This window comes from Argiope bruennichi, chromosome 4 (genome assembly GCF_947563725.1).
Source record: "Argiope bruennichi chromosome 4, qqArgBrue1.1, whole genome shotgun sequence".
Lineage (NCBI taxonomy): Eukaryota > Metazoa > Arthropoda > Arachnida > Araneae > Araneidae > Argiope > Argiope bruennichi.
The window spans coordinates 87,374,744-87,438,435 of record NC_079154.1 but is presented as its reverse complement, the minus strand read 5'-3'; the positions used below and the strand labels follow the sequence as shown (position 1 = coordinate 87,438,435).

At 28.8% G+C, this 63,692-nt stretch overlaps 1 protein-coding gene and 1 non-coding gene across 3 annotated transcripts; one reads left to right on the top strand and one right to left on the bottom strand.

The window, feature by feature from the left end:
* Nucleotides 1-4,845: 4,845 nt before the first annotated feature.
* LOC129965503 (cytochrome P450 302a1, mitochondrial-like) lies at nucleotides 4,846-33,451 on the bottom strand. 2 transcript variants are annotated; one of them, XM_056079464.1, is made up of 11 exons: nucleotides 33,343-33,451; nucleotides 33,072-33,236; nucleotides 26,526-26,682; nucleotides 25,279-25,516; nucleotides 23,646-23,833; nucleotides 18,947-19,127; nucleotides 17,622-17,775; nucleotides 16,176-16,345; nucleotides 10,028-10,106; nucleotides 8,160-8,351; nucleotides 4,846-5,262 (listed from the first exon to the last, which is right to left on the bottom strand). In XM_056079464.1, exons 2-11 carry the CDS (start codon nucleotides 33,108-33,110, stop codon nucleotides 5,149-5,151), a joined length of 1,512 nt encoding a protein of 503 aa, XP_055935439.1. In that variant the 5' UTR covers nucleotides 33,111-33,236; nucleotides 33,343-33,451; the 3' UTR covers nucleotides 4,846-5,148. The 2 variants fall into 2 exon arrangements, with proteins under 2 accessions (XP_055935439.1, XP_055935438.1); XM_056079463.1 differs by having other exon boundaries at nucleotides 33,072-33,451.
* On the top strand, nucleotides 11,901-11,972 carry Trnah-gug (transfer RNA histidin (anticodon GUG)). The gene has a single exon. It is a non-coding gene; the product is annotated as a tRNA-His (tRNA).
* Nucleotides 33,452-63,692: the final 30,241 nt, after the last annotated feature.

The following is a 63,692-nucleotide window of genomic DNA, read 5'->3' as shown; positions in this document are numbered from 1 at the left end:
AGAAATTTCTATTATTAAGAATTGATTATTAGATTTGATTATACTATCCAAATATTTTTTTTCATGTACAATTAGGATGTTTATGGATGTAACATGTTCAAAGATAAAGAGCTAAACACTTTTTGAAGAATTATGGTACCCTTGGGATTAAGGATTTTCTTAGATATATCACAGCCAGACCAGGGCTAATTGTTGTTCAGAAGCAGCTCGAACTTTCAATTCAATAGAAGACTAATGTCTTCAAGCAAGATGTTATTCTGATGTTGAAAAACAGCTTCTAAATTTTGCGTAATTGTTATCACATATAGATATTTATGTAATGATTTATTTGTAGCTTATCAAGTATAGCAGGTATTTAATTAGACTTAATTACAGATTATATTAATGTATTTGTCCTGATATTTTATTAGTCTATAAATTTAAAAGAGAAATTTAATTGAATTTCAAATGGATTTACTATATGTGTAAATATTTATGAAATTACGGATACTTTATTTGTAAAGATATATTGAAGCTAGTATTTCTTTATTGCATTAGGTGTGCAAGTAGAAACTAGGCCTTTTTTGGTCAAATTCAACTTTATTGAAAAGCTTCTTGTTAAAATAATGGAAATATTCGTTATTACTATATATAATCTTTTGCCATTTTTCGGGAAGAGGATGAATGTTTTCACTAACGAAACTTGATGATTTCGAATCAGAATAGTCTGCAAGCATTTTTGTGAGTCATTAGTTTGTCGAATATAATAAAGTCGATCTGAATAAGTAGCAATCAGAAGGAGCCAAGTCCGGAGAAAAATCTTCATGCTGGACAACTTCACAGTCTAATAAGAAGATGAGTTTCTGGATTCATTTTGCTGCATGAGGATGAGTATTGTCATGTAACAATATCCCTTTCCGCTTTCCTTGGAGGTCTTAACAAATGGTCGTTTTTCTCCAGAACATCATTTAATTTGATTATTCGGACCTGGTCACATTCATTTTAGCAGTTTGACCAGGTTCAGGAAACTCGCAGTAAAAATTCTTTCAAATTTCTCTAGACACACAGGTATACTTTTTTGGCACGAATATTCGTTTTCGCAATTAATATTGATGTCTGGCCTGGATCATTCTATACTTTGCTGCATTTAGGGTTGTCGTACAAAATCCATTTCTTATTACCCGTAATGATTTTGAGCAAAAAATTACAGGTAATGCATCGAGGTTTTGTATCGAGGAAGCAAATTCATGTAGATGTCAACTCTTTGATTTTTGTTTTCTTTTATCAGTTTATGAGGAAACCATTTTACTTTCTTCTGCATCCTACTTTCTTCTTTCTAATTGCATACAATCAAAGTGATATTGCTTGGTGATCAAATCCTAACTGTTCTGCAAGATACTCTTGAATTTGAAATGGATTTTCAGGAAATAAAATTTGAAGTTCTTCCATTTTTTTTTTACTACACCTGGAAGATACAAGACTAAAATGTCCATCAATGAATCTTGCAAAAAACATTTTTACTGCTGAATGACTTACAGAATGTTCACCAAAAGAATTAATCAATTCCACAGATTGAGTAGTCATTTTTTAAACCTTTTATAAATAGAATGCAATAGCGTAAATGCTGCTTATCGGCATATAAAATTAATACACATGGAATGACAACTTGTAAAAGACTAAAACATATATAAAAAAAACAGTGATAATTAAGTTGAATATATCCAAAATGACTTGAGAACGGGATGGTTAACGTAAGTTTTTAAAGCAATCCATTTCAGTGCCGCGTTTCTACTTGTGTTTATCAAAATAATGGAAACACCTTAGATTTATAAAAAAATCCTTTATTAGTATGGTGTAGGACCGCCTTTGGCATGTAATAAAGCTTGGATTCGCCAAGGAATTGATTCATATAAGTGTTGAATAGTGTTTAGAGGAATATTGTACCATTTTTCCTGGATATATTGTGAAAGTTCTGGGAGAGATGCCGGTGGAGGATATCCATTCCGTATTGAACGTTCTAAAATTGTAACGCTCATAACGGTTTAATTATATTGAAGTCGGGTGACAGTGCCGGCCAAGGCAGATGTTTAACTTCATCCTCGTGTTCATCAAACAATGACTGGACAAGTCTCGCCGCATGGATAGGTGCATTATCATCCTGGAAAATTCCGTCCCTTGCAGGAAACAAAGTTTGCATCTTAGGATGGACCTGGTCAACTAAAATTTCTCTATACTTCTCCCCAGTGATCCTTCCTTTCAGGGTTACGATTGGTACAGGAGAAACCACGACATGGATGCCCATATCCTGACAGTTCCACCTCACTGCCTGACAGTTGGAAGGAGACAATCATGATCATACTCTTGTGCAGGTATCCTCCAAACGTGCACCCGCTCTGTTGTAGAGAAAAGTGTGAAATATGATTTGTCACCATATTACCTTCTTCCATTTATCAATCAACTATATTTTGTGAGTGTGACATCACTGTTGACGACGTTTCCTATTAACATCTATGACAAGTGGCTTGGGAATTGCTGCTCTGCCATTGCTTATGAAGGTACCTTCTAACTGTAATCACTGACACTGGGAATACCGATGAGTATTGAGCTCTGCAGTCATTTTTGCTGTAGGTGTTCGCTTTTCAAACATTACAATCCGCTTCAATACTTGTCGATCTCTTTCACTGAGTTTCTCTTTCCGCCCACTATTTTACTTTGCCAAACTTGTCCTGCCATGCTGTATGTATGCTGTCATGACTTTAGACACCGTACCTCTAGAATCGCCTAAAGATTAGGATGTTTCGATCACACTTGCTCCAGCTAGACGGGCTCCTACAATTTGGCCTATGAAAATCTGAGAGGTCAGACTTTTTACGTTTTTGTCAAAAATCCGAGAATTACAGAACTTCGGTAAAACTGACACATAATAACAGAATCTATACATAGCAATTTATAAAAAACTGGTGTCTATTATTATACTTTAATGGTTAGGAAGTGCATTGAAAAATATCACTTTTATTCCTAGGTGTTTCCATTTTTCTGATAACCACCTATACAGGCATACCTATTATCATTGTTCTTTGGATTACTTTGCATTGGCTGTCATTTGCATTTATATTTTCTTCTTCTTAAGTCTTTTAATAAACTTCTCTGTTTAATTTAATCTTCCAAAACATTTTAACTTAACCTCAATCTTTATCATGCTGGTTCTTTTTTATTACATTAAATTTGTGACAATAGTGTAACGTTCCCCAATTCCCACACCTGATAATTGGCATTTCCGACCACCTATGTCACCACTTGTTAACACCCCCCAAATTGTTAAGTGCCTCCAGACTGCCATAAGAGGGAACCTCTTTCTCAGTAGGGTCATTGCGTCTGGTCATTGGCTGCGTCCAGATAAAGAACCACACCTGGGTTTTCGGCGTTTCAGGGAAATAAATCGTATCTTCAAGGGAGAAGAGTGTCAAACCATTCGGATGTTAAAACTTTTTTTTTCATTGTGAAGGGATCATTATCATCATGTGTTCGGTAAGGGTCAGCTATAAGGATTTATCATTAACGGACATTCCCACGATCGACTGGTGACTATTGAGGAGGGATTGCTGAACAGCTATTGTGTGACAGGGAGTTCCAGTGCACCAATGTGAATATGAGAGGTGGAGATTTAACGGAAAATAAAATTCGGGATTTTTTGAAGAGAAGGGAGAGAGCAGCGAGAGTAATTTTGGGGAGAAGTCAGAGAAACTACGTGTGATTCGAGCTTCTGAGATAAGATCCACTCGATGAAGATCAGTGGATTCCTGGAGTTACCTTTGGAGTAGCCGAATGAGCTAACAACCCGTTAGTTTTTCTTGTTGTGTTATTTCACCGAACTGATCGATGAACTAACTATCCATGATTAACTTTCAACTGTTGTGTAAATTTAATCAATCATATTAACCTAGATGAGAATGAATTGTTCTTGTGTATATATAAAGCTATAAATAAAGAAATTGTCTGTAATACTACTCTCTTATTTGATCGGTCAGGATCAAATCATTACAATAGATTTATTTTATATTACGACTCAATATCTCTTGACGGCTACATTTGTATAAAATATAAAGGAAGCAGTGGTTAGATGTATTAAAAGAAGGACCTCATATTATATACTGAATACCACAGCAAAAAGCCTAGATCTAGTATTGCATAAAACAAATACCATTCTTAGCTTTGAAAAAATACTTTTCTGATATGGAACGAAATGTTTACTTTAAGTTCAGTTAAGGTTTAGATTCTTTATGATGAATATGCCTCTTTAAATATTTATAAGTGAAAGCGTTTTTTAGCTTAATAACGCTGAAAGGTTGTTGTTGAGACTTATAGCACTTTACAAACCCGTTGACAGTTATCTGTCAGTGATTTAAGCCGAGTGAGCGTCTCTTGTTTTTTCAGTAGCGCTAACAAGGACCAAGAGTACGACTTAACTACTTCATGCGTCATATTCGCTTGCACAATCCCTTTTTACAGGGGTGGGGGGCGGGGGCACATTCACACATCTCACAGATAGAACACAGAAAAAGAAGAACAACCATGTCCGAACCAGGACGCCCAGATCACGGGGAAGACGCGCTACCATTATGCCAAGACGCCGGCATTTATAGAACTTCTTTCTATAACCTTCAAGTTTGACATACAGAATTTCAACTGTATTTTAAAATTTAAATTGTTTATTTCTAAATTATTCAAAGATCATTTTCTGAACTATGAGCAAAACTAAATCTTTAAAGTTTCAATCACACATATAGCTGAAGAAAAAAAGTTATAAAACAAGAACATTTTTTTAAAATCACTTTTTATTTCAGATGTATTATTTCTATTTATAAAGTAATAAATAACTTTCTAAAATTAAGTTATAAAGTATAAAAAAAATTCATATTATATAAAATAGAAAAAAAAATGTAAAATTGTTTATAAAATTGCATTCAAAACGGCTGTTATTATAAAATATGTTGATGCAAGATGCTTCTGTTGACAAATTGCTCTTCATTTATGACTACATAGTGCGCTAAAAAACAGGGAAGATTATTCTCAGAAATAAACTAATTATTCAGATCTCATAAAATTCGGTAATTTCAGTATTTCTAAACAAAATAAATAAAATTCATACAATGGGTGTTTATATTTAAATTATTCGGTAATTTGTTGAAGACGCAGCCTCAGAGGTTTGTCAGGAACATTGATCAATCTATTTATAGAATCAATATCTTCATAATGGTAGCTGATGTCAAAATTTCGCACCATCTAAAATGATTAATTTGTCATCAGTATCAAAAATTAATAACCGAATTAATAACAGTAAAGAATAAATAAAATAGTTATTCAATACGCTCATAACTAACAAATATTTTCAATTAAATGAAATCAATTTCAAATTTTCATGATGCAGGCTCGCAATTAGAAACATATTCTAGTTTAACATATTTGCTGCCATTTGAATCACCTTATTCACATCTACTTTCTAATTAGGTGTTTCTAGTTAGGTGTTTTATTCAGGGATAAAGAAAGAGTCATCCAATTAGATTATCAAACTCACAAGCGCGGAGGAAATCACAAGCTAATGGTAGCGAATATGTAAAAAACTTATGTGTAATGTGACTTAGTTGAAATTCTTGATGAATTTTTGAACCCAAAGTACAGAATTAAATCTAGGAATTCCAAAACAATTATTTTAATTTTATGTACTTGAATTTGTATATAATAATTTTTTATATTGCTTAACATTTCCCTTCTTTATACAAAAATACTTTGAAATTGTATTGTCTTGAGTGTTATAGATAGTCAGGCTGTTCCAGCAATTTCAAAATATATCGTACATTTAATAGAATATGTAGTTTTTTTAATGCGATTTCCAAGAATTCTGTTTTATTTTCTAATTTCCTGATAAAGTGGAAAATTTCCAAAAAGGTGAAGAACGGACGGATGAAATAGCACAAACGTCTGTGAAGGAAAAGAAAATTGCTATTTACAATTATTTGGACACTTTTATGAAATGATAATGATTTGAGGTAAAATTAATATCGAATTAAAGGTATGTTGTATGCTTAGTGATTATGTAACAAAAAATGTATTCACTTGCTTAGTGATTATATGTTTAAAAGAATGCTATAGTCATTCCGAAAGTAAAATCGCGAGCGAAAAAAAACTTGTAGAAGCGAAATTGGAGTAATAAGTTTTTATAATCAATATCTTTTCGAATGTTAAATAAACGTTCATATTAAAAGGATTGGTAAAACCAGAAAAGACATTTCCTGCTTCATTTTTGATCTTTAGACCATTTTGAAATTCATAGTATTGAGGAAAGGAATATTGTAAGAAAAGTAACTGTTCAAGAGTGATTTATAAGTGGATTGCTGCCATACTAAGATATCGCAACTTACACCTGTAGAAAGTTACATCCAAGTTTTATAGCAGGCAGGAGACAATCTGGAGTGAACATGTCTTTAGTATTCTAGAAACTATCGCCTTTCTGAATTTTAGTGGAGGATTCTTCAGAACAAATGACTCAATATTATTGTTGTGAGGCCCAGTCACTGCGTCACCTTAAGATGGCAGTGTTTTACAAATAGAGACTCTATCGTATACAATTTCAAAACGGAGTCCTCGTTTTAGAGTTGAAACAAAGACGAAATTGATATATTGAGAAGCGAAATGCTTAAAAATAAGCAATTATTTCGGATGTTATCTCGGAAAACAATTGCCTGTTTTTGGAAGCACTCATGTGTCTTAATGTTCATTTATCCTAAGCTTTCCCTTTAAATCTTTGATCGTGATTTGAAATCACGCACGATTGTTCTCCTTCATGTTGCCATGAAGGATGATATTTGCCACACTATAAATAATGCTAATTCCATTATGCTTATTTGAGAATCTGTAAAATCCAATCATGAAACGTCTTTCAAAGGCGAAGAAGGCAAGAGATTAAAACTTCCCCTTGTGTGAGCAGCAGTAATGGATCATGAAGCTTTGGAGCCACGTTATGCATTACAGATGTATGACAGAAAAAAGTGGTATGCAGGAAAGAGTTCTGGTAGAATTCAATCATGAATTCTACCAGAATTCAATTATGAATCCTACCCGAATAGTTTGCTAATAAATATTTTACCACCTTTATACTGCACGTTCTTCATATTAAACTCTGTTCAATACTAAATCGCTTCGGAAATCATTCAATTTGTTTTAATAGTAATAGTAGTAATAAAAGTAGTTTATGTCAATGAGACATTCAACGAAAAAACTAACATCGAATTTAAATGTAAAAAGTTATTCTAATTAAAATTTTGATTAATTATTTTCATGTAAATAAAATGGCCGATATTGAGAAAAACTCTAAAGAAGGGTATGATCGGTTTATCTGGGACTCCCAAATGTAGTTATGGCTTTCAGTAGAATAAAGCTTATTCTTTTCCACTTTATTAATCGCAGGTTAATTAATCGCAGATCTGGGTTCTAGATTCTAAACCAGGTTCTGAAGAATTCTTTCAGAATAGCATCAAGTCAGATTTATATCATACATTTAAACTCCTCTGTCTATATTGAAATTTATAAGCATCTTGCATTTGTTACTTGTACAGCATATTATAAGATATATGTTAAATAATTAATAATAAGGATTGCTGCATATATTATCAAAATAGCTATGACTTCACAAGAAATAATAAATTTTCTTTAAAACTTTTCAGTTCTAAAGAATACTGTGGAGCCCCTAAAACAATTAAGATTATCTAGAAAATTCTTCAAAGATATATATATATATATATATATATATATATATATATATATATATATATATAGATGAAATTACTGCAGATGAAATTTATATATATATATAAATTTCATCTGCAGTATCTAATCTCAGTATCTTTTCCTAAATTCTGTCATTATATTTGACAAGAAATTGGCAGATTTTAATGTGAAAATATATTCACTAAATATTATATTTGAATTAAAAATCTGAATATTTTCCTGTGGTATTTATTAAATGACTTAATAATAACTGATGTCATGAAAAAAAACGTTAAAATTACAAATTGCAATCACAGATACAAAAATTTCACATTTTTTTATGATTTAATACTTGCCAGTTATAGATGTTCAAATTTCAGCATAGAATAAATAAATACAAAGAATGAAATTCATACCTTCGAAAGAGCTAAATAAAGCTCCCTATATGCAAACTTCATGCCAACACACATTCTGTGTCCATAGCCGAAAGGGCAAGAAACGAGATTAGTAACTTGATGTCGTCTCCATCTGTCAGGATCAAATTGGAGAGGATTTGGAAAAAATTGTTCTTGTAGAGACGCGGCTTGATGTTGCAAAATTACCATTGTCTGAAAAAAAAAATGTAAAAATAAATCAAAATTATAGTACAATAAGTACAGATAACAACCAGTAATAAGAAAAATATTTTGAGCAAGTTTTATTGGTACTTTTTTTGTAATGAAGCAGTTTATAAATAGAAACAGTTTAAGTTATTCTTTTAATTTAATATTCGATTATTGCTTTTGACTAATCCCAATTATTCTGCAATAACGAGTCAAGTTAACTTTCATGAAAATGGAGAAATGTGATAGTATCTGTTGATCAAATCGATATATTAGAACTCTTTCGATTTAGCTTAGTGCACATTCCTGGTAATAATCCTTAAATTCAATTAATCTAGGTACAAGGGTAGCAAAGATTTTAGTTCTAGTGTGTGGAGGTCAGGTTATCTTCCTTGATTTTAAATGAAAGGACTCTTAAAAGAAAATGTTTAACAAAAAGAAATGTGTTAAGCAGGGTTCACACGAGGTCAACTATTGCAAGCAATGGAAGGTCACGCCTTCTTCAGGAAAATCAAGCGACCTCAACGTGACAATGGCGAATGGTTGTCTCATCAGGACAACTATTTGCCATTATCCCATTTCGGTCACGTGATTTTCCTGAAGTAGGCATGTTTTTCCATTGCTTACAATAGTTGACCTCGTGTGAACCCTGCTTGAGCTTGCAAAAAAATCCAGAAATCCTCTAAAAACAAACAATTTATTGCTGAAACACGCATTAATCGTCCAGATTTTGAATAATACTGATTAAGAGCACAAATGGGATAGATATATAACCTTTATTCCATTGATTCATCTTTTTCCTCACTTCTCTTAATTCCTGAGCTTTGATTATTGGTGATTTTGTAGTATCTTTTTCTATCTAAAATACAAATGGATAGCCTTGAGAGTATTAATAATATTTATATAGCTTATGTCAAAGTTAATGGTACATATTTTAAGTTATTTAAAAATTTAATGAATACTTTTCTAATAACGATGATAATCCGTAGTACAGATGAATCGCTTGATCCCTGCATATTTTTTCAAGTTCATAACAAAATATGCAGAAAAATTTCGAAAATGAAGTAACGAAGAAATAGTAAGTGGCCCGGTATAGGAAGTAACGAATGGGATTAAAATTTTTCGAATTTTAGAAATGATATTCATTTGTTCCTGACTGGAGTCATACCTAGATGGAAAATGCAAATAAATACATATATACTTGGTAACGCTGAATAGTGCATCTTTAAAGGACGATCAAAAAGGCAACATCACTCAGCTCGAGGGATAATGGTTAGGGAGTTCAGATATTTAATGGCTTTGTTTTGTTAAGGTGTGTCCAGAATAGAAATCATTCTATTTATTTCTATTATTAAATCTAAAGTGAAAAGACAAAGAGGAATTATGGCCTTTGTATGTCTCTTTCTTTAGCTACTTTAATGTACGTATGTATACATGTGTGTGTCAGAATCATTTAAAAACCAATTATTCTTATAAGTGATATTTGGGAAGAATTCATCAAGTGCCCCTAATACTTTAAAACTAAAGTACCTAATACATCGCGTTTACCACATTTTACTTCTGTTAGGTGAAAAAAATTGTTTACGTTTTTCTAAGATTTTTACTTGTTATTGTACTTAAAGTTTATGTATGATACAGCTCGTGTGGAAGACGAAATACTGATAAGTTTTAAAATATCTTACTTGTGCTGGGACGCAATAGTTGCCGAGAACTAGATCTTCTTGTAAAATTCTTCCAGTTCCAATGGCAACAGGATTCACTCTAAAAAAATACAAGCGTTGATTAATTATGCAATAAATTAAAAAATTACTTATCACAATTTTGAAAAAATTGATAACTAGAACAAATTTAAAAAAATAAATTTTTTGTTATTTTTGAATTTTTTCATAATTTTGTACTAAAAAAAGAGTAAAAATAACAAGAAATTTTTGTTACAGTTCATATTTCTTTTGTCCAAATTATAACTTGAAGGAGTGCTTCTATTGTCTGCGATTGAGTTATGAAGACAGAATGGATAAAGAAAAAAAAAAAAATTGCAACTCTAAACAAATATGGCTAAAAATGAGTAAATGCAACGTTGCGGAAAAAATTGAAAATTTTGCAACTTCCTCATAAAATTTGAAAATAAAAAATAAATAAATCATAAGTTGTTTGCTGGCAATACCTGACAATAAAGGTTGATTATTCTGACGGGGGAAAAACATGTTGAAAAAACCGGTCAATGAATGCTGAAGTAAGTCAAGTCATGAGTTTAATTTATATATTATACTATAAGCCTAATTTAAATTAATAAATTTGAAAATAGCCTGTTCTATATTATACATATTAAAGAAATAATTGTCGATAAGCAAAAATGAAGAACTTTTGTAATTAATTTTGAAATAAATCATAGATAGTCCTGAAATAAATCTTTCTTATCCCATTGATGTGGGGCAAATACAGTTGATTCTAACTAATTCATTGATTGTTATCTCTCAATTAATGTAATCAATAAATTTAAGTCCCGAAGGCGTCGTATGAAGTGGCAACTACTATATAAGGACATTCTAATTAATTTTATTGCTTTATGAACAAGCCTGCTTTGCTTATTATAAATGCCTATTTTAAAAATCTGTAATTTTAATAAATCTTAAAAGTTAAATTTAAACGAAATTTGTGACAATACTTTTTATTCTTACAAGGAAATTCCAACCAATTTTACCATTTCATCAGATGCTATAATTATGTGCTTTTATAAATGTTAAAGTTGTGAAAAAATTAAGTTCATTCAGTATTAATCTCAAAATAAAATTTGCCGTTTTGATTTTACAGGCATGATAATGTTTACTGATTTTCTTAAATTTTTTCATAAATTATGTGATATAAGTTAATATACCCAGAATGAACAGATAATGAAGTCAAAATAGAATAATTGAATCTAAAACATACTATAAACAAGGAAGGATATTTCAGAACAGAGATTCGATTATCATTTATTTGAAATGAACGAATTGAAAAAGAAAATATGTAATGGGAATGTTTAATGTTTTTTATCATACAAGACGCAATAAGTAAAAATAACATTTTCAATTAATACATTTACTCATCATAAATTTTAAATAGAGGAAATGTTAATTTTTTTAAATTATTATTTAAATAATACCAAAGTATTTTAAACTTTGGTATTCAACAGCTAATTATTCATACTTATAATCAATGCAGCGTAAAACAGTCTGTAGTATTAAAAATAAGGAATTTAAATTCAGTACTCTTAATAAATATAACAAAATAATTTTTTAACTAGCTACAACACATTTCTTTGTCGTTTTTCAACAAGGGTAATTGACAAAGAGTATTTCTTTCTTCTTTAATAATAAAATCATCGGTAATTGATTAAATGTTAAATCAGAAGGATCCTTGTTTTGATCCGAGTCGTTTAATAGAACGAGGAAGTTCGAGAATTATCAGTGTCACACGGTCATGCTTGAATGGCCACACCTTCGCTTCCTACCCAGAAATAGATCAATTTTAAATCTTATTGTCGTATATATATCTTTGAAAGCAAATCTAATCGAAGCCGTGATCGTATAGTGGTTAGTACATTGCGTTGTGGCCGCAATAACCCAGGTTCGAATCCTGGTCACGGCAAATGTTCATTTTTAAATTCTTTAAAAAATGTTAGCAATATTATTTCAAATTCTCTTCATGAGAAGCATCCCAATTGAATTTTTTTTCAATAAAATGAAACTTTAGTTAAAATTTATTCCGTACACTTTACCTTTTTTGAAACGGATTTAATATTTATGTAATTTTTGCAGTATATACTCATTTCAACAAATAAGTTTTAACTGGATTTTTTTCTTGCCTTTGTGATATTTTAAACTTGATTTATTTTCGATGAATACAAATTATATTTTAAAGACTGTTTTGATAGTTAATTTTTTTTTATTCAGTAGATATTGACATTTTTTTATAGTCAGTTATCGATTTTTTTTTTCACGTGGCTTTTTAGTAAGTCTAATTCACAAGAAAAGTTTATTATAATGTTAATACAATTTTAGGATGCTTATTCGTCGAAATATGAAATCACGATAACCAGCCAATTCCAAGAATTTATCTTCAAATTTATGACATTGCTTTAGTGGTGGATTTAAATATTTTTCCGGCATTTATGCAACTGATTTTGAATCTCCTTTTTTAATAATTTAGGTTTACGTTGCGACATTTTTTAAAATTAAATCAACTTTGTGGTGGTATGTAGATTATTATGATACATGCAGGAAGCAACAGGACGGATATTTTTAGGTACATTTCTTTTAATAATCACATTCACACACTGAACAAACACAAACACAAATACAAGACATTCACGCGCGCGGCTTCACAGCATCACATCTCATTCTAATTACAATCGCAATGCACTATGGGATGACATATGGGGTGGCCTAATCAGGCATCGCCATCTAGTATCCAAAAGAGAAGATAAGAGTAATGCAACTGCTACAACTTTTATTTATTTAATTTTTTACCTTAATAACTTATTATAATATTTGTTTTTATTCTTTTATGTATAATATACATCATCGAAAAAAAAATGACTAAAGTAAAATTTCTTGAAAAATTAAGCATAAATATTAGATTATTACTTCTATAAATAAACGCAATTATTATATTATAGAAAATTTCTGCCATTTTCTTTGACATTTTAGACAATTTTGAAATCTGTAAGTTGATGCACTCAGAAAAAAACGTACAGTTATGAATAGAAAAAAAACCCAGTTCGTTGGAGGCAAGATTTGACAGTACGTTTACTAACTAAATTCAACGTATGAGCTGAACAAGTACTGAATTCAGCAAATAAATTTTTACTTCTTCTTCTAATCAAAGATTGAAGCCCATTATTTGAGCAGTCATATTATCAGAATTATTATAATATTCACCTATCTAACCTTCAATTTAAAATAATCTTAAATCTATTTCTCCATTTCAATTGCTGAACTTAAAATTTACTTAATTAAATAAATTAAAAAAAATTTCAACAAAATCATCTCTAAATAAAACCTATCGAACTATAAAGATTAATTTATCTGAAGGAATAATATCTGATGTATCATTTGTGAAATAATATGAGCTTTAGTTCCTTGTTACGTACATTCCAACGTAGTGTGTTTTATTTACCATTTTTATAGATAAGCTCTACGTATTTTGATTTAGATAAATAACAAGCCTGACCCGGATTTCCACGTTTTTTTTTATGCAATTCTTTAAAAAATCATTATATTCTGAAAATAAATATAATATTCCTAAAAAAAATTTCAATTGTTAAGTGATCCGAAAAATTCATACTTTTTTCCTTTGCTTCTAAATTCTGAAAATCCAATGCAAAGAAATTTTATTGGATGAACAACACGCTTCAAAACATTGTACCAGTATACAATTTCTTTTGCATACATTTGATAAATTGCGAAACCAATTTTTCCAAAGAATTACATCTAAAAATTAAAGTTTTGACATTGACTCTGCATTCAGTACTTTAATTGTGTTTTGCAACTTTTGGTTTGCTTTTCAATTCTGAAAACCTTCAGTAAAAAAAAAAAAAAAAAAAAATACCCAAAATATTTAACAAGGTAAGCAATGGACAGTCTTTTGAGTTCAAATACAGCATCCATGCTGTCTTTTCCAACTCTCTTTTTTATTAAGAAAAAAATAGATTTGAAAAACCTAGGGAATCAGAATAAATACATTTGGACTGTGAATAATTAGTATTTTATTTGTGAAATGGTGCGATATATTTCTTATGATAGAATCTAATAGTTGCAGAATTTAAGAGGCTCCAAGCTCTGAAATCTACTCGGTTATCTATACTTATGATAAAGCTCAATGTGTGTGTGTGTGTGTTGGCGCTCTACAGGCCAGACCATTCAACCTACAGCTACCAAATTTGGCACGTGTATACCTTGGAGGCCGGAAATGTGCACCTGGGGGTTATTTTTTCGAATTTTTAATTAGAATTTTTTTTATTTAAAAATTAAGTGAAATTTTGGCGTGTTTCTGCTATAACTTCCGAAAATATTACTGCACAAAAAAGATTTTTACATGAAGTTAAAGATCAAAAATTTATCTTTTAAATGATACCAATGTTTTAACCTTAAAATTTAATTTCTGTTTTTAATGAATTTTTCAATAAAAATCTTAACTATATTTTTCAACAATTTTTTTTCGTACAAAATAAAAATAAAATTTAAGCTGCACGAGCACGTTTCGCATTCATGGGGAAAATTTAGCTTTTTTCAAAGTGTTGCCATCACATTGATTAAAGCTCCACTTAAAAATAAATTAAATCTTTTTGGAAATGAAATCTACAAAAATATAATTTTCGGCACGTGTCTGTAGGAAATGAAACAAATATGAAATATTATTTTTTTCTAAAAAATAAATTCAAGAAAAATTATTTTATGATCTTTTACACTCTCTATATTATTAATCCAATAAATCAGTTTTATTTTAAGGCAAGTTTTGCTTAATATGAACAGGATATCCATTCAAATCAGGGCCCCACAGCTAATTTATAAACCTTTAGTAAAACACAGATATGCTAAAATGGTCTAAATGGAAAATGATTATATTTTATGTAACTTGATTCAATAAATGCTCTAATAAATAACGAATTTTTGATTTTACATAAAGCTTCTGCTGTGGAAATCACGATTAACAAAATGTTCTTGAAATACTAATATTTTAAATAAAAAGAGTTAATTTCCAATCAACTAAATCAATCACTTAAACTGACTGACTTATGAAAATTTAAATATCACTATTCTATAAAAAAGGGATAATTTTAGATTTTCCATCGATCGTTTCAAAGAAAATACGCCAATCAGCGCGCAGGTTTCTCAAGATTAATTGGCCTAAGATTATGAAAATGTTGAGTTTTTCTAAATTTTTAACATTCAAAACATCATAAATAAGTCTTAGTTGATCGTGGAAAATAGAAACATTCATTCATTTATTTAAAATTTGGAGTATCCAGAATATTTGTCAGAATATGATACCTTACTGCATTAAATTTAGACTTCATAATTTTTGAGATATATTTATAGGCCGGAACAAAATATTATTATTGATTTCATTTCAATCCTTTTGAAAGCAAAACTAAAAACTGAATTTTATGCTGAATCTGAGAAATTTTTGTTGAATTATTCTTTGAGATATTACATAGATTATGAAAAATATTTTGTAGTTCACATAAGACTTAAATACCGAGCGATTCTGTTTGCAATACTCATATTCAATAATAATAATAATAAATAAATAACAATAAAGATGATAAGTAAAATAAAACACTTGGTTTTATTAAAAATATCTTTATATTAATTGCAATTTCATCATTTCCACTTTAAATTAAAGTTGAAGTTTTACCGGAAATGATAACAAATTAGCAAAATATATATAGTAAATTGAACGAAACGATCTAAACAACAGTATAAGTTTGGTATGACTATCAAAATTTGAAGAGTAAAAATGTTTTGTTTGAGAATCTATTAAGAGACCAGTTACTTAAAATATTTAATTGAAAATTGTAGCGAGTGGTAATACTTTCGAACCGGCTGGTCGCCACAGGTGGCTAGTATTAAAATAAATTAATATCTGATAACAATTTACATAAAGTTTTTCTATCTGGCATTATTTACATCATTTATTCCAATTTTAGAAGAGTACACCAGAGAATTTGTGTTCTCATTGAATTACCACTAAAATGATCTAATGAATTTAATTGTTATGCCTAATATTTACACTATCTCATTAAATTACAAAAAAATCATTGCTATTCTGAAAAAGGAAATAACATACCTCAGTGTTTCCTTTACAACGTATTTCAGATATTTATATTTGCGTAAGGGAGCTCCTGTAAATCTATCATTTTTGGTGGGTAGGAGTTCAATCATTTCTTCTCGGAGCTTTTGCTGTACTGTTTTATTCTTGGCCAAGTTATACAGGGCAAAAGATAAAGTGAAAGCCGTCTATAAAAACAAAGCCATCAATTATTTTATCTTGGAAACTATATTAAATATCAACAATGTGCAATTTGAAAGCTTTGGAATAATTCCATCATTTTGTGGAAGCTGAATTGGCTAGAATAGAGCCTGGGACCTTATGGTTCGCAGCCGAGTAACAAGGCCACAAGACAAAAGTAATTACTTATGCCTTGTAGCTGTTATCTGGCTTATAAGGTTCACCACAGTACTCTCCCTCCAATGAGTCGGGAACGGAGGTGAGACGAAAGATATGGCTGGTGCGTGATGATGCATTTATTAGCTGTTGAGTCTAATGTGTCTGTACCCATTTGAGTAGCGCCAAGTGTTATGGCGAGCGTTTGTTGGTGAATGGTTGCTGCTACGTCTGACGACTTTGGTTGTTGCGGGTAGATGGCGCCACAACAGCTTACGAAGGTTCAAGGTTCGGTTATCGGTCACAGATTCACAATTAGTAAAATAAATTCATCTTGTTATATTCATTTTTAATTCATTTTATTGCATTCTTTTTTAATTTGCTGATGACAAACGTAATTGTCCCTGGCATTTTCTAGAAGTATGTCTATTTAGAAAATCCTTTACATACAACTGATTAAAGAGCCACTTCATTAAGTTACAATTATCACTCCCTTTTTTATAACTTGATTTGTTTCATACTGTAAATACGCAGTTTCGTAATTGATATTTCCCCCACTTTTATGCACCAGAGTTCAAAAATTTTGTTGAGTTACATGTTCCTGATGATGGTACAATGTTCTCACACTTCCAGGAGACTAATTAATTTTATTAAAAATTTGATTTCAGGAATTTATTGGATTGTGAAATTCAAACATTTAAAAGTTCTATAATATTTATGAGATTGAATAATTAAAATATTAAACTGGAAATCAGAAGAAAAAAAATCTAAAACATAGTTTTATTAGTTTGTTAATAATTATATTTTTTTAATGAAAAATATGGAGGTAAAAATAAAGCCGAAAAACCGTAGGGTGCTGAAAATTCTGATCATTTATTAAAAATTTAATCATCTCAAATGTAATTAAACTTTAGTTGCTCAGAATTTTTTTTATCAGCACTTTTTTTACTTCCAGGCATAATTTTTAAACTAATAATTCACTGATAAAAGCATATTTTTAAATATATATGTATATATCTATAAGTAGTCAAATCTGAAATACAACTCAAACATAACGGGAATTAGATATTATTTCCAAGACCTATTTAAGTGACGATTATTTATACAATACATAAAATGTACACTTACGGTGTCAATGCCTGCCATAAACATATCCAATATCATAGTAAAAACATCTTTTTTGCTCGCATCTTCTATTTTCAACATCTGAGCAACGAGAGAATCTGTATTCTTTCCTTGCTCGATATCTTCAATAACTTCATCTAAATATTTTGAAACGACTCTATAGAGAAAAAGAAAGGATTTTTTTATGTAGTTCCTAAAGGGGAGACGATAGGACTACAAATTTTATAAAAGAATAATTAATTAATAATTAATGATAATAATTTTAAAAAGAATTACAAATTTTATACAAATATCAGGTTATATATATATATATATATATATATATATATATATATATATAGGGGGTTAGAATTAAATTTTTCCTATAAACAGCATCCTACAACGCAAACGAATTGCAACGAAATTTGGTGTATAGACTGACTATACACGATATGCGCTTACGGAATTTCGAGAAAAAAAAAGTTTCAAAATGTCTAACAGAAGGCAGCTTTTCTGGAAAAACAATAAATTTAACACAATAAACAACCAAACCGGAATACATAAACTATAATAACAATTCAGAACAAGAATTATGAGTAATAAAATGTAAAACCAGGAAAAGCTGCCAGTTCTTGGAAAAAAAATATCCAGATTTGCATGCTTGCGAAGAAGAGGAAGCTTTATGTAAAACAGGTTATGGTAAGGAACGTTTGCAGTCGTTGTCATGTTTTATGTCGATGTTTCCGGCTGTAATGATGGCGGTATCTTGTTGCGGCGTTAAATGACTTAAAGAACTCCATAACGCTTCATGTGCGAAGCATCAAACTAATCAGTTACGATCTGATGTTGAACACACTGTCCGTCGACTTGAAATTTTGCAGGTGAATGAGGGTGGTCACAGGAAGCACCTTTCCATACAATGTCCTAGACACGATTAACAACTGCTCCTTTTGTAGAATTTCGTCCTAATCTGTTCTTGCTTCTGCAAATTGAACGCCCCCCTCTTCAAACAGCGTATTGTTATTTTTTCCGTACCTTCATTTGATGTCATTCAATGACAATGTGATCAGAAACTAGTCAATAAATATTATTATTGTTTCTGTATTCGGTTTTGGTCGTTTATTGTGTTAAAAATTAATTTTTTCTGGTGGCGCCTTCTGGTGGACACTTTGGAACTTTTATTTTTGAAATATTGTAAGCGCATCTCGTGTATAGCCTATTTACCAAATTTCGTTGAAATCCATTCACCCGTTTGCGTTGTATGATGGGGAAGTTTGCTGTTTATAGGGGAAGTTTAATTATAACCACCCTGTATATATGTATATATACATATATAAACGATCACTCACTCAGAAAAAAGATTTTGAGCCGCCTCCAACTTCTTATAACTAGAAAAGCTAAATGGAGTCGCTTCTGTCAAGAATATAGCGGTGTGAGTATCATTGGCTGCTTTTACCAGCAATTCTGCTTCTTTGTTTCCTTCAGTTGACAAACAACCCAACCTCCTGTTCAATGTTATTGAACCGATACCTGTATCAAAATAAATTTTATTATTAAACATTGTTGAAATAACACATACAAATTTATCTATCCTGTATTTATAAAAAAAAGTATGTTTAAAAACTTTTAAAAAATATTTTTGTAAAGCAGTTTCTTACTTGGGATTAATAAAATTAAAATTGGGATTAATTCTTGAGATATGGAATAATGCAATCGACTCTAATTCTTTAAAAACACTGAAATTTGGGGATGCCACAGTTAAAATAACGCTGTGCTATGAGGCATGCATCCAATATTTTGAAATCCCTTTAAAAATATTAGATGCATGACTTTACTTCCTTCTTTTCTAAAATCTAAGGCTTTATTCTTAAGAAATTTTTCAAGATTCAAAGTATTTTTCGTTGTTAGTCACTACTTTCTTCCATCTGTTTGGCAACTGTCGATTGGTATCGAAAAAATGATGCTCCTTTTGAGGCGATTCAAGAAATGATTTTTGGACTTCATAAGACTGGAAAGGCTGATCAGCCAGGCTGTGTGCCATCGACAGAAATAAATAGTGGTCGAGAGAGAAATGTCTAGAGAGTACTGCATATGTGGCAAGACATTCCATTTTAGCTTTTCCATGTTTATCTTGACCGGTCTTGAAACAATGGTAGATCATTATCGTGCTGGAGGTTAACTTTATCGTGTCTCTCTCGGTACTGTTGCTTTTTTCCCCTTCAGTGTTCGATTCAAAGCATCAGTTGCATTTGATACTGATCCTTTGCGATGGTTTTATTTTGTTTTAAAAAGCTCTTGACTGAAACGATTCCACAAAATGCAAAGCATAATCTTCGCACCAAGGATCTTCGGTCTGAGGCGTTGAAACCTCTCATTACATATTCTTTCACTAAGAGGCGACTCATCCTTAATACTTGTGAGTATTAAATGCCCTCAACTGTAGTTTTCTTCAAATGGAAGAAAAAGACCAACATTTGAATCAAATCACAAATGATGAAAATTTCGGTCGAGAACTAACATTTTTGATAGAAAATAAATTCTTGATGTTAAAACAAATTCACTTATGTAGTACTGTCATTCTGTTGATAAATGTCCAAGCTTACTTTGTGATACATTTGATCTGCCGATTTCGACTAGCATTCAACACTGCTGCCATCTATCGAAAAACGGCAGTAGCGAAGTTATTCACTTGAAACATTAAGAGAATAATTCCATAAGAAATTTCCAGCAGAAATCAAAAACATATTGATGACACAGATAACAATATAATCTACTTAACTACATCTAGTAAAACTGACGCTTCCATATTTCTCAAGAAATATACCGAGCAAGAGGGTAGCGACAAGTTATTGCATAATAGTCCTTATATCTTGGCCATTATGTATGAAATATGCCATCTTGTTGTTTAGAGGTTTTTTTCAACAGTGGCATTTCGTGATTTTCCGAACAGTCGAAGTTTAGTTACTTTATCGTGACATTTTAAAGAAACACTAGCGCTATTATGGGATGTGCATTGTAATTTCGAACCAAGAACAGGTGATGAGGACACCTGGACATTCCTTCTCCAAACTTCACGAGGCAGTGAAAAGAAATAATAGACCAAAAAATGATTGGTCAAAATCCTGCCATCCGTTAAATAACAAATTACTTTTTGGATTCCAAGAAATCTAAATTACAGAATTTTATCAAAATCTTAATGTAGATTTAAAAAAAAAATAGAGTACAGTTTTGTTTGCTAGAAAATAAGGCAGCTAATTTTTTGAAAAAATAATAAAATAAAAGTTTGAAAAACAAGCAGTAAAAATTTATCAAGCAAAAAAATTTAAAAATTACCACTATTAAAAGAACATCTTTTCAAAATTAAAAACCGATGTTAAGCACGTAGGCACGTGAGTATATATGGAATTATTTAAAACGGTTTTGCTTGAAAAACGTAGTAATAAGAGAATAATTTTCTAAATAGGAAAATACTTAAAATTTTACAAACTATTTAAAAAGTAAATTTGAACATAAAAATATCATACTTCATACACGTGAAATTGCTTTGAAAATTTAGAATCTAAATTATAGATAAAGATATCTATGCTTTAAATTTTTACTTACCTCAAAGCAAATTTTTATACGAGTCATGACATGAAACAATGCAATCACTAAGTAATTAACAAAAAAAGTTTTGAAATGAGAAAAATAATTCCATGACAACCATAAGTCAGAGTAAATAAAACTTAAAGCATAAACTGGATATCTGATCAATAGTGTTTGCGTGATTCCCCAAAAGATGACATTAAAGTTTCTTACAAAATGACAGAATGGATGACTCAAAATAAATACTACGAAATAAAGAGTGCCAATTTTCATATTTATTCAGTCAATTAATGAATAAAATATTGTATTCAAAGCTGTCAATACAGTTATAATTTTGCATTTTTTTCCCGGAATAAACAGAATAAGAAAGAGAAATCAGAAATTTCATTCTTTCAGGCTTACATAAACTATGTAAAAATTTGTGTTCACATCTTAAGTAGGCGGAATTTTTATTTCTAACTCGTGATCAAATACAATTTTATCAATAGTTAATGAATTCAATTATTTTTAATTAACAATGACAAAAATATTCGTTAACTATTCAAAAGCTTTTTCTAATGTTCGGATATGAAACAGTATCCAATATAGAAATTGAGAAAAACTTCAATACTGTATAAACATATATTATAAAAAACATTTGTTATTTAGTCAACTGAAAGGGTCATTTCGCTGCTCTAAGTGATATAACTGAACTTTTACACCCATGCATTTTTCGTGCCCAATTAAAATGTGATTTCCGTATTTTGGTTCTTTGTTCATCCAAAGATCACTTTGGGACAAACATAGCTACATTTTTTCAGATTACATTTTTTCCATTCCATTAATCAGATTTTTGAATGATATAATAAAGAAGTGTCATAATTATGCATAAATATAATGCATAATCCATCTGTATATTTGATTGTAACTATCAAAGATGTATCTTACGATCCTTGTCCTTTAGATGAAACAGCAAAAGATAATATTCTTAACATTATACGCATGAATTTGACGAATGATCACTGATTACGATATTTTAAATAATTTCTAAATTCTAGCGAAATTTTTTCTCTTGAATTCGCATATAAATACCAATGCTTATAAAATGACATAAGAATGCCTCAAAAGAATAAAATGGTTGTTATGAATTGGGTAGAGTAGGAGGCGAAAATTAAATCGAAAATCTATGACAACAATTAAAGAAGCAATTATCATTTAAAAGAAAATTTACAGACATTATAGCAATTGTAGAATAAGCAATAGTTTATTTTACATAGAGATGTAGTAATGACTTAATTTACACTATGAAATTTAGATAAGAGTAAATCTGCATGGTCAAAAATTTTGAATATTTTAATCTTTGCGCATTTTGCTTTTCTTCTTTAGAGTTATTATAAATATTTTATAAAATAACAAAAAATAAATTTTTACATAATAACAAAAATAAAATAGCTGAATAAATTATTTAGCATCTCATTTATATTTATGAATACACGTACGTGCGTGTGTATACATATGCGTATCAGTACTCTACAGGATGGATCACTAGATCAACCACAATTTCGTCTAAATATACTAATTTAGAACGTGGAAATGTGCACGATGAAAATAGTTTTTTTTTTAAATTTGAATTTAAATTTATTTGAAATGTGTATGTGTTTTCGTAATAATTTCCGAAATTATTTCTGCATTAAGATTTTTATATCATTTTGAAATTCTAAAAATAACTTTTTTTAATGATACCAATTATTGTGATTTTCAATATCAAATATTATTATTAAATTCAAACCGTTTCCTATTTTTCATCAAATATTTAATCACATGACTTTTTTTCCTTCGTTGAAAGCAAAAGAAAAAAAAAATATTCTATTCATTACCTGCGCCATTAGTTTGATGAATAAAAAAAATAAAGAATAATTCGAACGAGAACGTTTAATTAGAAAATACTTTACCTGCAAAGTTATGATTTTTAATGATTCTACATTGCCATGGGGTTTGATTCTATTTATATATATATATATAAATAGAATCTATTTATATTTTTGTTTGATTCTATTTATTTAGTTTGATTCTATATATATATATATATATATATATATATATATATATATATATATATATATATATATATATATATATATATATATATATATATACAATAAACAGAACTGCTGTAAGACTAAAAAGTACATTACTTTATACCTATCACAATTTGATGTTTAAAAATATTTAGTTGAGGTAACTATGAACAAGCTCTGCTCTAACGAAATTAAACATTTAGAATATTCTCGGCGAACCAACTGGTTTCAGTTTTTGATTAAATGCATTTCTATTAATAATTAATTTTATTGAATTACTTCTTTTAATTTGGAAACTATGCACCTCAAACATAATAAATGCAGTTTCTCCAAAATAATTCAACAATTTTGATCACTAACATGAAAATGCTCATTTACACGACTATAATAGCTGATATTTACTTACATTCCAGAGCCCAGTTGAATAACAATGGCGTCAGATCAATTTCTCTGTTTTCATCGAGTTCCACGGATATTTTTTCAACCATTTCGTCCGTTATGTCTTCCAGGGCATTAGAACAAGCTTCTACGGATTCATTCATCATCAGTAGATTTTGAAACAATTGGCGAAAGTTGTACCATTCTTCTCCATTACTGAAAAATTGTTTCTTTATAAATTAAAAATATAAGGAGGTTGTTAAATAAATATGGTTAATATACAAATAATAAGGCAATTGTTGGCATAAAATAGAAATGGAATGCAAGTGGTGAACTACAGATGACCTTTCCTCAGAATCTCTAAGTCCGATGTGGCATGTATCATATTGCAGGATCAGCTAAATCATTCAGGTTTGGTAAATGCTATTATTTCTTCTACCATTTCTTGGAATCGATGTTGAATTCATCGTCTGAAGAGAACGTTATCCATGGCAAATGTTCATTATTTGGGGAAAAAATATTAATAAGAGCCAAATCAAGTCTATAAAGGGGTGGTAACACAGTTTCCACGTGAACTTTTACTTGTCTCCAAACTCAAGCTTTCTCGCGTCTTGGAGAATTACTCAGCAGCCGAACATAAACTTCAATAACTTGTTGGTACACTTCATATACAAAAACAATCTTAACTAAAAAATATACTTCGTGTAGCATTTCAACGAGTCAAATGCCTTGTCATTCCAAAAGCTATAATACCTTTGAAGATCATCTAATTTGGAACAATTAAACGCCATTTTTTTGTTTTATGATATTTGTTTTAGAATAATGCATCTTGTTAATTTTATTGTTACTCATTTAATAATGGAAACAGATTATTAACGAATATTATCCTTTAATTTTCTAAGCATGATCAATATTTTAAAGGTAAAATGGGTGCTACAGAAGTATAAAAATTGGCGGTTAAGATAAACGGGCAATTATAAGTTTGATTTTGACGATTCAGTCCTATTAGGACGCAATATATATATATAATGAAAAAATTATTGTACAGAATTTTGCTAATGCATTAAAAAGGAAAATTTTAATTTAATTTAGTTTATGTACTTATGTTTAAATTTATAAGTCATTATTTAAAACACTTAGGGGATTTGAGATTAATTTTTTTCTCCAGATCACTGTAGGTAGCATCGCTTGTAGGAAATTAAAATTTAGTTGAAATTAGTTTAGTTTTAAAACCAGTCGATTAATTGATAATTAAGTACTGAAAATATTAAAATTGCTTTGTTTCTCACAGTGTACAATGCATGTGAAAGAACAGATTTTGAAAACTTTGCCACATCATAAAGTGAATGAAATGCCAGTTACAAAATTCAATCTTTACGAATGTAACACAAATGAAATTGTATAAAACCTGTTGAATCAATACTTAAAAACTTTCATTTTCGATTTTTTTTCATTATTTGCTTAGTCATTGCATAAATTAACACAAACTGATTAAGAATAAGATATATCATTTTTAGCTTAAAAATTGAGGTATTAACATTTCTTGATTGATCATTTTATTTTATTAATTTAAAAATGAAACATTTAGAGATAAAATGTCCGATCTTTTCTTTAAAACATAACTGACAATAATGTAATCAAAGATAATAAAAAGCGCTTACGTTGGGAATAAACCTGGGCCGGAGTACAAATGTGGCCTTTCTCTTCTGTACTTTTCTAAGGCTCTATGGCTCAATCGTTTTGGCATATGTCCATCGGCTTTGTATACTCTCATCATGTCATCGGGATGGAAAACATGGACTAAAGTCCTTTCACCGAACACCTTTTCCCTGACTATGGGTCCGAACTCTTCGTAGAATTTTTGATAAGTTCTATGTAACCTTTCAAAGCTATAGCTACCTTTTCAACAAAAAACAGAATTTATATATTATTGAATGATGATTAACAATTCATTTGTTTAAAACTCATTCATTTTCAAAAATATTCAAACAATTACGAAAATAAAGAATAAACCTTTTTTAAAGACAATAAAGTTTTTGCCTGAGTGAGGCATTTTGAGCCACTATAGGCAGTGCACCTTACAAAGGCCTTCTTTCTATCTAATTCAGTTTTATATTTCTACACTTTTTTATGTTTTAAATAGTAAATAGAATTTGTAATTTGACAAATTCGATGGTTTCAGAGGAATTCTGTTTATTTTTAACTTCTCCGCTTAATCTAAACACACTGAATATCGTGCGACTTGGCTGTGTTTCGTACTATCTAAATGTACAAACCGTTTAATTAGATTACCATTTCTTATAATAGAGATATCAAAGAATGGTAATCTACTTAGATGACCCGAATAACAAGCGTGAGTTGTGGGAACGAACAACGTCATGATAACAAATTTCTAATTTTGTCGAAGGATTGAAAACTTCAGATCTTTATCAGTATCTAGATTTAGATCCAAGGACTAAGGCATTGGGGTAATAATAGATGCATTTTCAAAGCTTTACATAGGTAAGACTCGTGACTATATCGAGATTAATAAGTAATTGTTGTTAATAAACGTTTTGCTCCGAGAGAGAGACTAAGAGAGAGAGAGAGAGACTGAGAGAAAGAGAGAGAGAGACACTGAGAGAGACTGAGGGAGAGAGAGAGAGAAAAAGAGAGAGAGACACTGAGAGAGACTGAGGGAGAGAGAGAGAGAGAGAGAGATAGAGAGAGAGAGAGTCAAAAACTTTGCTAGAATAGAAGGGATTTCAACTGCGTCAACTACCATACTAATTTAAATATGGTTTAATTAAAGTTACAAGTTTGGCTATAGTTGTTCTTAGTTTACAATGAACTAAAATATACTCTTGAAATAATCATCAACCATTAAAATATAAACTGCATACAAAATTTGATTTTCTTTTTGTCTTACCTACAACAGGAAAGTATCTCCAGAGATTTCCAATAAATGGAAGAGGTTTGGGACCAGGCATTTCTTCAAAACTCTTCACCACATCGGTTTGGACTTCGTTTCCTCCAGTGCCGATCATAATAGCACTCCAAAAACTGCGGCAAATATTTACAAATCTCTGAAATAGATTTTAGAAATTAAAATCAAAACATCTTATTTATTGCATAAATCACCAAGACCATTAAATTCAAGAATCAGCCCTAAATTATAATTGCAAAAACATACTTTCTATCCAGAATTCTAGATCAATTTTAAACTCCATGGCTTATTTATTTTTTTAAGTCTTTTCAATAAGCTTTCATAATTGAAATATTAATACTCGTACATTATATTACTAAGTGCAGTAAATCCAGTTGTGTTCTTTATTTAATGCTGATCTATATTTTCGATGAAATTACAAAGTAAAATTTTATAAATCTCATTGTATTTTCGAGTTATCACGATTTGCAGATAAACTTTCTCTGTATATTTCCAGTAGAGTTGGTTTATTAATAGGTTAAATAGACAAATTTCTAGGTCCCTAAGACTTTTTTTGCAAAGTATTTTCTTTTTTATGTTTATTAAATTTATGATACGAAAGTCGTGCAATCTAGTTTATTTGAATTGAAACCAGCTTAATTTTAATAAGTTTTTCCAAATTTTTTTTAAATTTTAAGTTGTTAATTCGTAATTCAAGAAAAAAAAATGTTGCTTTGTAATTAAAAAAAAATTCTTTCTGTAAATAGAATTTAGATGGTGTTAAAAAGTTTAATAAATACTGAACTTTAATTATCACAATGAAAAAACAAAACATGTTTTTAAAAAAAATATAGACTTTTAAATACATTTTTATATCTACCATACTTTTGGAGCAGTATAGCCATATTTAATTTTTGCGCCATAAAAATCGACAAACCAATCAAACCAAGAAATTTTAGTTTAATTATGTTGCATAAAACTACTTTTAAATTTTAATTTTGCACTTTTTTATCCGCGATATGAAATCATATCTCCATAGTTTAATGTCTGGAAAATTTCAGTTTGGAATCAAAATTTGCTGCTTAAAATTGCTTTAAACTTAAGCTGGCCTCCATCCCATATTACATGCGCATGTCACGCAAAATCAAACAAACATAAAAATATATTTAGAAATTATCAATAATAATTACAAATCAATTTTTTTAGCACACATTCAGAAATATTTAGGGCTAAACTTTGATATACAGTTATTTGGCGCCTTGCGAGGTTGGCTATTTTTTGGTGGTGCTTTGTGTGGGCTTACGTTGCCGCCACTTTTTTTTAATGTTACTGTATTTCGATCTTTCCTGTTCATTTCCCTTGATTTTTTCCTGCTGCACATACTCCTTCTGCTTACTTTCATTATTTTAGATTAAAAAAAAATTACGTGCATTCCATCTTACTGCATTTATTGATTTTTATTCTATATTTCCGTTAATTTGTTGCAGCATTCCTCGGAACTTCAAGATTGGAAACGCTATTGCTACCATTCGAACCACATTTAGCCATTTCGCTAAAATTTGGCGAGATTTTTTTCGGAAAAAATGACTGTATATCAAAGCTGTTCCATATTTAGACTGTTAAAATGGTAAAAATATATGTTTATAGACAAAACAATTTACTAAAAATATACAATAGAAAAGGTGTTTTAAAATTTAAAGATATACAAATAAGTCATTGTACCTATTGTTCCACACTTGTTTATTAACTCTGTATAATCAGATATGAAAATAAAATTCAGCTTGTCTCATAATATTTCTTTTTAAACTATATTGGCTTTTTTTTCTCCTGCTGCCAAGGCAAAAGAAACAACCCGCCAAATGGTAGACTTCGCCGTGTATTTTAAATGTTTGCATAAAGTAGTATTCATGCACTTGTGCACTCATAAATGAAGTCATTTGAAAGACTACTGACGTATGTTCTTCGTAAATTCTTTGGAAGTAGGATGTTCATTAGTAAGAAGTGAATGTAATGGTTCAGGTGGGGGAGGACTTCTTCTAATTTAATTTTCCCTTGTAAACAACACATCTTTTTGATTCATCTTTCCATTTCAAAGCTGAATAATATGGACAGACTATAGATATTGTTCCTATTGAAATCGAAACACCATTTCTGTAATTCACACATGGAGCGTAATGCAGGGCGGTGTACTCCTTTTCGGACCAAATATCAGGAATTTTTGTACTTTCGCTTCTCCTCTGTCTCAAATTTAAATGTCTTTCTGTGTCAGCAGAAAGGCGAAATTCATTCTGTCTCTGTAATTCAATTACAGTGCGATTTAAAGAGAGACGGTTACTTCGATCAACAAAAGACACTCCATCCCTAAGTGTGGACATTTTTTCGCTGCTATTCGCTAATCTGATGTTTTATTTCTTCAACATTTTCATAATCGAGCAACAAACGAAGCGCTTTGGCATTTAATGTGCTCCGGCCAAGGTTGGATCTCCTATTTTCGCCACAATAAGTCATGAATCGCTGTTTAAAATCAGACGTAAACAAAGAAATGTATCACATATGCATACCACAATTCCTGCTATTTGCGCATGCGCAGTTTGAGGTTTTCGCACATGCGCGGATAAGTGAAAACTCAGATACTAATGGTTTACGAATCGTAGTAGGAAAATAATTAAAATCTTAACACTCCATTTTTTATTTTATTTTGATATGACTTCAATATATTAAAACTTTCCCCAATAAATGCTCAATGGTACAGATGGTACAAATATCTCCAATATCAGTTAAATATTTCTCGAGTTTTTCTGGTTCAAACATACAGACGCTTTCAAGAGACTTCATTTTATACTATGTATTAATTTTTTTCCCTTGAACTTTTACGATATTTTAATGGTTATTCTGCTATTCGGGGCTGAGACGAATAAAAAAAAAAAAAACAAATATCTTTAAAATCGGTAAAGCTGTTCTTGAGTTAAAAATGGTGTAACTAACACGATTTACGACTTTGTTTATATATATAGATATATAAAATCAGCATTTCTTTTAAGGTTTTAATTAATTACAAATTATTTTTATTCACTGTATATACGAAAAATTGAGAAGTTTGCATGAAATCGGAATATTTCAAAATAGTATTTCAGTATTTAATGAGCGGTAGCATCAAATTATTAACGAATACCTTACAAATTATTGAATTGCAGTAACGATTATACCTTTAAAAATTCAAAGCTGTAAAAAATTACGAAATACAAATAAATCCAATTCAACTTCATAAACATATGTAAAACAAGAAATAGTTTATTCGCTTTCACTTTCAAGAGAACATTGCCCTGGTTTTTTATGGGAATAAGAGCGAGGGAAAGCCCAGGTGTCAACTTACTTTCTCTAGAAGGAAAAAAAAAAAAAAAAAAAAAAAAAAATTCAGGGTCGCGTTACCCAAACAGGGCCTCCTATGAAACCGGTTCTAGCGGGTGATTTGAAGTTAACTATCGTCAGCTTCAAACGGAAATCTTTGAGTCATACAAAATGGAACCAACTATTCAACATTTTTTTTAGGTTCATAGGGAAATAAACCGAGGTCGGCGTATAACTTACCCCTACTCATTTTTAGCATAATTTTTTTAAAATGTGAGAAAAGCAAAAATACATGTTTTATGTTTTCCTTCCAAAAATGTAATCAATACTCCTAAAGACTGTTTATTACTTTTTATATACATACTTCTATATGCCACTGGTTTATTATTGATTTATGAGAATCAAAGCATAATTCAAAATTAAATTCTTAAAATAATCAATCAAATGCTTGTACAACTAATAGGTCATTTTAAGAATTAATACAGATATCTGTTAAATTAATTCTTAAATCTGTGTTCTTTAACAGATATCTGTATAAATTTTACAGATATATTTTAAAATTTTGTTCCGATTCAATGTAGATTATAGTTTCTTGAAACTTCTTTTCGATTGCCTTTCTCAAGCTGAGTTTGGATATCATTTCCAATACCCACAAAATAATTGAGAGTAGCAAGAAATAACCAGCAAAACACATCAAGACTAAGCCTATTAATAAACGCAGAAAACTCTGTTATATGTTAATTTTTGGCATTCACATGTTGATGCAAATTGTTATTGCAAATAGTCTATCTGTAGAATTTTTTTAATTAGGTTAATTTTAACTTAATAACTTGAATTAGGCTTATTTCAATTGGAAAGTTGTATGCTAAGGTAGAACATTGGATGCTTAGCTGCTGTTATTATTCACTGATATGTTAAGATACGAAAGAAAGATTCCAATTTTTGTTGAAGGGGTGGAGGAATGTGGGAATATATATATATATATGCAATTTAGAATATATATAATAATAATAGGATATTAATAAGTATGTGGGGGTATTAGGGCTCATGTATATTATATATGTATATAATTGTAATTTTTCATTTGACCTTTTAAAGGGCCATTTTTTTCTAGTCATATTATGTTAAAATATTTTTAGTCTTGAAATTAGAATAAGAAAAGGGATTCATTTAGCTTATTAGATAAATTTAATTTGATTAATTAATTAATTTGGTTAATTAATAATTAAGTAACAAATTAAGACACGTCATTTTGTCTGAGATAAAGAACTGAAGCATCTAAGTTTCTGACTTACTAAAAAAATTTGTCAGAACTTATGCCAACCTACATAATTTCATAGAAAGATTGATAAATTTGGTGGGAAGCATACTTCCCATGGCCCTAGAAAGGGTTTAAGAAATGTGGGCAAACATTAGAAAACTGCCTTGAATTATATGTTAGAACATATTGTTTATGAAGTCAACCAAAACCTGGAAAAAGAGCCTTATAATGAGAAATTTACTTCCACCTTTATTCCTAGTAGCACGTAGTGGCTTAGTTATTTCTCGTGGTTAGTAAATGCAAATGACCCTGGAATTTCTTTGTCTTATCACGTATGGCTTTCAGGGAGTGACACTTGTGCTCGTCTCTGCATTCTTCTCTTATGACTGAGCACAGGGGCATTTGTATCCCTTTTGTTTCTATTCCATCTCTAGTCTTATGCTACAGAAATATTCTGATTAGATTTTCAGGAAAATGTCACCTTTTTGAGTTTAGTTAGAGCTTTATATATATATATATATATATATATATATATATATATATATATATAAAACCAGGAACATGTAAGAAAAGTTTATCTGCAGAAATGTCGATTCTCATTTTATTCTGATATGAGACACACACAAAATATTCCTTAAAATTTATTTTTGAGAAAAAAATACTTTTTGTTGCCTACTTAAGCACCAAGAATTTATTCCTGTTCTTTTAAAAACTATAATTTTTTGGATTAATTCACTTATATTCTTTTGAAAACCATATTTTTTGAATTAATTCACTTATTTTCTTCTGAAAACGATATTTTTTGGATTAATTCACTTATGTTCTTTTCAAGACGATATTTTTTGGATTAATTCACGTATCTTCTTTTGAAAACGATAATTTTTTTTTGGATTAATTCATTTATGTTATTTTAAAAACGATATTTTTTTTTGGATTAATTGACAATTCTGAAAAGTTCATAAGTCAGGAGTTCAGATCACGGGCGATTGCTATCTACAAAAAAAAACTAAAAAGAAGAATAAGAGGTTATCAGTACCTCACTAGTTTTTAAAACTGCATTTTTCCTAGTACTAGAGATTATCGAATAGGGCACATTCAGTCCCCTCAAAATTTATCTCCGAAAGTAAACATTCCAAAACTTCAACTTGGAAAAGATAAAAACATATATATTATAGTTCCAGCAAACCGTTCTTTAAAGAAATATTTTAACTTCAAATACATTTTATTTTAACACAAAAAATATTAGCTTTGCAAATAGCTTCATTAATAAAAAAATTTTATGACAGGAAAGAAAATAATGTAACGGTTATATAAATAAAAAAAATAATAATAACGAAATAAATATTTATCCGATTTAATGAACGTGAAAAATATCTTTCAGGGAAACATTTACTTCATGATTTAAGAGCATTGATCAGTGATAATCTTGATAAAAATTATTCTTTAAAATGATTCATTTTATAAATATTGATATATATTTAATTACAGATAGCATTCAAAAAATTAAGCATATAATCGATCAATTTTCGATCTGGAAATTATCGATCGATTTGGTATATTAAAAAGAAAATGAATTTAATCACAAATTAAATGTTTATAGATATTTACTATTTATTTTCACAAATAAATTACAATCTAGGACAATTTTTTTCAAAATAAATTCACTCGAATATTTATTTTCAATTTCTTTAAGGAAAGATTAATATCCTGTTTCATATTATAAAATAAATCATATCAAAGATTGAAATTATGAAATAAATATTGATTTAAACAAATATTTTACACTATCAAAATCATTAGTTTATATAAATTAATTTTTAAGAACTCAATAAATGGACATGTGAATCACATTGAAAAATATGATGCAAAGTGTTTGCGTTATCTATAGCAATAAAAATGCACAAATATTCATTAAAAATAAAACTATTTCAAATACTTACTTCCACAACTTTCAAGAAAAAAGACATTGCTTTCGCCATTGCTATAAAACCGAACAGAAATTCTGAAGACGGCAGGCAGTAAGTTGATGAGTTCCGATTCGCGCCCTTGGCCTTCTTTCATTCAGAACGCACACTCAACTGAACTGAACTTCTTTTTTCTCTTGCCTGTTCAGGTTTAGAAGGACTTTATCAACTATCGTTACTTTGTAGCAGCATTTCTAGTGATTTATTACAATCTAAAAACAAAAACAATCAATTACAAATTGTTTACTTTTCAGATGCATGGAAAAATCTTAATCCCAGGGCATTTTAACGGCGGAAATTTCGGTACAGTTTTTAATGTACACTGTGTGTTAACAAAACGCTGGTTGCTACTAGTCTTTCCCCCCCGTCTCTGTTGAACTTGAAGCGCTTTATCTTGGAAAGTGAGGCGCTGTCTAAGGAGGCGAGAAACGGGGTTCTGGAGATGAGTGATGTACGAGCGATGCATGAGATAAAATAAGCAGATTTTGTAAATAAAAATGAAGTAATTATTTTTTTTTCTAAAGTATCCTGCATACATGTGTGTCTCACTTAAGAAATTTCAGATTATTTTTTCCTTAGAGAGAGAGAGAGAGAAAAAAAAGCTTTGTTGATAAAAATTTTAATGGAAGAAAAAATGTGATGTATGTGCGCAGTTTACTGTATTAATTTCTTTTTCTCTAGGAAATTGTGTAGCTACTGTGATGCAGAATTTTTTTTTTTTTATTTAAGTTTATAGAGCGTTAAATGTTTTCTTTCAAGTGTCCATGTAGATTTTTTTTAAGTAACTGTATTTTCAGAAAACTAATAAATCGTTTGGAAAGTTTCAAGAGAATGACAGCTTATTTTATTTTTTCTTATGATTTTATAATCCACATCATTCTGCAAGTACACATTTACTTAAAGCGACATTAACGTAAAAATAAGTTTAGTCGTGTAAGAATAATTAAAACGAAGCTTAATTATCTATTTATAAATTTATTTTCAATTATATTCATTAATTCAAGAAAATTTCATTCTTAGAATGCATTGATTTTTTTATATATATTTAATTCTACTTTAAAAGAATTCATACCCCATTTGGTAGCTAAGTATGTGTGCTAGTCTGGGGAAATCCAAGTGATTTTAAACCGAGGTAAGATGATTAAAAACACCTAAGTCGGCTTTCCTTCACCAAATTTCCATGCCGCACTGTACAATTTTAATAAATTTATATTATATTTCAAATACTAGTAAAAATACTAGTATCAAGGAAATTTTGCATTATTTGCAATTTTTTTTCTCCTAAATTTGAGTAGTTAGGGAAATTTCAAAAAGTAATTTTATAAAAGTTTTCATATAAACATTATTTAATTAGTTAGTCCTTCCAATTTCTAATACAAGAAAGAAAAATCACGCAAATTATTATAAATAAATTTTGGTTGCATTTAAATCTCTTAGATTTCGATCAGAAAAATCGTACATAAATTGAATAATCTTGCATAAAATCGCGCATCGGAAATAAATAGCAATTTAATACTTATTTAATGAATTTAGCTATCTGTTACACATTACATTAAAAATTTTTATCATTAAATTTAAATAGTATTTACTTCACCAAAATAAGGGTTTCTAATTAGAGACGGCATTAACAAATGCGTATGTCAGAAACTCAAAATATATTATAATTGCTAATCACAAAATAATGAAAGTGCTTGTAGTTTAGCGCTAGTAATCAATTTAAGAAATGCTTTATATATTCAGAGGAAATAATGGTCTGTAATTTATTATTATTTTATGCTAGAACTAACTGATTGCATTAATAAGTTGATGATGTAGAGGAGTTAAATTACTGTAACCCAGAACCAAATTAAGTTTCGTACGAGCCCTTAGGAGGTGCAATTTTCTGTGCTTCCCTTTCCCTCAATTAAACTTTAACGTTTGTATTCAAATCAAATTTTGTGATTAACTGAAATAAAATATTTAGTTTAGGATGCATTTAGAAAGTTTCAGTATCTCGAATATAAAAAAAATTTTGAAATAAAATTGTAAAAATTACAAAATTTTTAATGCTTTATTAATATCTGAATATAAAGAATTCATGGTTGTTAAATTGTGAATTAGTAAATAAAAAAAATTGCAAGTGACTTAAAACACCTAAAAAAAAACTTGAACAACTCCATAAAAATTCTCCAACGTTTTAACAACATTTGATTTTCTTCTGAATATATTCAAATGCATGACAATTATAAATCAAAAAGCACATAAATGTATAATTCCGAAAATATCGCAAAATGCTGAATCCTACAAAATTACTTGACCTCGAGGTAGTTTCTTACTTTGTCTAATTGAGAATTTTCTTCATGTGCTAGTATTTAATAATACCTAGATAAATAATCCTAAATGTAATATTGATAAGCTTAAAAAAGCTTTGACATTTGAAATAGTATTTTGTTTTAAATAATAACGAGTAACAGTAAAGTAAAATTCAAATAAAATCCTTTAAAACTGTACAAAAAAAAAAAAAAAAGACCAAAAATACAAAACGTTTTTCTTTTAAATCGGAAATATCTACCTTGTAAATTATTAAGTTCCCCTGACTTAGAATTGTCGCTAAAATTAGACTGCTCTCAAATCGAAAAAAATAAGGAGAATTCCTACAACTGCTTTCGCGTATACTTCCACTTTAAGATTGCCCTAGATAACCAATGTAGAAAAATTTTCACTATTTGTAAGTTTGTAAAAGTTTGTAAAACATGCAAAATAGCTTTCAGCAATGATTTTATTGTTGATGCTTTTTGATTTTTCAGTTTTTCAACTGTAATTTGAGAAAATATTACTCGAATTAATTAAGTAATTTCGAATTTTTGCGAGAAAAGTTTTACAAATCTTGCCAGAAGCAATTGAATCATTTCTGAACTTGAAAAAGCTGATCCACTGATACATCGTTAAACCCAAGTTCCATCATCGTCACAGTTTAGGAATTATAAGTTATTAAATGCATTTTGCTTATCTTTTTCTAAACTGAAACATCGTCAAATTCTGTAATTAACATTACTCAAAGGATTATAGAATGAAACAAAGAAAACCAGACCTACGTCATGAGATTTTTTTCTAAGAATTCGAAAAACCATTTTTCTAGGACTTGTTATCCAAAAATACTTTTTTCTGTAAATTAGCTTTGTTTTACTATGCTTAGATATAAACTGCAGATGCCCTTTAAAAAATTGTTTTTCATTCTCAGAATTTCTGAGTTTCTTATCATATCTTAATATATCATTAAAAATATTTTTTATATAATTTGAAATATTCGTTAATCGATTTTCAAAAATTAAAAATTTTAATTAACTCAAAAAAATAAATAAAATATGTGGCTACAGATTATTTAAATCTACATAAGTGAAAAATATTTTCTTAAAAACTAAAAATGGATATTTTTTCTTTTGATCTTTAAGTTTCTTTCAAATCAAGTATTTTAAAAATCAATTTGTGAATTAACAGAAAAAAATTGAAATTATTTGAATGAAATGAATTTGACGTAGAATTGCTACTGGAGATACGACTCCTGAAAAATCACACCGAGTAAAATGGGTTCAAATATTTTAATAGAAAAATGTTATAATATACAACCTTGTGTCTAACCAGATATTTACATAACAATAACCATACAATTATAAATCAGAAGGCTGCAATTTAATAAATATTCTTTATTGTCATTGCCTGCAACAACTTCTTTTTTATCAGCAATAATTAGGAAACTTTTAAAAGAATCAATAAAGGAAAAAAAAATTAATTTTTTGAAGGTTTTTAATCAGTATAGTTAAGAAAACATTCTTGATTTTATTCAAACATACTTCTTAATGCAAAGGAGTAACTATAAACGATTTAAATAAAATATAACTAAAAACAACTATTTTTGAGCTGTAAATACAAATAATTTTAAATTCGATAATCAAATTCACAAAATAAATTTTTGAAACTGTTTTATGTGGATCAATCGATTAATGCATTTTCCATCTCTTGCCATTCATAATAAAAAAATTTGCCATTTTGTTAATTCTTGGGATTTCCAAATTTATTTAAATAAAAATAAGCAAATGGTGTTAAAACCTAGAAAAATCTGGCATTTTTTTTATTTTCTGCATTTGAAAGCAAAAACCAACTTACAAAAGTTGGTGAAATAATCAAAATTACAAATGTTGAATAAATAAAATCTCAGAGAAGTGTTTTGCTTTCCTCTACGGAAAAAAAACAACAACAGGTAGCTTTTCAATTGAAATGTAAAGTAGAAGATGCCGTAGTCAATGATAGCATAAGTATCCTAATGACTTAATGCCTTACCAGAAATGGTCAGATCGTTTTGAAATTTTCGGAAATTCAGTCAAAGGTTCAGAAATAATTTTTATCTCAAAATTAAAAAATCGGCAATTTTATTTTAGCGCACTAAATAATCTTAAATGAAGAAAAGGGATATGACTGACCAAAAACCTTATATTTTTGTTAAAGTTTATTTTATTTTTCGATAACCTACAGTAGCTCGGTAAAGGTAATTACTAAAAAAAAAAAAAAAAATAAAAAACGTTTTTAAAATAAAAACCCTGTTTTTTTTTTTAATTTTTTGAAAATCTTTCTAAATATATATGATCTATTTGCTCCATTGTATTGTAAACATCTTTATTTTCACGCTACAAATGCAGGTTTACAAAATTTTCTTCGAAGTGGAAAATTATATCAATTATAAATGACTACCTTGCTTTAACGAACCGGAATAAAAATGAATGCAGCTTAAAGGTTTTACCGAGGACCGTAGGCTGTTCTTTAGGCCCGGCAAAATACCCTGTAGTATTGCAGTACTTACTACTTAAGGCAATACTTAAGCCCTTATACCCTGCAGTATTACAGTACCCTGTTAATACGGATTAGTTCAGTGGTAGCGAGATGACTGCTGTAATTAAAAACAAGTAGTGAACTATTCACAATGTAACGTGATGTTCAGCAATAGCACATGATGCCCTACAATATTGTTTCGTCGTCTTGCCTCCTTGACGTCATTCAGAAAATCGGACAATATCGTACAATATTTTGTGTTAATATGGCACCTTAGCTTGAGATTTTTTTCTGTGAGACCCTAGCTTTAGTGAAAAGGTCTCCTTAACAATTCCAAAAGATGAGGGTTCTGGATAAACAAGGATTAACATGAAAAAAATGCAAATGCATTCAAGTACAGATATAGCCTCTCATACAGCAAATCTAGAAAAGAAAAGTGAAAAAAAGCTAATTCTTGAAAATAATTTGTACAGTTATTAAATGAAAAGATATAGCTCACCACTGAAAATAAATGGAAGCGAACATTTGAAAAATTACCGGATATAATATGGCAGAAACACCCAGGACAGAGCACATCGTCATTGCGCAATTCTAGCCTGAAAAAAATCTAAGCGCCATCTATTGAAGTAAAATAAATACGAAGAAAAAATGTAATGTAATTAATGCATAACTTTTTAAGGAGATTGTTTGTCTCCTCAATATCAGAAATTTTGTCGTTACAAATATTTTTAATTTAAACACAAAACCAGAAAAAAAATTAAATTTTTAGAATTTAAATTTAAATGGAAATTACATATTTTAATAACTTTGAAATCAAACTCTTATCTTTAGTTATTAATATCTATAAAAGGTCTTTTCTTTAGAAACCTATATTTAATTATCTAAGTAAGTCTCATTTAGTTTTTGACATCTTTGTCTCTATTACAGAGATGCATATTCGTAAAACTCGAGTTTAATAGTCACACTTTAATTAAATTGTTAATTTCCGAATTGATTATCGTTTCGAAATTCTTTCAGTCGCTTATAAACCTCCTGTCGTTCAAATATGCAGAATTGTTTTATGCACAAGAACGGAATTGTATGGATTTTTGATACCAATATTGTATCTACATGATTTTTCTTCTGAATTGTTGTACTTGCAAGCAGGCGACTTGAATTATTTTAATATATGCAGATTCCATTGCAAGCAATTTTAGCATTTTTGTTTATACAAGAGATAAGCTGAAGTTATCTGAGGATGTTCTTAGAAGGAACTAGATAAGGAAGATTATTCTTTAGTAATGGACATTCTAGAGTCGATAAAGTCAATGCGAATCTCCACTTCCTCTTCTGTGACCTAAAAAGAATGTTTCCATCAATTTGTTGTGACACCTGCTAACCCTATTAGCACAAAATGCTCAAAAAGGCTATGCTATGATATCTTAAGCATATTGGCTGGCTTTCAGAATATCGAATATCAATGTGGAGATATCTTACAATATATTGTGCTAATAGGGAAGTTACTGAAACTTTCAGCGCAAAGATCCTGAATGCTTTCACTCAGAATCAGCTTAAAGGAATTCGATCATTACACATTGGCGTAGTAAGCTATTCCATTGGTCATCCGTAATGGCTAAATGACAACAATCTGTATCTCTTTCTTTATCCCTTTATCTCTATCTTTATTTTTGATAATAAGGATGAATATATATATGCGTGTCTATTGTCTCTCTACAGGACAAAATGGCTGAGTTAGAATTTTCAAATTTGGCACAACTATGTTTCAGAAGGTGAGAGTATGCATACCAGAGTGAGTTTTTTTGGAATTTTAATATCTTTTATTGATTTATTTATTAAGACTCATTATTGTTCGGCTTACTGTGCGAATGTTTGGTATACAATAAATTCAACAAGGCGAGGCAACGATTAATGTATGAAATAAATATATTTCCTCATTTAGAATAAACAGATGATATAAATTGTTAACATATTTTAATAACCATAAAATTAAATTAAGTCTCAAATACTAAAAAGAAAGCAACAGCGTTAAAAAGATTAATGGTTTGCTTTAAATATAAAGTTTAAAATTAAAAAAAAATATTTAATTCAAGAAGCAGTTAATAATTCTCAATTTGGAAAAACAAATAAGAGAACCGAACCAAGACTTTTTGTTACTTATTTATAAGCTTAGTACCGTGTATTCAGAACTTTGCAATATTTTTTTGCAAAATCGCTATTTATTATATACCTGGAATATATGACGATGATTCAATGAATAGATTTTAATTTTAGAAATGATAAAAATTGACAAACCCAATGAATTTTAATTCAAAGAGCAGTAGCTTATAATAAGAAATATTTACGAAAGCTTCAAAACAGAATTTATATATTTTTACAAAATGGAAATTTATCTGCATTTTGGACCGAACAGAAATCAGTCAAAAACTTCATTGCCCATATTAAAAATTGTACTATAAGTATTAATAACAAATTCGGTACATGAAAAAAAGTTGGTGAGTGAAATTTATCAAGTCACTGAATTTAAAGATTCGTTTAAAATCTGTGGATAAAATGGTAATTTAATTAAATGTAATTTAATAAAATGGTAATGGTAATCAACCTTTATCTGATCATGAAGATATTTTAACCTTTAAAAAAGCAAATAAAGTTCAGTAATCATGTGTTCTGTAATTCATATAGAAACGTTTAATTACAAATCTAGAATTTATAATCCATATTATGAGTAACTCATTTCTTTTTTTTTTCAAATTATGGAATAGATATAATTATCCAAAAAAAAAAATCTCAGTTTTATTTTTATTTTATGTATACTTTTCGATACCTTTCTTCGGCTATTCGTGTTCATTCTCATTTTCTTTTCTGTGCTTTTTCGGGCTATAACTTCTAACGACCCTGCCCTTTATTGGTCAGACTGGAGAATTGTGTTCATGGCGAACATTCACGCCAAGTTGTAAATTTTTGTTGGCGGTAAATCGCCAAATGTAATCATTTATCATTTTTTTTTTTATCGTTTTCGAAAAAAGCGAAAAGTGAGTATTTCCTAAAAGAGAAAAGATGTCTCAAAAGCGACAAATCGCCAATTTTCTGCCCGTGCACTTTGAAGCTTCAAAACCCCCAAACCAAAACAACATCATATTTGCACATGATAATAAATGTAATGGAAAATAGATTTTATTTTTCTAAAGCATATTTGCAATAATATAGTGAAATGTAGATTTTTCAATAGTTAAATTTTTCTCTCATCCTCGATAAGTTTTTAATTTATTATGCATTATCCTACTGTAGTGTTCCATGATTATACAAATGAATTACATTTTTTTAAAAAAATTAAGTGGACAAATAATTTTATTGAAGATAAGCTAATCTTTATCGATTGCAATAAGAATCTATGTGATTGAATCACCGATTTGGCTTTTGTGATCGTATTGGTGATTAAGTGATTGTATTGGTCTGATGCATGTTACAAAATATAGTGTGGGGCCTTTCCTTTGGTCCTTGCTGTAATTATTACGTATCATGTAATCAATTTTTCTCAAATTCACTGCCAGATGGCGCCACATGGGCAGAATCAAAATTTAATAAATTAAATAATTAACTAGCAATTAATTTATGAAAGTATTAATCCTTTATTTATCAAACGTTATTTAAAATTACTGTTTATATCAGGCTGATTTCAGAGTAATATTACTTTTTTTTTTCTGACGGTATTCCTAAACCAGGGGGAGTAAACCCTTCAAAACTTTCTCAAATACACTCTAATAGAGGTGTTATCTCAGAGAACCCCTTGCATAATATAAGTGTATAATAGTTACGAGACATTAACCTCTTGAGTGAATTTCGTATTTCTACTAAATCCATCATATCACCTTTGTCAAGTTAATTGGAGATTAAACACTGGTAAGCGGTTAATTTGTGTTTTATACACGTTTTTTCCAGCCGACTGAAACTAAAATTTGATACAAAACTGCACCTGTAGTCACAAAATCACATATTAAATTTAATGCATTTAAATCATTGAATCTTTGAGTTATTGCGGTTACAGTTTTCAAAAAAAACCAGCCCATCAGACGGTCAATCCCTTGTTTGATTTGGCTCAAAATTTCATAGGTATCAAGAATTTAGATATTAATTCTTTATATATAATTTTATCCATATAGCTCCCTTCGTTTTGTAGTTATAGTGCTAAATTATTCGAATAGCCAGACAGACAGAGTTCCTCTGAGCGGAATTGGATCAAAATTTGATAAAAATCTGCAAATTTGTTGTAAAGTCTACATTTCAATAGTCTAGCTCATATCGTTTTTGAGTTAGCTTTCTCACAGACAGACGGACATTTTCCAAAAATGTGCTTTTTGAACTCAGAGAAATCTAAGAGATTCTTGATCTCAAAACGAATCTCGAGTTCGATTTTTTTTTTTTTTTTTTTTTTTTTTTACTATTACTATACTTTCTATATATACGCATATAAGAAAGTAAAACAAACAAAAAAAACAAAACAGATTGTACCTTTGTCAGCAAACAGAATAGACAGGAGCTAAAGGCAGAATCTTTAACTGTTATTTAAATTAACTAATTTTTTTTCTTCCTTCTAGGTTTATTCTGTTCTAAACTAATAATTCAAAAATAAAATAGAAAAAAAAATCGTGTACTAATTTGGCACATAAAGCATTTAAACAAATTACTGGTTTCAAAATTACACTTGTGCAAAATTTGATCACTATAACACCTCAAAAAATAAAAAAAACAAAAAACAAAACAAAAAAAAACTATTATAAATTATATTTACAAGTTACTATTATATTTGCAAATCAAGTTATACAACGAACTGAAATAAAAAATTGGAAGAAAAGAAAAGATGTCCCTAATACATAGAACGTTAAAATAAAAAGCAAACTCTTAATAGAATACCTTTAAGTGTGCTTTCAGATCTGATATCTGGATGAGAAACGGCTCTAGTCAAGAAGTGAAATAGCGAAAACAAGAGGTCAACGGACAGAAAGCTACACGTTTCTTGGGCGTTGCTCTCTCTTGCTGAAAAAGTTAGTTTTTGCAGTGTAAGAAGATAGGCTTGATAAAAGGAAAATAACTGGATACTTAAAAAAAAAGGAAACTTTGAAGAAAAAGTATTTTTTTTTTCTTTACGAACTGATAACCGACTAACTGAGTATGTAGTTTGGAAAAAAAAAATATTTATATACAGCTTTAAGAATTTTTTTACTTTCATGGTATTAATTTTCCACTCTTTTTTTTTTTTAATTTTAAATACAATTTTATTTTAGTTATGCAGTTGCAGCAGTTTTTCCACAGTTTTTTTATTGCTTACTTTTGATTGGTTTTTATGGCTTTTTCATTGCTGTTACTGTTTGATTCACGTGTCCGTTGACTGTTATATAAGCTGTCGGTCTATCAGTTTTTTTTTTTTCTTTTTAACTAAACAAAAAATCTTTGCCTTTTAAAAAAAAGTCAAAATAATATTTCTGACAGATTTCAATTTTGGAAAAAAAAAAAAAAAAAAAAACCTTCCACAAGCTGTGCAGTTTTTATAAACAGTTAAATGAAAAAATCTTACTATATAAATAAAAAATACTCTCATTTAAGAGTATATTAAATTGAAATATTAATAAGGTTGTATTTGGAAAAAAAAATAAGATAACGGCTCACTTAAAATATTTACACCTACACGTCTAAATTTCATTAGAATACAGTAAAATTATTTCATTGTTGCATCTGTTAAATACATTGAAATACTTTCGAAAGTTGTACTGCTGTAAATATGTATTTTCTTTAAATGCATGGAGTGTTTCTTTTTGAAGAGGGGAAAAAAATCTGTTTTTTCACTTATTAAAAAAAATTTTATTTATAGTTACATAGCACACTGAATCTAAATATATTTTCTTTGGAACAAATTTTATAATTTGAAGCATAGTCAGACAACAAAGATGAACAATCGAGTCGTCTACTTTTTCTTGGGCTTTCATGCTATGTATAGCGCCTGAATGCAAACGCATTTCTAGGGAAAAAATGTGCATTCTATATACGTTTAAAATGTACTTTTTAAATTTTGAAGTAAACTTTGACAAAAAAAACACTTCATCATATATTAGAATTCAGTAAAATATTTGATTTGAAATGCATGATCTCCGTCAAAAAAATACTTTTCCCTCTAACAGAAATTGCTGAAGTTATTGATGAAGTCAGAATTATAAAATTCACAATATTGTGTTCTTTTGGGTATAGCAGAATTTGCGTTTATGTATGTATTTATTACATACTAGTCGCTTTCGGCGACCAGTTGGTTCGCAGGTAATACTGGTTATGTTTAATTTTAGTTAACTTATTTAGATATAACTAATGTTCGTTATTCCCTCAAATCATCAAATATTAAAGACATGATATTTTAATCCCATTCTTTTCATATATTCTTTCCATTCCGTACAAGAGTCTTTCCAGGGGAGATCAACCTTATGATGTTACAGTTCCATTAAAAATGTAAATTTGTGGCTCATCTAACATTGGTTTGTAACTTTTATTTTAGCATTCGCCATGTAAACTATATAGACTTTAAACAGAAATCTTTAGCTTTCAACAATAAAAGAAAATCACATGATTAAATATTTTACGAAACAATGAAAATGGTTTGAATATCACTGCAATAATGTAATCTATTGTTAAAAATTAGATAAAAATATTTTAAAAAATTGTCAATACTTAAAAAAAAAAATGCACTACTTTAAATTGCTATGATTAAAAAGATAATATTTTAAATTTATATTTGTGCAGCAATATTTTCTTTAATTATTGAGATAAAACACCGAGAATTAACTTAATTTTCAATTAATAAATTTCTAATTAAAATTAAAAAAAAAAACTTTTTGAGGTTTATTTTTTATTATACGTTCCAAAAGTATATATGTGAAAAATTTGATTGTTGTAGGTGAAATGATCTGACATGAAGTGCGCTAACATTGACACACATATTCATCTTTATTATTAGAAGAGATAAGTAATATATTCTTTATTAGGTTTTTCTCTTTTAATGTTTTTTAAATGAATTTCTGGTGTTTATACCGTTATTTGTGAATAGACATAGGATATTGATAATAAAGATATCTTCTTTTCTCTATGTCCCCCAAAGATGGATTTAATGTATAACATGCTGAAATAAGCGATGATTTCGGGTCCCGAACCTGAAAACCTGTGATATTATAACTCAGTCCTTACCACCAGGTCGCCACAGTTCTTGCAACTGACGAAAACTTATCGTTGAAAAAAGAATGAAAATTATTTTTTCATTGTTGCTGAAAGCAAAATCTTTGAAATTTTTTCTAAACTCTTTCCTTTTTGTTATATGCCTGTCTTACAACAGTGATGTGATTTATCTCATATAGATATTAGGGATGATATTTTACTTTTTTTGATTTTTAATAAATATTTACAATATCTTTAAGCTCATTAAATTTAACAACTTGATTGCTTGGAATTCATAAATGACTTTAACTTTGAAGGACATTTTTATAAATAAAAGATGTATCCACTATAATGTTAAATTTGCAATTAAGATTAACTATTATACATGGTAGAAGGACATATAGATTTATTTGAATTATAACGATAGTTTCGAAATCTAAACTAAGTTTCAGCAGAACAATAAATCGAGAGTAATAACATGACTGGACTTAATAAGATTATATTAATGCATGCAAATTTTACAGTACAATTGGAAAAAATATTGACTATGAATAATGGGTAAAGTTCCAATTTGATCTTATTTTTCCTCTGAAGCAACTGATTCCATAATAATCAACCAATAGGCATATTCATTTTGAGTTTATTAGAATATTTTTGTACCAGGACAGGAGTGCGATGATAATATTTGTTGACTTATTTATTGGTTAAAAAATTCATTATGATAAAAAATGAATAAATAAAATTTATTTAATTTTATAATAATTAACTTTAAATTTGTTATTTTTGATATCATATTTAGGATTCATGCCATTTAAAAGTAACTGTATATGTCATTACTACAAGTGGTTTTAGAAGCAAAAGAGAGGTGATGGTTAAGGAGTAAATTAATTTTTATTTTCAATTTTATATAGTTTTGAAAAAATTTAATAATAATTACAGGACTTAATCTTATTTAATATAAGCATTCTCTTATAAAGTTTAGTATATTCGTCAAAAAAGCAATCAAAGCTGTCCGAATTAATACATTTCTTGTAAAGAAACATGAATATAGATATATTATTTAAAAGTAACAGTATATACATTACTACAAGTTATTTTAGAGACAAAAGAGGTGATGGTTAAGGAATAAATTAATTTTTTTATCTTCAATTTTATACAGTTATGGAAAAATGTGAATTTTAAACAGGACTTAACTTTATTTAATATAAGCATTTTCTTATAAAGTTTAGTATATTCTTCAAAAAAGCAATCAAAGCCAACCGAATTAAGTTAATGTATTCCTTGCAAGGAAACATGAATACCCAATTTTCTTCAACTTTAATTTTAACTACATGCAGGTACCTAATTAAGTATTTTAGTTAATAGTTACGTATAATTAAAAGTCACTAGATACACTTTCCATTTACCACTGAAAGGCTACAATAAATGCTGTACCAGAGAAAATTTCATTTTCAGCTAACAGTTTACTTTAAAGTCATTCATTTAGTTTCTACTTTTACTCCAAAGCTGGAATTTCTCATTTCTTTATTGTTTTAAAATATTGGATCTTTAACCAAGAGGAAATCTTAGTTAGTCATGCTATATTATGTTCAGAAAGAAAATTCATGACTTAGCGTAGACGAAAAGTGATGGTTGTAACGAAGTTTGAAGGCTAAATTGACGTCAGCTCATAATTTTTTATTGTCCTTGAAATTAATCATTTAAGACTTTAAAGTACAAACACATGAAGTGAAGCAAGTGGGAATTCAGTAGAATATTTATTGGAAGTGCTATTGAAACCACTTAACGACTTTATTTAAACGATGCGGACATTTCAGTCATATAATAAGCTGAAATTCAAAGATGTATTTATTAGCTAATTATCACTGATTATTGAAGTTACTTGAATGTATTTCTGTGGAGGGAATTTAATGAAAATAGACATTTATTTACCAATGATAAAGTATACTGAAAAGTGTGAATATTAGTTTGGCCAGAAAATGCAAACAGAAAATTGATACGAATTTACTAAAAATAAAATGAGTAGACTGAATTTATGATTAGTACCGAGTTTTCTAAAAGAATGAAGAGCAGATATTTCTCTGACGATTCAGAATTCCATGAAAAATCTTTTAAAAAGAAATAAAACGATAATGGTATAAACCAAATATTCGATATATGTAAACCAAATATACCATTACAAAAGTTTTATGGAAGCATTAATAGTGAAATTAACTGGTTATTACTTTTAAATCGTTCTTTTTGTTTCAACGTCGCATTTTGAAATCCCATTTTTTTACGAACTCTAGTTAAAAAAGCACTTTCCATGGGAATTACTAGATTTGTGTTATTTATCCACTAGAGAAGGATCAGCAAATTATAATTCTCTAATAGACCTTATCACATGGGGATATTCTGAATTGCTCTTGTCATGTACACAGCATTTGGTTCGAATTGAAATTTGTTTGGTGGAGAACATTTGCGAATGAAAAAGGATGGAATGTTTCTCATCACAATAGAACTTGGAACTTTGCGAAATTGGTGTAAAAATGATTAAGTCAGAAGAATGAAAATATACCTTTTTTTTACCTTTTCATGACATTTCATTGAAAAAAAAATATTTTTTCCAAAAAATACTTGACACATCAAAAATACATCCAATGTATAGGCAAGTAATACTAAACCATAGATCCATAAAATTGAATTTTTAAGCTATTTCTTTAAAAAATCCCTTTATAATGAATGTTCATCCAAGGTTTCATCTATTCTATTATAAAGTGAATTCATACTTCCTATTTAAAAGAAAGCAGTCTAAAAATTCAGTTTTACAGATTCAAATCACTAAATCTACACATTGGATGAATTTTCGATGTTTCAAGTATTTTCGAATCCATTTTTCCTTCTCATGAAATAATATTAAAAAAAAAAAAATAATAATAATTTTCGAAATTCTGAATTTATGTAATATATATTTATAGATATTATTTAATGATTTTATTTTACATAAGGCTTCTTAACTGTGCACTGTTGATACTATAGGGCACTTAAATTATGAAAATGTAAATCAAATGTGGAAAATTAGAACAGTTTACTATCATGAAGAATGAAAATCTTGAAAATGATTACATGACCAAATTTTTCCTTTATTTATGATTTTTTAAATTTTTTTTAATAATTTCAAAAAATTCTCTCACTGATGATAAAACTTTTAATATATCTCAAGCGTATTTATTAATTTAATGAAAAACTGAAAGAAACTACAAGAAATCTGTAACAAATTTTATACAAACAATCATAATATCGTGGCGCCATCTTTCTTCGATTGATGGTTTTAATTTGACTAAAGTAAGAAAAATTTAAAACAAATAATAAAAACCTGAATGCTTATAAAATTATTTTCAAGCACTATTAAGAACAGCTGTAGATTAATAAATTTGTCAAGATTTAAATTTCGCAATTTTACAAAAATTTTGAATTTATAGCCTCCATAATATTCCTCGAATATAATCATGCTGAAGTTGAACAATTTATGATAGACATTGTTATTGCCTGCCTACAGGAACTTGGAAATAATTGACTTGAATTTATTAAAGTGCTTGACGAAAAAAAAATCATTTACTTTCAAAACCACAAAAAAAAAGCATCAATTTGTTATTGGTTAAATATTTTATTAAACAAAAGCTAAATTATTTAAAAGCTTTCAATAGTAATAATACATTTCCTTCGAGACTTACAAAAAATTTTTACAAAAAAAAAAAAAAAAAAAAAAAATCAATTTATTTTAAATAGAAAGTATTGATAAAGAAATTCAACACATAAATTAAAAAAAAATATTAGAGATTCTCTACATTTTTATGTTTAGGGTATAGATAAAATATCAATTTCATCTATAGAAAATTCTCAATTTTTGTAATATGAAATTTTTTTCTTAATATGAAGTATGGTTAATCATTGATACAAAACAATTATCATGAGAATACGATATGGACTTGAAATCAGTTTCGAATGTGTATATGATTTCACTCCTGGTCACCATCAGTGGCTTTGCAGGTGTTAACTGCTTTCGAAGCATGGTATTTTTTTTGTGGCCTTCATCAAATTAGTTTCCTTTGAAATTTGACATATACGCGCTAACATTTTGTCTTCACAGCTGCCATTAAGATTGCCATATGGGACAACTGTACCCTCATTTCTTCTGTGACCCTACTCTTCTACTTTGAATTATCATTTATAATGACTAATTTTACTAATTTTTTTCAGACATTGTTATTTACTGTTACCTTCATTAAATGAAAGTAAATTTTATAGAATAGTAAGTAGAATTTTATTTTTCCGATATGAAAATAAAAGAAATATGATTTGAAAAAAAAATTGAATTAACAAATTAAAAAAAATTAAAATATATAATTTATGGATATTTTTGGAGGCTTTCCTGTCCTTTGAAGTTTTGTCAGGAGGTGCATGACCAGTTTTAATTATCTTAAAATGCTATTTTATACAAAATGTTGTCCCGGCACTTAATTTTAAACAAACTGAACCAAAATCCCATCATGTGATTTCTGGTACTGAATTTCCTTTTAAACATTTTATATCTAAAATCAATTGTCAGACGATCTTTGCTCTTACAGACAATACTGACATTCAAAATTCTCAATTTAACAGAATGCTGCACAAAACACCTGAGTTTTAAACCAGAATGCGCATTTATACATAATGAAGAATTCATTAAATATACTGTTTACTAACTAAAATTAAATGTACAGTTTACAGGGAAATTAAACAATTTCCCTGTTTTTGTCTATTCTTTGCTTCAGAATGATATTTTTCTATTTTTATTTGTTGACGCAGATTGCCTCACAATAAATTATATCCATCTTCTTTTTATATTGTTTGAAGCCACAGATTCAACTTTAGAATTTGATGAATTAGCGATTTCAGTTTTAACAACAATAGTATAAATTTTCTTTTATTTATTAAAAAAATATGCCGAAATCGCATAATCGCAATTGACGAAAAACTTAATATTTTTTTTTCTGGATTTCCACAGAATACATAATTTGTTTTATTTGCCTGAGGAATTTTGTTCCATTTGGAAACTTGGAAGCAGCTCTAGACGCATCTTAATAATCGGGACGATTATTAAAATACCATAATTTTACTTATACATAAGCGAATTTAGCGATTTATCTATTTAAACACATATAATATCTATAAATAAAAAATATATATTCATAAACTGAATTATATTGAGGTGCAATTCATTTTAATCAAGAACGAAACATAATGATTTAGAAATGGGTAAAATAATGCATTCTTTAAGTTTTCTTGTTTTTCACATTTCCATCAACTTTAAAATACGCTATGAAATTATATCTTTTAAACATTATATGACTGGTAATATCTTTAAAATTTTTATATATGAAAAGCAATTACGTAAGAATTATTTAAGAAATAAGAAAAAAAATATTAGAAAATCTTTATTTAATTATTTTTGCAAGATTTCTAAAGAAATAAGTAGAAATTTATCATAGCAAAACATAATTGGAAAAATATAATCGAAACTTTAATCAAAAAACAATAAAAATATTAATTATATTTTACAACATATGTTATAATGACTTTCATAAGTTTCTTCTTAAGAAAGAATAATAATCCATTTATTGTTCTTGTTAATTATTTTCTGAGTTTCCATTGATAGATGCAAAACAATCGATGAAATTACTATTACTTAACATTACAATTTTTGATGAGTTTTTCAGAATTTGGGAATTGAATGTTAAATAAAATCAGATAGTCTTTTACTTTTTAAAAATTTTCCTTATTAATTACTTTTGGAAATGGGACGCTTTTAACTGTTTGAGGCTTAAAAAATCAATTTTAAAAGCAACCAAAAAATGTTTCCTGCTGAAAATCAAATTAAACTTTCGTATGAAGGTGATTAAGATTTTGTAGCAAGTAACATTTTTAAAATTGATCTTTTAATCTGCTTAACGTAATGTATTATTTTTGCTACAAACATTGATTATATAAGAATGGATATTAAACAATATATATATATGTGTGTGTGTGAGTGTGAGTGTGTGTGTGTGCGTAATGATATTTTAATTCTAATTTCAATTTAATTAATTTCTACGATTTTATCTTACTTTAGCCCATAGTAACTTCATTCTAAAAATATTCTCTATTAGTGATCCAATTCCACTTTTGGTTTAATTAATTCTTCTGTAAAAATAATGCAACATCAGTACTACGTATCAAATGAAAATGATACTGCCGTTGACCTTCTCAAGGTCAACACATGTATTGAATTGGCGCATGGCCAGAAATCCTATATTATATAAGACTAGTGATCATTTGTTTCGTCCCTTTTCGCTTTTTTCATACTTCTATTTTTGTGCCGCGTTGCATCTGCTTGTATATAAATTGCTTTAACCAGATGGATATTAAAGAGAGAAAAAAACGAAAGTAAAAATACAACGTCTCGTCTATGTCTTCAAACTTGCACTCTGCTTCAACCAAAATAATATTATATATGAATAGTATGAAAGAATTTATAAATCGTATGAATATATAATTGAAAATCTATATTTCGAAATTTAAATTTTTTAAGACTGAAATGACTGAAATTAGAAACAATTTTTATTATAATTGTTTCTTAATATATTTAACATAATTAATTTTTAAAAGGACTGCTCTATTATAGTATTCATTTTCCTTTTATTTAGATGCATTTATAATTAATTGAACTACTAATAAGAAATTAAAGGTTAAGAATTTATCACACACGTGTATCAAATTATTAAAAATTCTAATTTTTATAATACCTTAGATCTTAACAAAAAGAAGAGAAAAGATTAATTATGATTAGTGAACCATAACTTATGCACTAAGATAAATTTAGGGTTTTTTTATTTGAAAATCCTTTTTGATGAGAATACGGATTTGTAGTTATGAACTCGCAATCATTACAATATATATTCAATTTGCTGTTAAAAAAAATATTTTTTTTAAATCATTTTTAATGAAAATAATCATTTTTTTTTCTGTAAAGATTGTAAATATGTTTTTACATTGAATATATTATTTATTTAAAGAAATTTCTATTATTTATAACTGAAATTTCAATTGTTTTAGTTATCGACAACGTTCTAGTTCCGTTTGAAGAATTATTCGAGCATTAATGCATTGCTCAAACTTTTCATATTAACAATTTGTAATTTCTTGAATAAAAAGAAAATAAAACATATGAGCAATATCGAAAATGTGGAGATATGCCAAAGCTTCGAATTTGTAATCTTTGATGATTACAATCTTTTCTCTAAATTTATTTCTTATAAGAGAAATTATAAATAAACTCTAAACTTTTTTATTTAATACTAATCACCTATGGCAATCAATTTATTGGCCAGAATAAATGCCCATTAAATATTTTATGCTCATTTCTTAATAACTTAATCCACAAAATATTTTAAGTTTCTTAATCATATAACTCATAATATTATAGAAGCCGTACGCCATTCTGCCCTTTATACTATGTATCATTTATTTGTCATCTAATAAATTAATAACAGAATCATTTGACATTAAAGTTTTGTGTGCGTTGCAGAATAATTTTTGTTTGCAATATCACAATAAATTATTTAATGAAAGTTTTTCTGGTTCATTATAAAATTAAGTTTTACTTTCATAATGTTTTAAACCCTAACAATAATAATATTTTATTTCGTTTCAGTCAATAAATGTACTAAAAATATTATGAAGTCTAAATTCCGCACAATCCTTTTTCCTAAAATGTGTGTATGTGTGAGACAACAATATTAAATGAAATATTGTTGACAATCCTACTTTAAAAAGCAAAACAAGACACACACACACACACACACACACACACACACACACACACACACACACACACACACACACACACACACACACACACACACACACACACACACACACACACACATGTTTATAAATAAAAAGTGAAATGTGGGAAAAATATAAAATATTTTTCCTAATATTATGCAATTTGAAAGTGAAGAAAAAACAAGAAATATAAAAAAAATTAATTAATTCAATTCCTACTTAGGTCAACGAAAGAAAAATTTTATTTTAGTTACTTTTTATTAAATAATTATCAAAAAAATTATTAAGTATAAAAAAATAAGTATCCAAAAATGATTGATTTTCGCAAGAATTGAACTCGCATTCTTCACCGTCACGCGAAAAATACTGAAATCCTTGCATATTACAGATTGAGCTACTTACTGCCTGTTGATTTCAAATTTCATTACAAACTGCTAAAACTCTATTTAGAGTATTAAAAATTAATTAAATTTAATTATTGAATTAATATTTGAAAAAAACTGTATTAACATCAAGTGTCATCCATTACAAGTTTTAAAAAAAATGTATTTGAACTTGAGTGGATGAATAAAAAGTATTTTATTAACGATTGAAAATTTGAACAAGATGTATAAATATATATAGGGAGAGTGTGAACTAATAGTAGAAATTGAAAAAAGAAAAAAAAAAAGAGCATCGTTCCAACGAGAAATCGAACTATTTATATTTAATATACGATAAAAGAAATAAAAAAATATAAAGCGCGAAAAAACTAACTGAAATGAAATGACTAGACATTAGAACATTGTCAGAACAAAAACATTACATTCATTTGTATTAATATTGAACATTTTTTGTTTAAAACAGTAGCTTCTAACATTTATTTTCCGATTTCAGTTTCCTCTGAAGAATTTGTATTCATGAGAACTCCGTGGGAGGGATATTAATCTCTAAGAAATCCGAGTCTGAAATGACTCCTGATTTTATGTTCTTTCTAATTTAGTTAAAAAACATTTTTTTTAAATCCCTCCTTTTCTCTTTAATTAACTGTTGCAATAGAAAGATGTAGAACATCTGTTCGTTTAATAAAAGTTAAGTGCCATGAATTTCTTTAATGGCAGAAAAAGAACGAGACACTTTTCAGTATTTAAATATAATGCTTTTAAGTAATGAGTTACATAAACAAAGTCATGGTTAAATGTCAAGTATAACATTCTTAAAAATAATAATTACTTATTAAGCTTTCATTTCAAAGCGTCTGCAATTAAAGTAAGTGCAAACAAACCGTTAACTATTACAAAAGTTTTGATTCTTGCCTTTAAAGAAATAATTAAAAGTGTATATTTAATAATATGGAGAAGTAGTGTATTATTAGAAAATTACTTATGTATATAACTTATAAATGTTTAATATTTTCATCTGAAATAGGCTAGTAATTTTTGGGAGTGTTACAAGTTTATATAAAGGAAATCGATATTTTACTTTTGGAACAAGGATCCTGTCTCTACTAACAATTAAGGAAAATGTTTGCCTAGGTATGTGTAGGCACTTAGCAGGACAGATCACTTGCCTTGAGCTACTAAAGTTGGCACAACTATACTTCGGGACTAAACTCAACAAATCACAGAGATTTTTAAAAAAATTGAATTAGAATTTCAGTTAATTGAAAATTAAGAAGATTTTTTTTAGTTTTTCCGAGATAACTTTTGACAATAATATTACACAAAATTTATTTTTTATATCAGTTTGAAATTTACAACTGTTGTTGTTTCTTATGGCACTTGCTACAGACAAGCCCGCTTTTCCAAGACAGCCGATTTAAGCCTAAGGGAGAGCGCCTCTTGTTTTTATCGTAGAGCCAACTTGGGCCAAGAGTACGACTTGAATACTCACGCATCACTCATTCGCTTGCACAACCCCTTTTTACAGGAGGGCACATTCACTGACCTAACAAATAGAACAGGAAGAACAACCATGCCCAAACCGGGAAAAGAACTCGGGACGCCTCCCAGATCACGGGGAAGACGCGCTACCCCTATGCCAGGACGCCGGCAAATTTAGAACTAATAATAATATCAAAAATTTATAACACAAATTTAATCACACCTCTATTTTTAGCGAATTACAAGCCTACTTTGTTGCATTATTTTCATCAATTAATTTTATTGTTGCAATGAAATTCAAAACATTTTCATCGCTCCGAGAAATATTTAATCGCATGCCTTTTTTCCGATTTTTTGAAACTATGAAAGGAGGTAAGCTTTGCATTTGAGCAGCTTACATAACGGATTAGAAAGTAAAGTTACATTACCACAAAAGACAATGTGCATTGTGAAATATATTTATTATTACATTTTTCATATTTCCATGTATTTCAATTTGTAATGTCACTACTAATTACATTCAAATCGCGCTGAATGATTACCTCGTATTACGAGTGATTTGCATAACAAGCAAAAGAGAGCTCAAAAAAGTGACTCGCATAAAGATCGATGTTTCGGAGAACGAGTGATTAGGAGACAGTATGATGCGACATATTGGATTGGATTCTGGCCAAGATTATGCGGTTAGAGGTGGATAATTACAATATCGATGAGGTGAAGCAAGAACAGAGACAGAGCTACTGAAGAGCTTAAGGAGTTGCATTCTGTGTCACCTCAAAAAGTTGTCGAGGAGATTTGGCAAACAATAGACCCAATAGTGCAGCAACTTTCCAGTGAAACAAAGAACTGCTGAGAGCAAGGGGAATTAATGCATCGTATGTTGAGAAGCAGATAAGGCAGTAGTCAAACTCAACAAATTCATTTAAAGGTAATGCTATGTCTCATTTTGATCAAATTTTGAAGCGTAGCCAAAGATAGCTATATTTAAACAATTTTCTTACTGAAAATATGCATTATAAATAATAAATATTACAAATTTTTCTAGAATTTTTTTTTGAAATAGAATGCAGTATGCCAATTTACGTGGATTCTTATGGAAAAAAAAATTCTTTCGCATTACACGAGTCGGAAATGAATTATGCTTTTTAAGCGAAGTTGTATTGTGATGAGACTCGACTCCATTCAGAAGGATCATGTACACAATGAAAAGAACATATACAAGTGTATTGAAAGAACATGTTTTAATGACTGTCCCTGTTCGATATTTAAAATTAATTTTTTGAGGGAACGATGGACGTCGAATTCCACAACAGTAAAATAATTGAAATTAAATAAATCAATATTTCGGCGAAATTCATTCATGTGCTCTGGATATGAGAATTTAAAAATGTATTTCTATAAATGAAAGCAATTTGGAATATAGAATTATTTTCAGAATTATAGATTTGAATGAAGTTTTTGATCCAATTTCTTAAAAATCTTACTTTATGTTATAGGCTTTCACGTGTATGAATGAATTATTCGAAACGCAGTGATTGATTTCGATATTAAGGTATGATTTTTGTATTAAAATTTTAGATATGGATCTAATTATGTACTCAATTCATCAACATGTTGGATGTTTATTTCTTTTTGTGTATTTGAATACGATAGTACAGATTGCACCGATCCAAATGAAGAAAAGTTTCATGCTTTGATTAATATCAAATTATAGATCTGTTTGATATTTTGTAGTCAATAGGTTACGGGAAGAAATTTAGAATACATTCTCTTAATTTTACATCTTACAATAAATTAAATCCAATGTAGTTAGAGAACAATTTTTTTAATATTTCAGTAAAGCTAGCATGCTGTTGGTTGCTCTCTTATTATGCACTCAGTTTCATCCCACCATTTTATTATTGAATCAACATCTCACGAAAAATTATAAAATGAAGTAGTAGTACCACTAAAAACCGTGTGAAACTATATATTAAATAAAGCACACAATTATGATTTTCATCAGATTTCATGACCTTTATTAAGAAGGATCATTCACAGAAAGAGTAGAATACTTTATGACAGTTAAAAATATCCTTCATTTATTTCTATCTCTTTCTTAAATTTAGAAATATTTCACTGAACCTTGAATGTCAAATTATGTATGAATGAATTAATTCGTATCAAGTACAATTAATATTCTAGGAGAGTCAACTATGGTTAGTGTAGAATTACCCACCTATACCACGACCTGTCCAAGTAACCGGAATGATTTAAATGACTTGGAATCCTAAGAGCTTAAACTAAAACCGATATTCTCCGTACTCATCAATTTTTCCTGTAGGACGTACGCCCGTCATTAGAGTGAAGGTACCTCTCATCTACAATTCGTGTTGTCTCCTAGCAGATGTCTAGTAAAGAATAAAAGGCTGTAGTGTTGAGTTTGTAAGAATTGAGTAGAGCGAAGTCAAGCAACGTCACATTATTGCTGAATGTCAAATATCAACTGCACATTTCTTGTAACATTTGACTGAATTTATTAATGTTATGTTTTGAAGAAAAATTTTCTTCCTTTTGTAAGATGCACGACACCACTTACACTTTATTCTGAACCAAGATAATTCTGTTTATCATCTTCGAGATAAACAAAGTTTAAGAGGCCTGATTCTAAGCTGGTCATTATATATTCATGTAATATTTAACATTTACCTAATCTAAATTTTTATTTTTATTAATTATTTGAAGCAAGGAAAAAGCTATTACTGTATTAAATTATAAAATTTTCTCCTTTGAGACTTTATTGGGATTGTGATGAATACACATCGTTAAAAATTAAATCAGAAAGTGTCTATAAGTTTTATGTCTCTATCATTCTTAAATTTCCCTTAAGATTGGTGCAAATGATTATAAAAGAAAATTAACTGAAGCGTTCAGAAATTCTTTATGATGAGAGCTGGATTTTATCCACGGTGATAAATATGTTATAAGACGTTAGTAACTGATGCGAGGCAGATAAAAATTTTATGATGCAAGTTATATCTCGTAGTGCTTCCATTGTAGCCATTAGTCGGATATTGTTTTGGTTATTTTGTAGAAGAGTAGTAAAATACAAAGCCTGCACACGAAAAAAATTGAATTACATTAAATATTTTAACTTTATGCGGGAACCAGTAGGCGTGGTCTCCCCAAAACTTTCTCGCCTAATTTGTAATAATGGTATTATTCCAGAAACTGCCTTGCACAGAACTGGAGTACAAAAATTACGAAATATTAAACTTAGGCGGGAATTTAGTATTTTTACTGAATATATCGAGTGATACTTGGCAAGTAGTTTCCGTGATTAAACACTTATAGGTTATTAATAGCACCCGAAGATCGAATTTGTGCTTTGGACCCATTTTTCTTGACCCTACCGAGACCAAAATCTGACACAGAACTACTCATGTAGTCTCCACATATCAAAAATTTGACCATATACAAAAAATTGATATATTTAAGTTATTGACTTTTTGGGTTATTGCATGCATATTCAAGTTATTACATGCTTATGAACGTACAGACAGAAAGACAGCTAATCCCTTATTGGGTTTAGCTTAGATTTTGATAGGCTTGTATCATACAGATGTTAAATGCGTGCATTGAATTTTATCCGTCTAGTTCTCTCCGTTTTCTAGAAAGCTACAAATCTGACATAAAGACGGAGTACCACATTTCATCCGTCTAGCTCAAAGAGTTCCTGAGTTATTTTTGCCATAAACGGAAGTTGGGTCAAACTCAGGGAAGTTTTAAAAGGTGGAGATTCGTCGAGTTCGCATTTTTTGATGGTTATAATATTCTCTCTATATTACGCTAACGAGAAAGTAAAACACAATTCAAGTTTGAAGCAACGTCCCACATTTTAATATTTTGTTAACAAATAATTTACAGAATTATAACTTCATTACATCTTAACTTTAGATTAATGAGGAATAAAAATTTTTGTTTTGAATTATTATTATTGGAATACTTTTCTATAGACAGACAATTAATTGGACTTGCAAATCAAAGCAATTTGAAATATCGTTAGATATTCTTAAATAATTTTGAATACAGTTCAAATTTATATAAAAGTAACTTAAATATTTGAGTAGATATTGACTTGAAACAATATGATGTATAAAAACGTATTTATATAAACATTATTTCAATATCCGACACTCTTTTTTACTCTACGGAAGCATGATTTTGGGCATTCTTGCAGCTGATATCGACAAACTGTCAGTCAATGTTTGGAAGTCAAACAGTTAACATAATTCTAAGCATTTTTATTTGTATTTTAGAGATGTGCACAATTGTCGAAGTACATTTTTGCTGCATCTTACTTTTTTTATTGTTTAGAGAAAAATAATTGTTTTAAAAATAATATTCCTGAACTTAATAAAGCTTGAAGAGAGGAATGCCAGCTCAGGTGTCATTCTCGTCCTCTGCTCGAGGTCAGTTCCAAAATAGCCCTAGTGTTGCTTTAAAACGGGACGTTAATATAACTAAACTAAACTAAATTAAAAATTCTGAAATCAATAGCTATATTAATCATACGGCAAAACTAATGAAAAAACTATTTAGAAAGGAACAGCTGGTAAACGCTCTTATGAAAAAATATATTAAACAATGAATACTACCTCTTTATAAACTAAGTAAAGTGTCGAGGGAAAAAAAGAATCATATGTTTTGAAGAAGTGAAAGAAGAGCCATCAGGTGAGAAAAATATAAACTTTTCAAAATGACAAACAAATTAGAATCACAAGGTTTAGCTGCCAGATTTGCCTGGCATTTATATGTTTGAAACATTCTAAACATATTTGCTCGGACTGTAACAATGCAATGAAGTAAATAGAAAACTGACTTTTTGCTTTTTTTTATTTAAATATTATTTATTTTTTATTTTCATATTGTTTCTACAGTTTTGTATTACAAATGTAAATATTTCAACTGGAATATTGGCCGTTTGATTTATTTCATTTTCACGCTTTTTTACTAATACTTTGATCATTTTATATTGTTTTTGAGTTTAATAATTACAAAGTTCTGTTTCTTTTTAAATTAAAATTGTTTTAAATAATTGCACTTATTGATTTTACTCAATTGAAATTTAAATTTAATAAATAACCTTTAAAAATTTATATTTGATAATTTTGTATATTGGAAATACGCACGACTTTTCATGTTGCTGTCAGGGGCATGTTAACTGGAAGGTTAAATAGAAATTGCAGTGTAGATTTGTAATTAAAATTGTAGATATGCTTTAAATTATAGATCCAGTCTATGTAAAGAAATTCAGTGTTTTTTATTAAGAGGCATATAACGAGGCATGTTATATCTTTACATGCATGAATGGTAGAGGACGCACCCTCGCTTACGGGTTGCTGTGACCATCGATGTTTTCGGTCTCAATTCCTACAATACCACAGACCCGCAATACTTTCAGGAGATGTAGAGGAGATGTAGAGCGTGTAGTATCTCTACCTGCAAAAAATCGTAGAGGGAGCATTTTCGCTTGCTGTGACCATTGAGGCTTTCGGTCTCCCTTACTACAATACCATAGCCCCTCAATATTTTATGGAGATGTAGAGGAGTGTAGAAATATACCTCTACATGCAAAAATAGTAGATTGAGCTTTCTCACGTATGGGCTCCTGAAGCAATCGAGGGTTTCGGTCTCCCTTCCTACAATACCACATCCCCGCAATGCTTTCAGGAGATGTAGAGATGTGTAGAAATATATATCTACATGCAAAAATGGTAAAGAAAACATTCCCGCTAATAGGTTGCTGTGATCATCGCGGTTTATCACCTCCTTTCTTTAATACCACGACCCAGCTATAACGTTCAGGTGATGCAGAGACATGTAGAAAGAGAAGAGAAAAGAAGATGCTGGTTGTTTAAATAAGTGAGAAAGTTGAGGAAAAAGCACTTTTGCTAGTTAGTTGCAAATCTTTGTTTTTTAATGTTGGTTTATTTAAAGAATAATAATAAATGGGTTTAATTATGAAAATTCAAAACATTGTATGCGTTATTATAAATGTGAATGATTATATAATAATAAGATAATATAAAAAAGAAAATATATAAAAAAAGGTAAAGCTTCAAAGAAAATCAAATTTTTAATGCTTAACTCCTGAAAAGTAACTTTTAATGATGAAACCATTTTACCACAAACCATTATTCTATGTAAGTTATCGTAAAAGCTAGGAAATTAATGGTGTTACTTAAAAATTTATAATAAACTTGAATTAAAGCGAAGAACATCATGAGTATGCTTATAATCTAATCAAACCGTACTTAACCCAATGCTTTAAAAGGCCGATCCAGAATTTTTAAGTAAATCTCAGCAGAACAAATTTTTCTTAAGTGACTCACAAAAGCAAGGGCTTTCCAATTAATATGTAAAAAGAATTTAAAAATAAAACAAAGGAACTGGAACTTTGAAGGCTCGGTTCTAATAAATAAAGGAAAGGCTTTTGTAAAAGTTTGAAGGCAGCCATTTTTATTGGCATCTCAATGAAATCTCATTTATCAGACTTTCCCCGAAGTCCTTGGAAATCTTTTGTCAGCCATCTTTTCTAGCAGGATTAAATTACAAACCTGGATTAATGTAACAAAACTAATTACTTAACTCAAGTTTTAACAAAAGAGCAGACATATAAGAACAAAAACCTCATTCTATTTTAAATATTTTTTCCTTTTTAACCTTTTATTTTTTTTCCAGTATTCTCTTCTTGTAATGTTCGAACATGGGTTTTATTCTCTGGTATTAATTCGAATGGAAAGATGTGAACAAATGTCGTTCGGCTTTCGAATTTTCATAATGAAATTCGAAAGCTAAAAGAGAAAATATTTATCTTTCTCAAACGTTGAATTCAATGATTGTTCTCGCTTAGGTAATTAATTTTAATGTGGCATATTGAAGACTGGTTCGATTTGCAGAATGACTTCAAGCGATGAAACATATTAAAATGCAAGATTCTCGGTTTGCTCTTAGGATTAGAAACTGACTTAAAAATTGATTATTTCTTTGATCTTTTCTATTTTACTCATTACCAGCTTCATTTAAAATGCCGAAAATTAAAGATTTATCTTATCTTCCAAATTCATTGAATCTGAATAATTCAAAATAATGAATTATTTCTAGAATAAAAAAATTTTTAAGTTTTTTTTTTCAAAAAAAAAAAAAAAATACGCTTATAAAAATAATGAAAAACATTAGGCTGTGATCTGCATCAAAGATTTGTTAAAATAAATTTATTTAGTTTAACATTTCATGCTGTGTTTCAAATAGATTTCAATCTTATTCTCTCCCCCCCCCCTTTTTATCGATTTATGGCATTTAGAATAATGAGTATAAGATGTTATTGATACTGTTATGAAAAATATCCAATATCGGGTATGGTGAGGGGTATAGCGACAAGTCTTCAATTTCCAATAAGGAAAAAAGATGATTTATTTTACATTATAATACGAATACAGAGTAGCAAGCACAGATAAAGAGCACACAAAACAATACGTGAAATAAACAGAAGCATATAAGCAGCAAATCAGTAGTAAACAACCGTAACAACACAAAACCCTCAGTTAGTTCGCTTAGATACTCGCTTGAACTCAACTCAATCGACTAGTGAGTCACAGGACTCCGTTTTTTGACCTTTAAGTCTGAATGACAGGATATGATAGAATAAGTCTTAAAACTCGAGTTCTAATTGAGCTATTGTCAAGATTCTCGAATATTCATGATCTTTCATTTTCTTCACCATCAAGTAGACTTAGAATCCATCCAGAAACCCTCACTATGTGTAAAATTATCTTCCTTACCATGAGATTTATTTGCAAATTCATAATTTTATGTATCTTTTTTTATTAACTGTAATAGATTAGAACAAACAAACAAAAATAAATTGCAAAATAAAACAAATCGACAAATACACAACAATAAAATTACAAAACGAAAACAAACAATACAATTACACAATAAATCGTAATATTACAAAATAAATAAATTACAAAATAAATAAATTACAAAATAAATAAATTACAAAATAAACCGTAATATTAATATGATATGATTGTTATAAACCGTAATATTAATATGATTAATATAATATTAATATGATGATTTTTTTTAAATTTGCGGCTATCTATAAACTGCATGATGTGACATGACAATAGAGTTCGAAATGGTGATACACAATAAAATACACAGTAGTAATTATACACAAGTTATTACACAATAATAATTCAAACTGCTCTGCAAGACAGATTTTTGGATCTAGAGCTACCTGACGTAACTACAGGTAGAAAGCTTTAAGTTTGGATAATAAGTGTTCATTAAGAAAGGATGATTTCGATTTTAAATAGTTTTTCTAACTAAAAATGAATCAGTGTTTTAATATTTTTTGTATCTATTCTACCCCATTTTAAAATTATCCACTTTAAAATGAGAAAAATGTTTTCAGAAATACCAACTATATAAAATATTATAGTATATAAATATAAAAAAAACTATATAAAAATGTATATAAAAGAACCCAACTAAATAAAATAACTATTTTTCTCTAATTTTATTACTTTTTTGCAAAATTTCATTATATATATATATATATATATATATATATATATATATAATTTTATGCCATTACAAGCACCTTTTTCATGAAATAAATAATCTCTTTCATTTTCGTAAATTTAATAAAAATGTCTGGTAGTTGTTAACTTGGTGGCTTTATTATGAAGAAATTTCCGTTTGCGAACTGTTTTGCGTTTCGATTTAACGTAAATTTTGAAGATATTCGAAAATGCTTTAATTGTCGCTGTGGATTTGTGATGAATTGCCAACAGTACTTAGTTTGGTTATTTGTTTAGTTAGAATAAATTCATGCTGGACAAGAGCT

Bases quoted from the DNA above. Each gene is read 5' to 3' on its own strand.
- LOC129965503 (XM_056079463.1), bottom strand. From the start codon at position 33,110: ATGGCGAAAGCAATGTCTTTTTTCTTGAAAGTTGTGGAA. The intron at 25,517-26,525 runs GTAAGACAAAAA...TTTGTTGAAAAG, and splicing joins GAGATACTTTCCTGTTGTAG to GTAGCTATAGCTTTGAAAGG. The intron at 19,128-23,645 runs GTAAGTAAATAT...ATTTTGATACAG, and splicing joins ATTCAACTGGGCTCTGGAAT to GTATCGGTTCAATAACATTG.